The sequence below is a fragment of the Accipiter gentilis genome, chromosome 10 (assembly GCF_929443795.1).
Source record: "Accipiter gentilis chromosome 10, bAccGen1.1, whole genome shotgun sequence".
Lineage (NCBI taxonomy): Eukaryota > Metazoa > Chordata > Aves > Accipitriformes > Accipitridae > Astur > Astur gentilis.
The window spans coordinates 35,476,454-35,547,856 of record NC_064889.1 but is presented as its reverse complement, the minus strand read 5'-3'; the positions used below and the strand labels follow the sequence as shown (position 1 = coordinate 35,547,856).

Sequence of the window (71,403 nt, the reverse complement as noted above, 5' to 3'; positions counted from 1 at the left end):
ATCCCTCCTGGGTACACTCCTGTGTAAGTGGAGCAGAGCCCTCCGCACAGCCTGTTGCCCATGGCAGGGAGCAGCTCAAACAAAAGGGTTCGTGTCAGAGGATTTTATTTCCACTTCAGCATTTCAGATTTCCGAGAGCCTCCAAAACACAGTGCTGCAGTGTCTGCAAGTGAGCATGAATTGAACATCTGGTAAAGGTTAGGGTCAAACATATAAATGGGGGAAGCACAGCACATTTCATTAAAATACTCAATCTGTGACGTCAATTGAACTGATCAAGCCCTTCTGCGTTGCAGTTAGGGAACCATTAACTTTATCCAGTGGAGAGTGTTTATTCGGAAAATATGAGGCCAGGAAGTTTCTCCTGATTGTGATATTAAGGCTATCAAAGGAGCTCGCTCTCTCCTTTTTTTTTTCTTTTTTTTTTTAATCTTTCTGTGTTGCTTTTCCGCCCTGTTACACCAGCCTCTTCCCTGGCCCCTGCAGGGTGCCACTTGCCGTCTCCTCGCCAGCTGAGCCGCTGTTGCCGTCTTCTGCTTCTCAGGGACTTGGATGCCACGGGAGGCTGTGGAGCCGCTCTCAGTTGTCCCATTTTGCAGGCAGTTGTGCAAGGCGGCTTCCTACCGCACGTGCACAGATTGGCCACAGTCCAAAATACACTTGGAAGAATTAAGATTAGGTTTAGGAGTGTAATAAAAAATAGCTTCCATGGGAAAAAAAATTCTGCTCTTGCAGTTGTTTAAAAATCAAGACAGTATGTCTACAGGGACATAAAATATCAGGGGATTGATGTATGACACCCCAGTGTGCTCACAGAGCACTTACCATTATTGGTCTTCTGCATAAAATATTAAAGGCTTTACGTTTTTCTCCAGTAATTCTGATTCTTTGAAAGTCTGTTTGGTTCCTGCCAGGCAAGTAGGGGTCTTGAATCCTGTGCTCCAGAAAAAAAAAAAACCAAACCAAAAAACTGTTGCCATTGGATGGCTTGATTACAATGTCTGGTTCTTGGAAATCTGACCAGCAGTAAAACTGGAAATATTTGTTATGTGCCCAGGGAAACCTCCCCCCTCACCAGCTCCTCCTCGTTGCACTGCAGTCCCGCTGTGCGATGGAGATAGCTGTCCCACCGGGACATGCGGCTGTATTTCACTTGTGGCTGCTTATGGTTGAGCTTCTTAAGTTACTGTGATAGCACCAGGGCAGGTGGTACCTCCTGCAGGAGAGACGGGACTTCATGCTGGCACCTCCCTAGACCCAGGCATCTGCCTTTGGGAACGGTGTGCTATGGATCTTCCTCTCTTGGAGCGTATCCTGCAGGTCCTCTCCCAGGACCAGTGGCCTGAGCACGCTCAGGACAACAGGGCTGAGAAACGCTGGGGCAGACGTCTGCCTTCTGACTGCCTTTGAGCAGGGCAGAAGGGGTTACATCTCCAGCTGGGTGTATTTTGGTGGCTGGCTGCAATTTGCTCACAGCTACAGGTTGTGCACCTTGGTCCTGAAGAGCAAAATCAGAGCAGTTGCTTTTGGTGTTTCCCAAAATATCTGTGAAAGTCTGCAGCTGTCTGGGGTGGAACCACCCTTTTAGGACAGTGCAAGATGGGCCTGTCTCTGTTTTCCCACAGAGCAGCGGCCTGACCCATATTCCAAGGAAAACAAAATTATGAGAGAAACATCTTCGCTTTTGCTCCCCAGAGTGTTCGGTGAATAAAGATGAGGGTAGGGGAGGGGAACCGGGGCTGGGACTGGGAGCAGTTGGACTTTTCCCTCCTCCCTCCTCCCTTCCCCCTCTGTTATTCAGGCAACTTAACAGCTCTTGGTACCTTGCAGCCAGGCTTGGATTTCATTCTTGCAGTGACTAAGTGTTATGATCACACGTGAAGTTTGTGGCTGTGGTGGGAAACTGAGCTTCTATGTTCTGGATCCATCCATTTGAGTATCAATCTCCTTTTAGCCAGTCCCTTATATTCTCCTTAGTTTTCCTGATGTTTATCTATGAGGAAGGGGATTTGACCCCTTGTCTTAAATCCTGGGTATATATTTCTGTTGCTGAAGTCTTTTCCTGAAATTCTCTTACCTTAAAGAGATAGTCAAATCTCGCCCCACACGCACACCTTGGCAATGTTAGTCATGGGCCAGTTCAGCCTTGGATTTCTTGGAGAAAGGCCTCCAAAGCAACCTCTTCCTACTTGGAGAAGGGGGCTCTCTGCAGGTGGGCTTTTTTCTTTTTTCTTCTTTCTTCTTTTTAAACTTGAAAGAGCTTTTGTTTAACTTCTGAGCAAGCCCTCTGCTTTCAGTGACCTGATCTCAGGCACGCAAACCAGCTGGGAAAACAAGAGAGCTGTAAAAGCAGCAATCCAGCAAAGACATGGCCGAAACCATGAGAAAAAATAGGTTTCTTGCCATGCAACTGGGTGGTCCACATGGAGCCTGAGTGTTACGCTGAGTCTTATGAAACTTAACACACCTCTGAGCACAAAGATCTTCTCTGCAGTATCAGGCATTGCATTTACCTCCCGTTACATCCCAAGACTTTTCCCAAAGCCGTGTGCTGCTGCTTTAAAACTCTGCCCTTTGTGAAGCTGAAGGACAAGTACTGGGGGGACGGCTACTGATTTCTACCCGAGCCGTGAGGATTTGTGGCTTCTTAGGAAGTTTCAGCCTTGGCTCCGAAAAACACACTTTGGTGTGAACCCAGCCCAAAAGAATGGCTTTGTCCAGTCAACCTCCAACGGCAGCAACTGCGGATATGGCCACAGAAGAGCCGGGGACGTAACAAACCCAGCTGTCACTGAGCACAGCCCCTTCTGCCGGCCTGAGCTTGCGATGGCCTTCAGCACAGCTCATCTTCCTCTCCGCCCTTGCGGCCTGGGTCAGGTCACCCAGGTAAACCCACCACCCGTGCAGCAGCATACCCCTTCCTTGCTATCCTGTGGTCACCTTGTCTCCAAGCGCTCCTGGTGCGTATCGGTCCCAGCGTGTGGTGGCTCAGCCCTTCTCCTTCCCTGCTCCTCCATCAGCAGGGGTAAGGCAGGCTTGTCAGGGGGAGACTGATCCCTGCCCTTGGAAACAACCATCTCAAACACGTACTCAACAGAAAGGAGAGAAGATCCCTAGAAAGTGGTGGGATATATGGGAAGCCCTAAAGCAAAATTGCTGTATCTGTGAAAAGGATGCATCCTCCACGCTTTTTCCACATGAATCTGACCCTTAAATCCTTACACTTACAGACACACACACTTGCGCAACTGAGACATTCCCTTCGTCACTGAAGAACTGTCTGTGTCTACTATGGGGCTTCTCGTACGCCGCTTTGTGGTTCAGGGCCATACAGTTGGGGTTGGGTTTGGGATAACACACCAGCATGGGTCATTCCAGACCTCTGTGTGTCTCCCTTGAAACAGTGCCAAGGGGCGGATAGGCAACTCCTCTCCCCTTACAGCAGCTGTGAAGCTTGAGCATCCGTTCGATGAGGCAAGGCACAAACCTTATTTTCAAAAACATGTATGTGAAGCTCTTGAGGTCGTGATCCAGGATGGGTCAGCCAATGTGCTGTTTAAAAAGCATTACAGTATTCAAAATGAAATATTTTTTTTTTCCTTTGAATCACGGCAATCAACTGAAGTGCTTCCAGACCAGAGCCAACTGTTTGAAATCGGATATTTAATTTGTTTTGTGTAGTTTAGCACTGAGTCTCCATGTTGTCTGAGGAAAAAAAAAAATTTTCAAAGTCAGAAGGATTTGCCAAGCATGAGAATATTATTTTGCACTCTAATTAGCTGATCTGTCAGAATGAGAATGAAAACAACACTTGGCTGCACTTAGTTTATTGAGGTACTGCCCAAACCAGGACAATACTGATGGCGGAGTTCAGACTTTTCACTATCGGGAGGTTCAGCCATCTCTGCCCAGATGTAGCCCTCGTGTTAACTGCAGTGTGATCAGTGAAGTGACACCAGAGGGGAGGATGGCTTGTACCTGTCTCACATCGCACAAAGCTTTCGTTTGGTTTGGTTATGTCTCTGCACTGATTGAGTTCGTGTGGGCTGCGGCTGCCGGGCTGCAGGAATGCATCATTGACTCACAGACAAAATGGCACATAGCTAACAATTTGACTAGAGCATTTCTGTCCCAAGGGATTATTGATTATCTGAGTATACTTGTGACCAAGAACTGCTAAACGTTAGACAAAAGACAGGTTTGTCATATTAAATTGAAAATAGATGTCCCTATACAGTGTCGCACTCAGCCCAAGAGCATAAATTTTTGTGTCATCCTCCCTTTTCACAGGATGACCTACCTCTGACACAAGTAGTGGATTTAATGCCTGGAGGATTTAAAGTTTAAGGTCTCAAAATTTCCTCTTTGGCCACGTTTGCTACACGAAGATTAAGTGTGCTGCTAATCCAAAGAAGTTGCTGAGCAATTGGCTAAAAATGTTGAAACCATTCTCAGAATATCGTGTGTTTGTGTCAATGTTGCTTCTGGTTTGTCTCCACTGAATGACCCAATACACAGTTAAGTGCTACCGGGTAGTTAATTACATACTTGAAAGCATGAAGAGAAGTAATTTTATTCACATGTGCATCAAGTTGACCATCTGCTTGAAGATCTGGCAAACCAGGACCGCAGCAGTCACTGGGAGACAGGAAAAGCGATCGTGTTTCCATACAAGTAGAAGTAAATGCCAGCGAAAACAGGCGTGAGCCTCTGGCTGCAACCAGAGCAACTGAGAGACCTTAGAGACAAGGACGTACACACCTGTGTGGCTCTATCCATATGTGCTCCCCCTTTGGAACTAGTTTATTGACTTGTGGGCTGCTGTAGACATCTGGCTATGTTTTTGTGGAGTCATAAATTACTTGCATATCTACATTTCAAATTCAGTTCCGGATTGGAGTGGATCTCAGTTCTGGCACTTGTATCCTACCAATATATGAAAGTGCTAATATCGCCATTTTCAGGGAAAAGCAACGTGAAGTATCAGTGCAGAGCTCAACCATAACTATGCCTATTGAATTGGTTTTTCAACAAATCGTATAAAACTCTAAGCAGTGCCACATTTCTAAACCAGAACTGTATTTTGGCAGGAGTCACACAAACCGATCTGTAGAGCATCATAGGGGTTTTGGTCAGCTGGCCTCAGCTCCATGGCTCTGGGAAAAGCTCAGGGCAAAGAAGTCCTCATTTCATGTTGTGCTTGTGAGCATTTTCATGGCTACCTTCTCACCACCTTGACTTCCACTTCAGCTCAAGGATTTTTGGTCATTCGAAGGATACATTTGAGTTCAGCTGAGTTTTCGCTCCAAGACACTGAAATACATTGACAGGAACGGAGCGAAACCAGAATGTTATGAATTAGCAGCAACAAGATGTCCAATGAATGACGTCAAAGCTTGACTGAAGCTAAGTCTACAGTGATACACAAAGAGCCAGAAGACAGATAGGAACGGCAGAGGAAGCCAAAAAGGAACAATGCAGCAATGATAAGATAGCGGCTGGGAGAGAACAATGCAAAAATGATTGGGGCTAAATTTGCAGCAGAAAACTGTGCCTGGTGCCAAGAAAGAAACCCAAAGAACGTGACAGGACTGACTGCGGTATACCTGATGGGTCTAGACAAGAAGGTGTGCCCAAGTGTCAGGAGCAAGGCTGGAAGGAGGAGATCAGAGGCCCAAAGCTCCCAACTGCACAGGGATGTGGTTCTCTTCTCATGAGAGATTAAAAACTCCCAGGAAAAGCCCCTTGCTGCAGACTGGAGTCCTGTTTTTGTCTGCAGGAATACAAAATAAAAAGGTGGGTGTGGAAGAAACAGAGAGGAAAAAAAAAAAGCTTGATGGTAAACAAGAGTGGAAGTGGGTGAGGCAGGGGAACAGGATTCAGTTCAGACTGACACATCAGTTATTTATTACTGTTTGTATCCCGATATCTTGCATCTCAAAAGGAAGGCAAAGGCTTTGTCCTCAAGGGCCGGTTATCTGTGCCCGAGGGCAGCTGGCAGCAGCGTGGTTCCCGTGACGAAGGACCACGTCCCTGCGATGGAGGTGGCACCAGGCTGACCTTGTGCGTCGGCCGTGAGGTGCGGTGACGGGAATGGGAGCTCTGGGCGCTGGGTTGGTGACAGGCTGCTGTCAGATTTAACCTTTCCCTGTGGGCAAATGAACTAACTAAAAGAAATGTGTTGCTGTAAAGGAGGGAAAAGAGGTGAGAACGCTGATTAGGTTTGAACATAGTGGGAGTGGAACAGAGTCCACCTCTATTCAGCAAAACACATAGGCATGTGCCTAGCTGTAGGCATTGAACAAGTCCTGCAGCCTTGACTGAGGATTAGGTATAAGACTTTTCTGTTTTTCTGAATTAAACTGATGCTTTAAAAACTTTGCAAACTTGAAGTCAGGGACAGCAAAGCCAGCCTTGCTCTATTTTTTGTATTTGTTCCCAGAGGCTTGTTGGCAAAATTGTACTCTATGTACTTTTACAAAAGAAATCTAGGACATAATTGTTTGAATGGAGAGCTATATGTGATAAAAATCTGTTTATACCACAACATGTCCAGCCAAATGATTGACGTATACATTTCTGTCCTTCTATTGATGTAACTTTTCAATTTCCTGTTGATGTCTAAGCTTGATTTATTTTTCCATTTATTTGGGTTTTACAAAGAGCACTAAAGAGCTTGGCACTTGGGTCTCTTTTTCGTCAGTTCAATCCTCTTAGTCCTCGATCACTTCATTGTTTCTGCAAACAATGAAAAAGAGAGATGGAAACAACAGCTGTGAACAGCTGGTTTGTTCACCAGGTGTCTGACTGGTATTCAAGTATCCTCTTTTGAGGGAGGCCTGTATTCCCTGAAAAACCTTAAAAAAGCAAAATTCATAGTTCACTTTATTTGTTGCTTTCACACATGATGATCCTAGCAGGAGCCTGAAAAATCAAAACAAACAAGAAAAGCTGCTTCAGGAGACCTCAGGGGTTTTTTCTCTCCAGTTGCACCCCAGCTGAATCGAGCAGAGAGCTCTGCAAGACCTTCTTAGGCAGATTTTGCCAAGTTTTTTTTAAGACAGCCCTTCCTCTTCTCATCATCCAACTCCTCCCTGTCTTCTTCACCCAACAAAGCGGTGGTCAGGAGTCAGAGCTGGAGACCACAGGTTTTGCAGAGCCCCTTCAGCAGTGGCTGCTCACAACCATGGCGACTCTTGCATTTTATTCTGCCTGCGAACCTGCACACTTGGGCAAAAAGCCTCTACCTGTTCCCGGCTCATAAAAGTCCTCTGGTTCCTTGAAAAGTAATTACATGTTGCCAGTCACCCCAAGGTAGCAGAATCTTGAAAGCAAATAAAGAAAAAGCAGATTGAATTCATAAGCGAAACTGATTTGTTGCCCACAGATTTGTAGCGTGATCACACCAGCACTCAAACACGCCCCAGAAATAGTGATGTATTCCTTACATCCCGCCCCATGGAGGTTTATTCAAGGCAAACAGAGAGGCAAACGCACATATGTGACCCCGAGGAAAGACATACAGGTTTTGTTGCAAATGGGGAACTGTTCAGCTACTCTCTCTGCAATGGCAAAAATTGGTGTGCAGCACTACCAAAAGTTGGAGCCTTCATTTCCCGACCTTCCCTCTCTCAGCACGGGTACTGGAGTTCCTCCTGTATGTCTGTAGCACCTGACTTTCCTGGGAGGTCACCTAAGGGTGCCAGCATCTATTTTCCTCTTCCAGGCTGCAGCTGTGCTGGTGAAGACGTTACCATCTCCAGCACAACCCAGCTCCTGGCACACCAAGTGCCTCTTGCTAACATGCTCCAGCTGCTCCAGTCACAAGGAGCCAGATCGGCAAAATCCCGATTTACTGGGAATGAGGAAGGAATGAATATAGCCCTTAATCTTCATAAGCAATAAAACAAGAAGCTATAGCTCTCACTTTGTGATTTCTCATATTAAGTGCTCTACTACCTACCATAATAATTGTATTTCTGGCAGACACAATGTAGTTAATAGCCCAAGTTCAGCTAAACACACATGCCTGAGCTGAACGCTGTGTGTGCCTAAATCCATCCCAATTTGGCAAAGCATATGAGCATGTACTTCAGTGCCAGGGGAATAAGGGAAGTGTATCCTTAAAGACTTGGCTAAAGATATGTGTGCAGCATGAAGTCAGAACAGTGGAAAGGACGGGATAGTTTATATGGTGTAATTTTGAGTTTGATAGTAAACTCAGATGGGCTAAGCAAAAGGAGATTCACTGAATTTGATGCAACCGTGTCTATATCACTCTGATTTTATATCTGCATTGTTTTGATTAGCTCTTGCAGAAGATATGTTGTGGGACAGAAGACAAACCAAGCAAGCAGTCCAGCTCCAGCAGAATCGAAACCCAATTTGAGTCTGCTTTACCCATGCACGACCCATTCCAGGAGACTTTCATTCCATATCAAGCATTTGAATTTTCTTCCTCCTGTTTTTAAGTCACTTCACCATTAATAGTGAGAGGGCGTTTACATTTGCGTATGCTTCTCAAGCAGCCGAGGACAAGTGGACAGACTAAATATTTCACACCACATCAAACTAGATTTGCCACAGTTTGAGGCAGTTTTGTATGCTTGCTCGTCTCATGGGTGCAGAATTACAGACAAGGAGTCTCTTGGCTGGTTATATGTCAAAATCCTCTCATGCTGCCTTGGGTCTCATTGGAAAGTTACCTAGAGATGAAAAACAAGCACATTCCCTTTCTTCAGGTATTAATCCTCTATAGGCTCTCACCCTACAGAGTGGCACTGACTAATATGCACCCACACTCTGTTGATATCAAGACAGTTATGTTGATAAAGCTATAGAGATTTCTCTCGCATGAAGATTCGGCCCACTGTTTTAAAATCAAGTCATAAGTTCTGCCTTTCACATCAAATCTGTCTTCCTGGTTAACAAAAGAGGCAATTGCATTTTCAACTATTTTACACGAACATCCAGCGTTATTTGAATTACGTCGTACTGGAGATCATGAAAAGGAGTGCTGCCTGACTGTCACATCTCATGAACCCACTGGTTAGGATTAAGCTCTCCGACTCCTCAGTCCCTTTGGACTTGCACACACTCCTCTATAGGAAAATTAATTTTTTGCTTGCAAAGACCATATCCAAAGGAAATGTCACTGTACAGAATCAGATCCTTTGGGGTTTTGCTTCTTGCAGCACCAAATAGAGCTGGCCTGGATGCCAGCAGAGCATTCCAGCAGGGACCTCAGGTAGGAGTAAACACTAGCACCCCATTTCTGTTTGATAGATCTCAGCTGGGCCATGGGTTTGAGAGATACACCTCACCTGGAGCCCTAAGACAAAGAAAAAGCAATCAGAAAAATAGCTGATCAGCATCTGCCACCTCATGGCAACTGGTTTTATATGACTTGGGGACCAGATCCTTTCCGGCTGAGACTTTTCTAGTACGCTGATTTGCAGATAAAAGAAATTAGATTTAAGTCAGTATGTTGTCCTGCTGGGTGTGAAGGGTTGTAGGTAAGAAGTGCTTTTGTGAATGTGGTAGTAATGGCGTCTAAGCTTTTGGGGAGAGGAGCTGAAGGTACAGGCAAGACTTGTGAACAATGCTTAATGTGGTAAGACTTCAGCCTTTGTTTTGAGCTTCTAAGTTTTTTTCAGCAAGATTCAGGATATGCTTAACCTCAAGTGCCAGCTGCCTCTTTCACCTCTGTAGGACTATTCGTAGTCTCAAAGTCAGACATTTCACTGACTAGTGTATTTGTGAGTTTAGGGTCCCAGGAGGGAACTGCACTACAAATAACTAAGTAGACCAGTTCTGTATTGTGATGAATGTTTTGTAATTTTTCTTTTCATCTTCCTTCTTGAATTTCCATTCCACTCTCAAAAGCAGCATTTCAACAGCCATTTTCTACTGCTGTACGGCTCAAATCGATAACAACCGCACCTCTGAAGCGGGAACCGATGTAACCGCTGCGCTCACCCTTCCTGAGAAAGAACAGCATAAACCCCGAAAGCCATCAGTGCGAAGTCCTTTTCCCTCAGACGCTGACAAAGCCTTGACACCACGGCTCAAAAGACCTTAAAGAAGCGGAGGGCTCCTTCCTAACAAGCGGGGTTTTATCCCACCCGGAGGAATTTACTCCAAAGCTGCGGGTCCCGGGCGCTGCCCGCGATGTGCCGATGCCACCTGCCGGGCACGGCCGCAGCTCGGAGCTCCCGGGGAGGGAAACCGGGAGTTTTCCATAAGGAAAGCAACAGCACCTACGTGTGGTCAGCTGTAGGAAGGGATGCGGAGAGCATGGAAAACCCGAGCTGCAACAGGCCTGTAGGAAAACGGGGGTTTTAAGTCGCGATATCGCCTCGCGCAAGTCGCTGGGCTTTGGGTGTCGCGTCGGTCTGTCGTGTGCTGCTGGGCTCCTGTCTGTCCCTCGCCTCTCGCTGTTTTGAGTGGCGCTGGTCGATTCCAGCCCCCTTTTGCCAAAGGTCTCAAATACATTAAATTACTTCTTGCCCTACGGGAATAAGGAGGCAAGGGGGGAGCCCTGGGTGAGCGGCTCCTTGTAGCACAGGGGGGAGTAGGGGAGGGGGTCTGAGCCCTCTTACACCCTGGCAGAGCTTGTGCTAGAGGAAGGCAAGACCCCAAAAGCCACGGGCTAAAATACACACTGGCGTGTTGCCCCTTACAAACACCAAATGCTGTTTAAGCAGGCGTTCGCAGCACCCCGCAGGCGTCGCCAAGGAGGAGCTCGGTGGCCGTGTTTCTGCCGCCGGTGTCCGCGCACGATGTGCGTAACCGGTCTGCTTTCGTTGGGTTTGCTCTGGGCACTCGAGATTGGGACTGTAGGTATGGGAGTAACTGGTTCGGTTCCTGATCGCACCAGGTTTCTCCCTGCTGCCCTTCAGTCTCCGCAGCTTCCCTCTTCAGTTATTACTTCTTGTGTGAGGAAGGCGATGGACCCGGGCGGCTGCCTGCAGCCGTAAACATCCACCTTCGCTGTCCCAAGCTGCAGAGACAAGGCAGGATGGGGTGTTACCCAGGTAAGGTCTGTCCTTTCTGATAGCTTGTCTCAATCCGTTCATTATTCTGTTTGAAATATGCTGGGATTGCTGTCATGTGTATTCCCTTCCTTCACACTGCACCAGGATTGAAGAGATTTATTTCCTAGGGGCTATTTTTAGCAATGACACCACAGTTAAGCCAATCAAGCCTGGCAGTGGCGGCTGTCTCACCGAGTCACAGCTCCAAGGTGCAGCTGGCTGGAATCGGGTCGGCTGCACCAGGTGTGTCGAGCAGCGTTTTCTGCAGTGCACGAGGCTCTGCTGGCACTCTGGCTACTTATTTTTCACCTAGGAAGCATCAGGACTAGAAACTGCTTTTTGCTTCCATACGGCTGAGTCCAGCAAAGCCTGGTCCCTTTTGGATATTCTGCTGTAAATTCATCTCGATGCATCGTGCGATGCAACTTCTGAGCTGCTCTGTGTTGGATCTGCCAGCTAAAATGCTTGTGTGATCAGCCCAAACCCGATATAGCCAAAAAGAGCCAGCGTGGCAGGGACCTATTACTCAACCCGTGCATTAGATGAGAAGACGCTGTAGTTCCTTGCAGACGGATTTCTTTTCTTCAGCCGTTGCCTGCCATCTCTTTGCTACTTGTGCTGTAGTTGCTCTCAAAACAGAGCACTTGCGGCTGTCTCCCGCTAGAACCCCTTCCCAAAACTTTCTTTTTGAACTCCATTTTTTTTCTCTGATCGTAGAGACGTTCTTTGCTGTTTTCAATAACTTTTGTACCGTAACATTTACTGTACAATGGCTTTAGGCAAAAAGTATGCAAAAATATGGAATTTTCTGTTCTGTTAGGTACATCTTATCTCGCATCCCAGTTGAACTAGGTGCTCGCAGAAGAAGAGGTGCTTTCTGTCCGGAAGTGTCTATAAATCAAGGTGGACAAAATAAGAGACAAAAACCAAAGGAGAAGTGAGAGTGGAATTGCACTGGTGGCAGCTGGTGGCCTTGGGTCTCCAGCCAGGAGCTCTGGCCCTTGGGGTAGGCTTTTTGTCAAACACTAATAATGGAATAGTGGAATAAATAAATAGCAGACTCCAGCTAATCCACTTTTAGAGGATAGATCAGAGGTTTTGTGCAACCCACCATCTCTGCACTCTGGTACAGCCTGTGGTAGAGCTGGTCTGGCCTTTGAAGCAATTATAGCAGAGAGAAATTTTGGAGAGCTGAGGAAAGTGGGTCCCACAGACACGGTCTCACCTGTCGCTGCTGGAGCCAGCCTGCACAAGCACAAGGCAGTGCTTTACCCTGGCCATCAGCCTGGCTCTTGGCACTGCCTAGGGAAGCAAGTGCACAACTTGTTTAGGTTTTTTGCAATCCTCCAAAACTCCCGAGACTCTCGTTTGCTTGGGGGAAATGCGCACCTGCTCACTGCAGAACTGGGAGACCTGTCACTACTCCATCAGCACAGATGCCAATAGGGATTTGAACAACTTTTCTTAGGGGTGCAGGCATAAACGGCATGAGGAGGGTGAGATGGTGAAGGCTGCCGAGGGATGGTCAGCTACGGAGCTGTGGCTGCGGGATGGGCAGGAGGGAGCGGTGTCGGGCAGGGGAGGAACTCCAGGACACTGACCCTGGGAGTAATGCCAGCTTGCTGGAGTGAGGATCCACTATAAAAAGCTCCAGCGTGCGTGCAGACGAGGTTCCCGAGGCGGTGTGATGCTCCTCCTGGGACAGGGGTGCTGGCAGGCCGTATTGGACCCTGGCAATCCTTGGGCACAGGAATATCAAACAGTGAATGTCTGCAGTCTGCCCTGGATGTGGGCTGGGAGGAGGGAATAAGTAATGATATCAAAGCCAAATCCCCTCATAGACTTCAGTTTTCAGTGTGCTGACTCCCGGCACAAGCTGCTGTGAGCAGCTCCGGCTCAAGGACAGGGATCCTGGGAATACAACAAAAGCGTAAATGCAAGATCTCCGTGTTGCAAACCAGGCCCTAGGTACAGTCTTGGGGAGGTGTTTTGAAAGTATAATGTATTTTCACTCTAAGAGGGTCTTTTGAGAAGTTGCAGAGATGTAGAAACATCGAGGCTTTTATCTTGCCAAGACATCGTGTCTGCAGCGATGCAGAAGGTGGTGCAGTAATCGAGGACCAGACTATACGTTTTGAAAAGCCCCCCTAAAAGCTGGCCTGATGCCTATCCAAATTAAATACTTAATATCACATATCTCCCAGCTGCAGTATTAGACAGAAATCTGAAATGAAGCTATTAGTGTGGAGGACTTTAGAGGGGACAGTTCAGATTTGGCAAACTTGCTGGTACTAATTAAACACAAGGGAGAAAAAAATCCCATAAACTTTCTTTTGTGAGCACAGTGCTCTAGGCTGCCATTTGAGGACTAGTTTAAAAGCCTTAAACTAACATAAAATCCCATATCTTTCTCAACGTGTGAACTACATAGTATTTACGACTTCGGTACTAATTTTTTTTAGTGCAACATGGTTTAAGGTCTTAAATTCAATCCTATTGCCTTTCAAAGGCGCTTGTGCTTCTGAGGCATTTTGGAGAGATTTTCAAAAGACTTTCAGTTTCCCAGCGAGCACTGAAACCAAATCCCAGCTCCGATTGTTCTTGCTTTGGAGGGGAAGTGCATAATCAAAAGCCTTAGCCTGTCTTGAAAAATCTCAGCCTCGTCTAAACTACATCGAACACCCAAATGCCTGGTGGTCTTCGGACATGGTATATGAAAATGTGTCTCTTCAGTGCTATGGGGCTCCCTCCTCCCTGCTGAGCGTGCCTCTTGCAATACTGGGCTTGGGATTACTTCTCGATCCAGACTTCTTCTCAGCTGAAGAGCCATGAGGGCAGATGGTTGGGGACGCAGCTGATGTTGGCCTTAAAACGAGTGGCATGTGTCGAGGTCGACGGCAGCAGGATGGCCCCATGACATATTTCTTACTCACAGCTTAGACGCGCCAGATCGGATTCCCATTGACACGTAAAGCCCTTTTCCACAGCTCTGGCAGTGCTAAGAGCTGGAGAGCCTAATCTCTTCCTAAACCCCTCCTGTGCTGTAATGCTGACCAAAACCTTGGAGTTTTGCGTGGAGGCAGTGAGCATGCTGACGTAGGGTCTGTGGTGTTCATCAGCATCACCTCCTGCCCTTCCCGTCTGCCTTCCTGGTATCTTATACAATGGTATATCTCTTTTTTTTTTTTTTTTTTTTTTTTTTTTTTTTTTTTTTTTTTTTTTGAGGAGGAGGAAGACTCTAGCACAGTTTTCTATGGAAACAAGCAAGCGCTGTGTGGGCAACGTGTGGCAGCTATATGTGTCCCTACTCACTCATCAGCTTCAGAGATGTAAATCTGGAAGATGCAAAAAGTACTTGCAGGTTTTGTGGCTGGACAGCCTGGCACTGCTGCCAGGCAGGGAACAGCCACATCGCAAAGTTCACTTTTATTTTAGCAAGCGGAGGATCCACATGGGACAGAGAAGTTAGTGGTGCCCCAGCTACAGAAATGCTTCAGTCGTGTTGTACGTTCTCGCACATGGGAGACTCAAAGGGGACAGAACAGGCTGCGGGAAGCAGGATCCTACAGCTGAGTTTGTGCAAGGACTGGCTGGGCAGCGTGTGATACAGTGGTGTGATGTGTCCCAGTAATCCTGATATGGAATTGGGTAATAAAAGCCTTTAATTTACTTTAAAAGCCCTTCTATAGCACTAGTGCAGGGCAAAAAGGTCTTAGTCGAAATCAGAATCGGGCTCGTTAGATTTTAAGAAAAGTTACCCTGTGTATGACTTTCTCACTAATTTATTTCTGTATTCGCTTCCTAATTACGCAGCTTGGTTTTCTTCAGCCCATGAGCCCAAACCCACTTGTAGAAGGGAGGTTCTGCAAAATGCCCTTAGAGGAAACCCAGCTTGGTACCTGCCCGTCAAGGAAAGAGATAGTCCCTGAGCAAGGGGGATGTTTTCCTGTCAATATAGCATTCAAATTTAGCTTCTGCCACTGTAGGCAACGTGGCATTAAAAGAAGGAGCTTAAGTTATTAAACTGAGCTGCTTTAATCATCCAGTTCGGGGAAATCCATTGCTACAGGAGACCTGAGGATTAATGTATTTTTACCGCAAAGCCAATACATCTATTCTGATCAGTTAGCGGTCGCTCACTCGTGCATATGAAACTTCATTCTCCGGGTTTGCACTCAATAGTATGGGACCAAATGGAGTTTTATTTGGAGATTGATCCCGTTACCTTGAATCTCATCATTCTGGTAGCTAGTTATGTTATTTTGCTTCTGGTTTTCCTGATCTCCTGCGTGCTCTATGACTGCAGGGGGAAGGATCCGAGCAAGGAATATGCTCCCGAGGTCCCTGCAGACACCCAGCCTCCAATCCGGCTGGTGGTGATGCAGCAGGGCTCCCCCAACACCCGCTGGGCAAAGGGGCTCGTCCCTGCCTACGAAAACTCCTCCGACCTGCCAGGGAAAAGGACTACTGTTGTGTAAGGGGACCCTGGCTCGGAGCTCCGGTTTCTGCTGATCCGCTTGCCTCGTCTGCTATGTTTACTCTCCGTTTGCAAAAGGATAACGCGCTCACTAGGTAAGTTGAGATGCCGATTTATTTGATGCGGTGCTATTGCCAAGGGGGTCAGTTTATGTTCAGCTGTGTTCTGCATTGATACAGCCTTGCAGTCCTGCCTGCCATCCATAAAGAGACTAATTTCCATTTACGCTGCTGCTGCCTTGCAGCCCACTGGCAGTCGGAAGCAGTGACGCTGTTATCCACTCGGGCGCTGAAGAAGGGCCTTGGTTAATCTCGAGTCATGCTTGGTACCGTTATTTTTGTAGGAACGCAGTGTTGTTCAAAGCATCCCACCCCTGATGAGCCGAGCCACGCTGCCCTGCAGCCTCGGCACATCTTCCGCAGCCGTCAGAGTGCAAATGACCTTGGCAGACTGTTTATCTCTCCAGTGAGAAAAGAAACGCTAAGGATTTTAAAAGGACAGAGATAGTGCTTTCTGATAGAAGCCAGCTGCTGCTCCCATCAGAATTTAATACTTTCCATGTTGTCTGTAAGCTCCCCAGAGGGCAGTGCCAAGCCTACCTTGGCACTTATTTTCCGTAGGTAGAACATGAGCTCTGCTCTTACAGGGCAGAGTACGCCTTGCCCCACACAAATCCCCCGAGATGATAGAATATGCTTCCTGGAAAAGCTGGGTACAATGCCTCCTGCCCAAGGGAAAGCGTGAACCAGGGTAAATTTACCAGTAATGTGATACGTGTGAGTCATCGCCGCCGTCCGCTCCGCTGAAACGGGGATTTCTGACCCTCTGCAGCAAGCGCGACCTATGTCCTGGCTTTCAATGTGCATCTCCATGTGTCTGACCCTGCCTCTTGCCCCCGAGCCTTCCTTCGGCTGTATCGTGTTCCAGCTGGGCCACATGAAGGCTGTTGTATCTCCAGCAAATCTAATGTTATCTGCAGCAGCTCCTGTTATTCCTCCCACAATTTGGGAGCTATAAGCTAAAGGCCTTTTTGGCTAACAAGTTTCTTCAGTGTCTTGCTGGTTGGTTTTCTCCCTCTTGGTGCTTGATAGACTTAAGTTCATGTCTTTTGAAAGGAAGGGAAATGTTTTCTTTGTCCTCCAGCTGAAGCAAAAAGGGACAGAGACAAGAGAGATGTTGATCTTGTAGCCACAGAAGTGGCTGCAGTGCTGTGTAGCTGTTCCCAAGCACAGCCAGCTCAGGTTCTGCTCTCTCCCCATCAGCCTGGGCTCCAAAACCCACCCGAGAAACTGGGGACACCCTGCCTGAGTTGGTCCCTGCTGTGTCCTGTGCTGGCGGAGGCGCTTTGTCCGGTGGCCAAACCAGCTTTTAAAACTAATTTGGCTGCAGGGAATTTGTGGCTTAAGTTGGTTTGTTCTACCCAAACGTGTCCATGATTGGGCAAAAAATGGAAATCTGTTTTCTGAAATCCTAAGATGGGATGCTTAATGCCAGGTTACTGTGTCCCTCTTAGATACTGCTTGAGTTACTGTGTATGGTACTCTTCAACTGGTGGATTTTACCTGGTTATCAGGGGAAAAATGGCAGTGGCCCCACACTGTTGCAGGTGTCTGTCCCTTATGCTATTTTACATCACCTTAATGCAAAGTACCCAGAGTCCTATAGAAAGCTTTAGTAAACGTGGTGAGATTTATTACCTGTCTGCGTCAGGTGTCGTGGATGATTCACTGGATGCAGTGGTCCTAAGGCCTTCAGGACAGGCATTGTAAATACTTCCAGAAATAAACTGCAGTGAATTTGAACCACAAATGAACAAAGCTGTTGACTGGATTGCATGGTTCATACCTCAGCTGGGTAACCAACCAGCTGTGCTACACCCCCAGATGTGCTGACCTATGTATCAGCTGGCAGAGTATACTGGCAGTGAAAAAGAAATCTCGAGATACAGCGTATCTTCTTATTTTTCTCTATTTTAAAAAAAGCAGACAGAATGGTTAGTGGTTTTTCTTTCGGTTTCTAAATTCTGGAGGGCAAACCAAGGTTTTGTTTTCAAGCTGTCCTTTGCACCCCTGTGAGTTACAGATACGTGCCTGGTTGTGGAAGGAAGCCAGAATTGGAAGGAAGGCTCCTGAGAGCTGGGGGCTTGAGTAAAACCCTTGATGTGTTGAAACTGGTAATAAATCAGAAGGTGGTGGCATGATTCTCTGCCACATATCATACTGAAATAATTATGTTAAATGTCTTGTTACTTAGCACTGAAAAAGTGCAATTCATTAACTGCAAGTTGTAGCCGCTTTGGCAAAACTTGGCAATGACTAAACTGCTGATACGTTATGGCCAGTCACCCACACAGGCCAGTGTTATCTTTGCTTGGGCTTTCCTATCTGCCTTATCTTCACCCTGTAAGCTCTAAAGCTTTTTTGTGTGTTCATTTATCATCTAACAGGCTATCAGGCCTCTTGGCGATAAGGGATCCTTGGTGTTAGGGAACAGAAATAATAATTGTCGCTAAGGCAATCTTGGGGCAACTAAAAAGAGCTCAAAAATACCACAAAGAGTGTGGTACCGCTGTTTGTTGATGGTGAGATGTCACATAAAACGCCCTAATGCCAGCAGAAAAGCTCTGTGGTTCCTTGACAAAGGTCATGCAAGTAATGTAATGATACCATGACACGTCTGCTGTATCTTTGCCAGTGTGTTTATGTAACGCATGCAGAGATAGAGATTTGCAAGGCTATCTTAATAAATACTTTTAGATAGCTGAAATTCTCCAGATACGTAGTTTTTTCTACCAGCAAACCTTTTGCGTACACCAACCACAGACTCTTGGCTCCTAGAAACTCAATGGAAAAGTTGTTGATTTTGGTGTGGTCCAGTTTTCTTGCTTAAGCTTTAGGAAGCCGGGCTGTAGTGCCGCAGGAGGTGTCCGGGGAGGCTGCAGGCAGGGGGAGCAGTTTCTAGGAGCGCAGTGTTCACTTGTACGGAAATTTATGAGTTGTGATAGAGTTGGTGGACTCTGCCCTGAAACGTGGAGGTAAAAGCAGCAAATGACACATTCCTTCTGATAGTATTTCTAAACAGCAAGTAAAATCCCCTTCCAGAAAATGAGAGACTAAAGTGCATCAGGACTTTGCCTTCCCAATGGGAATAAAATGGCTTTCTTAGACTAGAACAATATTGGTGTATTAAAGCACTGAGAGCGCCCTTGGGTATGTACAGAGAATTGCAAGTAATCAAGTCACTGCGAGTGAAATTACTGCTTTGTGGAGGTCTCTGCTACCACACTTCACTTAATGACTGTGGCAGGATTAATGCGTGCAAATGGGCTTTTAGCAGGCCAAGCGTGCAGGAAATCACCCTTGAAGCTGCATTCCCTGGAGTGCTTGCAGCCCTCTGCCACGTCCTTTGCATCACTGCGAGAAAAGGGGCATGAATATTCCCGTAGCCGTGCAGCTCTTTTCCCTAAATTGTGCTCTGTAAAATGCGTATCCCTTGCTGGAGTTCACACAATATAAAAAGCATCCTGAAACCAGGCTTTGCCGATAGCTATACCAAACTGAGCCGTGCGGGGGAGTTCTGTGGAGACCGAAATATCCCTCTGAGATATCTGCAGCATCTTGCGAGCTCTGGTCCACAGCTGGCAGCATGTTACGTTATGTCATATTACACTGCCAGACCTACAGCTGCAGTAAAACAGCACTCGTGTAGCTCTTTGCACGTACTCTGGCTCTTCCATCGCTGTTCAGTTGATTGTGGGTTTGTGCCTTGCTTAATCTTAACCGTGCCCACGTAGACGTGTGTTTTGCCTAGAGGATTAGGTAGTGTTTTAAGGCCTGGATATCGGGCATAGAAAGACTGTTTTGAAGTAGGTGCTGTTTGCAAATGAATAAAATGTTGGTAAAAATTGTTTTAACCTCTACTCTGAAGCAATACGAGTTGGAGAGCGTTGGATAGATAGACAAGGATTTAGGAAATAGGCTCTCTTCCCAATTCTGCCCTTGGCTTATGGGGCATCCTTGGGCAGCTCATGTTCCCACTGCACTTCACTCCATGAGTCTCTGCTCCGCATTAATTTTCTCTGCTCTTCTTCCCTCTGCACTGAGATTTCATCCTCTTCTTAGATGTTTGTGCAGTTCATAAGAGGGTTACTACAAAACTGGTATGCGGGGGCTGCACTTGAATGTCACTCTATGAACTAACCACAGTAGGTTCAAAGAAAACAAAATAAAATACACTCCAACAAAAAGTGGCTGGAGCGGGTGGGGTAGAGAAGTCGATGAACAAGCCACAGTAAGTCTGGGGAAAACCATCGACATAGAGACTTAAGACACTTGCTTTGGGTGAGCTATGGTCATCGTGGCGGTCTGATGATCTGTAGCTCTGTGGTTTGAAGGGAACTGAGTGGTGGCAGGAGGATTTATTGCTGTTCTGCAGGAAGCAGGAATTCAGTCTGCACTGGTTTGCTTTCAATTGGCTTTAGTGCCCTTTTAAAGTTACATATTACTGCTTCTGTAAAGCCTTTATTAAAGGGTTTCATAGAAACAACAGGGGAAAAAAAACCCAACAGATTTCCACATTTCTCCAACATTAATTCAAGTCAAACGTGTCATTAAATTCACTGAAAATACATCTTTCATGTAAGCCTGTTCCACTGTAAATATACTGTCTAAGCCTTCAGATGTTTTTTTTAAATCCCTAATAAGCCACTACATATGAGTAGAGGATTAGTCCAGACAGACTAACCCATATTCACAAGGGAGAATTCCTTCCCATGCAGTGAGGTTTTTTTGAATTTGAAAAGGGATAAATCTTCTCTCTTTTTTTTTTTTTTTTTTTTTTTATTATCACGTTGTTCTTATGGTGCAAATGCTCATCCTCTGATAGTGCTAGGTACAGAAGCACAGTAACGTGTCCAAGTCAAACTCCTTGGCTGTAAGAAGAGCTTAAGAATAGTTTTTACTGCCTAGAACCACATTACCTTGTGTTATCAGCTAGTCAGCTTGCGTAATGTTGGCGCTTTGATGGGAATGCCAGGAACTAAGAATTGATACTGGGTGTTTAACTGGAAATACTGTTCTTCCAGCCATGAGCCAATGCTACTTTGTGCTTAGGAGAGCCCTACAGCGCAGCGTCCCATCTTTTAGATGGATTAAAAACAGCAAGCCCAAGTCTCTCAAGCTACCTTTGTACTTTTTATAAGGCAGAGCGCTGACCTGCGTCTCCTGGTCCTGCTCCAGTCCAAATGACTTTGTGACTCTCCCAGGTGCTTGACTCCCTGTGCTGAATCTGTCCCGTCGCGTAGGGTCTGGGTGTTGAAAGCAAATGCATGCGTACTGCTGATGTCCCTATGGGACTCCTGCAGCCTGTACCCGAAATAGCTGCATTTCAGTGGTGGATAAAACGAGCTGTAGCGAGGATACGCACATGAGGAAGGTGTGAAGGATGAGGGGACATACGCTGGAGTCTGCTGGTGGTTGCTCCTGCCCAGGAGGAAAGCAGATGGAGTCCTGGGGCAGCTGTCAGGACTCGGAGGTAGAGATCTGGTCCTTCATGCTTGAGCGATAGAAAGCTAAATTAATTGTTTATAAATAAATTGCTCTGACATTCACAGCAGAAAGCTACCTAACTTAACAAGAGAAAATCACACAAGAAACATAAAAAATAAGAAAATCAGAATGGCTGCCATCTCTAGCTTCTGTTCCAACTCCTGGTTTTGCCGCCTCGCTCCCTCCTCACGTGTGCTGGTTTCCTTGGAGATGCTGCTGCTTAGTTTCTCTCTCTAATAATGACACCGTTTGACATTAACCTTTCAAAGAGGCATTTCCACCCTAACGTGACAATACGGGTGCCTTGTCACAAGGCATCCGAATCCAGCATCTGATCACTCAGCCCAGGCTGGGGATGGGTCAGTCTCTTCCCAGATCTGCAGCAGATGCTCTGTGTGGGCAATGAAACTGTGCCCTAGTTTCTCCATCTGTTAATGGCAGTAATAATTGTTACACAACTGGGGTGTTGGGTTGATTTAATTAATATTCATGAAGGAACATGAGATCCTTTCACAGGCAGTGCTACAGAGATATTGTTAATTATGAATGATTATATATTTGTGTCTTTTCCTGGGTACATAGGAGACTTGGACATACTGTTTAAGCACCCACATGTCACACTCCTTCAGTATTGAAGCTTATAGGGCCCACAATATAGCTCTTCATTACCCTAAAAATACACTGAACTTAACTGCTATTGACTTCAGCATGAGCAAAGAATACAGGCTTAGCATCCACTTCTAGCTGCATTAATGATATTGCCTAAATCATCAATATTTTTGTGTAACTTTATTAGGTAGCATTTTCCATGTTGTTTTTTTTTTTTTTAGCCCGACTACTTCTTTTAAATAAAACAAATATATGAATTCAGGCCAATTCTAGGTCTAAACCTTTCAAGAAAGGGGAGGGGAGGCAGGAATTGGGCACATCCTTCTACCTATGCCTTCTTCAAATGACACAACAGAGATCCCAAAGTTCTGAGGGATCAATGTAAGTTGCCGCAAGCTTATTGCTGGAAACTGGGTATTCATAGATTAATTCTAATAAGCATAAAGGTGGATTGAAAAAAGGTCTGTGAGTAGCAGCACTTGATTTAATGTCTGCATGTGCCATGTTCATTGGGTATAGCCACTGTACCGCTTACGCTCCCCAACAACAACAAAAAAAAGGACAGTACTTGATGGAAGCATATTAATAGTGCTTATTACAGGTGATTTCTTTCCTATTCTCTGCATGTTCTTCCCCGCTCAGGAGACTATTAAGCACAGACTTGACATAGCTCACATACTTGTTACCTCAAAAAGAGGGAACCTACTTGTTTTCCTTCCAAAAGAAGAGAAGATGGGAGCAGCCTTGGCTTGCTAGAGGACACACACTTCACCTGTCCTGAGCCTGAAGGACAAGTCCCTTAGCAGAGAGAAAGGCTCTGAGTTTCAGTTGCTTGCCCGCTCGGAGCAGTGCAGGGAAGGTGGTTTGCTATCTACAGGGCTCGCGGCAATGTTTCCATTGAATCATTTCTCATCAGCCACCACCAGCTCTGCAATTTCCAGCCCTCCAGGCAGAGCATGCAGGTTACAACGGCAGATAAGGTGTGAACCCAGGGACACTGGAGGGGAAGAAAAGCTTTTTACTGAGATGGGAATAGTATTTTATCATTTTTCAGGACATCAGTTTTAGACCAGGTTTACACTGGAACCAGGGTGGTTTAATAATAGGTATGTGTTTTTATTACTAGCAAAAACTCCAATGCAGATGTGATTACACCAGGAAAAAGTAGTTTGACAATAAGCCTTCTTTTGCTTGCTGAAACTATGTGTACTAAATTGGCAAATAACCTCCTTAATTAATTGAAGCTCTATTTAAAGTTGATGGAGAGAGACAGCTTGTAGGGACATGCCATCAAGTCTTTTCTAGTCCGGACAGGGCTCTATAAAGCTGCAATTTTATTTATATACATCTGCAGCATTGAAAATCGGCCCAGCGCTTGTAAAGCCAAGTGTTCTGTCCCTGGGGTATCGAATAGAAGGCAAATCTTTGGCATCAGGAGGCTCCCTGCTTGTTTTGGGAAGGAGAGCTGGCAGGGATCCCAATGCTAACTCTGAACATCTGAGGAAAAGGCTGGCTGGAAAGAATTATGTCGTGACGCAGACAGGGGAAAGCCAGGAAATTCGAAGCCAGGACAGAGACTCTTACCTTAACTCATTCTGGCATGGAAAAAATAATTGTGAAGTGTTAACACCACATCATTGGGACATGTATTTACAAAACGTGCTCGTGTTTAAGTGTTCCTTGGGAGGATGGAGGTTTTTAACAATTCATTGTGGTAGAGGTTAGAGAACTGCTTGGACAAGCAGGAGCTTTAAGCCATAACTGGAGGAGAAGATATGGCTCATCATTGTCAAGTCTGTGTGGTTTTGCAACTGTCTTGGCAGGGTTCTTTGGCCTGGGAGGACACATTCTGCTTTCCTGTTAGTACCTCTAGACAGTCAAAGGGACATAGGACCCTTTTTCTTTCCCTCCAACTAACTTTGACTTACCAGCTTTGCAATGTGGCAGATCCTGGGGGTTTCCTCCTCTTGTGATTTTGTTCTCAGTATTACGAAAGTCCACCTGCTTCTTGGGGTGACAGTTAAACTGCCATTAGGAGGTTATAAGATACAATCGTGGGCCGGTTAATGGGAAACGGTTTTGCGGATGGACTTGCCGCTCTTCCCCTTTTGCAAACAGAAAAAGCTTTGCCTACCTCATCTGCTTAAGGTGAATGCATTTATTTCGCTGCCGATCTGCTCTGTTAGCGTGCAGTGGAAGAGAAAATCCCCCAGCCTAGCGTATAGCATCCGAGAGGAGCGGGCAGCAGCGTCTGCAGCAAGAGGGCAAAGACAGATTCCAGCGCTGGGGGGGCTGAAGGGTGCCTGTTAAAGCTTCCCCCAAAGGTTACCGGAGCCTGTCCCGCAGAGCAGAGCTTCAATGCACGGTCACGCTGTGGGGCCACAGTTTCCTGTTTTGTTTAACAGCTGCTTGGGAGGAGGCAGGTTGTGACCACGGTTTTTCTGTGCTCTCTCTACTGGGAAGCGCGCAGGGTAACCTGGCCTAACAGGCATTAGAGAAGGCGGATCATTTCCATTCTTGTAGAGCAGAAGTCAAGGAGTACTTACTGGATGAAAAGGGTGAAGGGAAATGGCTTAAGGCCAGGCTGCGCCCTCATCACACAAGGGTGAAGCACCTCTCTTTGTTTCGACGCTTAGCAAAGTCTTGCTCTTACCTGGACTGGACCAGGTCCAGCTTTTTGCTATTACTTGCTTTCCAGGCAGGTGCACAGCAGCACTCTCGCCCGTCTGGGATGCAGAGGGCACCCTTTGATCTCCAGGTACTTCCCATCCCGCGCAGACGGGTGGAGCGAAAGCCGGGTCCCAGCAGCCACCTGCATGGGCTCAGAGGCCAGAGCCGGCAGGATGAGTGCCCGGACCTCGCTGGGATGGCAGCAGTGCGTGTCCTGAGCAGGGCCAGGCGGGAGGCGTGCTGCCAGCGGCACGGCTCTGCGTCGGACCAGTGCGGAATGATGGTGCAAGCGTGGGGCGGCTTCCCGTCGCCGCGTCCTGTGCAGCGCAGGGCTCGAAAGCATCCTCGTGGGCAGGAGCGTTTTACCGCTCTCGTTTGATTTAAGTGCTACCCTTCAGATTAGCTCTGCTCCTATGGGGCAGCAGCTTTTCTGTCTTAATGGATAAACCTCTGTCAGCCAGTTCACGTCCGTCTTGAACTCGCAGAATAACCGGCCAGAAGGCAATGAGGGCTCAGATAAGCCCTGAGTTCAAAGGGGCACTTCAGGCTTAAAACTTGCGGTGTGCCTGATTGTGACTTTAACCTGGGGTAGGGACAGCAAGTGCACAAGATGACTGGAGGAGGGCAAGGCTGCCACGCTTCAGAGTCAGAAATAGGTTTGTGGGTACAGCCTTGGCTGCTGGTATGGCATGGTGTCGTGGTTTAACCCCAGCCAGCAACTAAGCACCACGCAGCCGCTCACTCGCTCCCCCCCCATCCAGTGGGATGGGGGAGAAAATCGGGAAAGAAAAAAAAAGTAAAACTCCTGGGTTGAGATAAGAACGGTTTAATAGAACAGAAAAGAAGAAACTAATAATGATAACACTAATAAAATGACAACAGTGGTAATAAAAGGATTGGAATGTACAAATGACGTGCAGGGCAATTGCTCACCACCCGCCGACCGACACCCTGTCAGACCCCTGAGGGGCGAATCCCCGCCCCCCCACTTCCCAGTTCCTATACTGGATGGGACGCCCCATGGTATGGAATACACCGTTGGCCAGTTTGGGTCAGGTGCCCTGGTTGTGTCCTGTGCCAACTTCTTGTGCCCCTCCAGCTTTCTCGCTGGCTGGGCATGAAAAGCTGAAAAATCCTTGACTATAGTCTAAACACTACTGAGCAACAACTGAAAACATCCGTGTTATCAACATTCTTCGCACACTGAACTCAAAACACAGCACTGTACCAGCTGCTAGGAAGACAGTTAGCTCTATCCCAGCTGAAACCAGGACACACGGGCTCCTGCAAGGGGCATGTGGTGAAGTCAGAAAATGCTTTTGTGTTTTCCCATGGATTAAAAACATTAAAACAAACATAATGCCTATCTCCTAATAACAGATAATATAGAAAGAAAAGCAATTCTATCAGCTTCTTTTGTTGTTATACCCCTATTAATGTATAATGCATGCATACACCTACGCATGCAGAGACCTATGTCTTTGTGCACGTAATTACAGGTTGTTACATAAAGATTGCAGGTGCTTCTATTTTAACCCTGTATTACAGTATCCTGAATTCAATACAGAAGTCATGCCAGCTTGATTCTCATTCTTCACCTCACCTTGGATCGCCCTCTTTCTCTTCTCCAGGAGCTCATGGGACAGGGCAGATGATTTGACAGTCAACTGCATAACGCAACCACTGTCCTAAGCATCATCTTTCCAAAAAGCACATTATGGGATACAGGTACAGCCCACTGTGTGCACTTTGTGCCTCCCCACAAATCACTGGTCTTTCCATGTTCCAGTTTTTGGATTTGCAGGGGCCAGATTCTGCTGCCTGGGACTCGGGCATGAACCTCGACCAGCTCTGAAGCCGGCAGGCTGCACTCTGCTCTCCCTTTCCCCGCTGCGGGCAGCAGGTTACTCGAGGTAATTCAACAGGATTTCAGTGGAAATACCCAGGGGTGACATGAGTGCAAGTGCAATGCAGGAGAGAAGGTCCAAACTTCCATGGGTACAACCACGATTAAAATTTGGCTGCCATGCTTCAGAGCCTGTGTCAAGGCGTGATTTGGCTGCTGGATGGGCTGCCTGAGTGTTTCTGCCTTTGGTCTCTGGTTTCAGGTCTGGCGGCTCTCTGGCTGTTGGTTTTCACACTCCCTTTGTTGCTCTTTCTACAACAACATGACCACTAATTGCTCCAGCTAATTAACAGTTAAAAGACAGTGTCTTGGTCCTCAGACCCAGCCCAAGGATTTGAGGAAAGCTTTCCTGAGAAGCAAAGGCAGTTACAGTTATGAACACCCTAAAACCATGTCATTAGAGTAAGCACCTGGGAGACATAGCACTTCACTTTGTTTTCCTTTCGAGGGCCTCGAGCAATGTTTTTTCCTTAGTCATCAGCCAGGATGCTTCACAGTGGGCAGACGGCATTTTTCAAGCAGAGATGAGATGAATGAAATCAAATCTTGGTTTCAGTTTGAACAAAAATAATTTGTCTAATCAGACTGTCTTCCTCTGACATCTGTCCGTGAAATACAAAGTGGCAAGCAACAGCTCTGGACTTAAAACTGGAGTCCCTCCCTAACAGACTGAGTGTCCTGTTCAGTGGAGATTTCACTGGGTTCCCCGGGCTTTCTTGCATTATTTGATGTTTGGTGCAATAACAAAAATAGCTTCTTTGCTTCTTTTGAAGACTTTAGTATCTGGCAAAGTACCTCATTCTCTGAGTAGCTTTGCACCTTCAGAACTGGGGTCCTATGGATATAATCCCCCCAAAACCTCCCGTGCAGAGGGGGTGTGTAATACTACTGATACAGCAACGCTGGCTGCTCCTTCCCCAGCCAGGGTCAGCTGCTGGTAACAAGACCCTTGTTTTTGTCAACCAGAGATCTTATTTCTGGCAGACCTCTACAATGACCTGTGCATCACAGAAGGCAGACTCCTACACAAGCTATAAATCATCAGGTCTTTTCTTTCACTACCTTTTGCATAGAAGGTAATAGCAGTCCTACTTTCTTTTGACAACGCAGTAATTTATTGTTTGACACCAGCTTAATGAAAACGCTGCTGCTGTTCTCACCGGAATTTGAGAATTGACATTACAAAGAAGTCCTTCCTTGACCTTTCCCTCTTGGCCACTCCTGGAAATGAGAGTGTCTTCATTTTAATGAGCTCAGAGGACTGGGGAGTTGCAAGAAAAAAAATCAGCTTCAAAAATACCTAGCCTCCTCTTGCAAATATGTCAGGACATGTTTTTAGATACAGAGCTCTCGTACCTGAACAGGCTTGTGCTCTCCTTATTCTGTGACTTCTCCAGCTGAGCTATTTCTTGGCTCCAGCCTACGGTTTATGATGCAAGGCCGTGTTTACTTTGCGTGAGGTATGTTGCAACATATGGACCAGATCTTCAGCTGGTATAAATCATCCTAGTCTTTGGTCCCCTCTCTCTCACTTCTGCGGTCAAATCTACATGGCAAACCATGGGTCACCCGCCTGTGTGTGTGAGTGTAAATACTTGTATATAAACACACACGTACATGTTTGCAATATATATACATCTTTGGAAGGCTTCCAGGAGCCGTGTCTAAACTGACAACGCAATCATACGAGCAAAATGGAAGACAACGCGCTAAATGGAAATGACAGTAAGAACAGAACCAGGTCAGGAGATGCTGATTTCAGGGCTTTCCTCTTTCCCAAGGGTAGACGGCGGGTTCCCTGGAGCTGCTCGATTCCCTCTCCGCGGGTCCGTTCCTTGGCCACGTGGGCTCTGAACTGTGTCCACGTGCAGGGATGAACCGCGGGTGACGTGGAGACAGAGCCCAGCACCTGGGAGTGCAGCCGGTCCACGGTCCTGTGCTCACACTGTCTGCGACTGCTGCTTTTCTAGGAGTGATGGTTTGTGACTAAGTACCCACTGGCTGCAGGAGTTTGTAAAGGAAAAAGAAATATTTGTCAGCAGTTGAAAAAACTCAGCTAAATGTTGGGTGTTTTACCAAAAAGTTTCAAAACTGGCTAGGCATCTTGTTGCCTTTCAGGGTACTGAAAATTCTCCTATTTTTCCTTTTTTGTTGAGTGAGATGATTTATTCTAGAACTAGTGTTATGGATCAATCACATTTCAAGCCCAAGCTCATGGCTACGGAAACACTCTTCCTCAATTTTACCAGCCAGAGTCCCTGACTAGAAATCCAGTCTGCTTTCACAGCCAAGGGAGAGGGACGGGTACCTCCAGAGGAAATTCAGGTCTTAGTTGGATTTTATTTCTTCTGAGAGAAAGCTGAAGCTGATGAGGCGCTTCATTTGGATGCTTAAGGTTCAGTGGGAAGAACGCAGGTTTGGTGTCTACTTTATGTTTTGGGTTTCTGGTCCTGGAGGTGGTGTGAGCACAGCTGTATAGAAGATCCACTGCAGCTCCATGTCTTAGAAAATGTTTGCTGTGTGAACTATGCATTGGAATTTGTATAGGTTTGGATGTTGTGTAAATAATAGTCTTTTGTAGCAATACACACACGCTATCTTGCATACATATTTATTTAGTAGCAAGATGGAAAGCTTGGAAAAGAACCCTGTTTGCAAAGGGCTGTAATGGCAAATGTTTCCTTTTCATGTGAATGTGCAGCATGTAACGGAAGCCAATATATAATGGAGAATCTGTAGGAAAGGTAATTTATTCTGTCAATGTCAAATATATATAGAAAACACTATGGCTCTGTATTTATATTTGCAGAGTTTATTAGCACAAATAATGGTGAAATGAACAAAAAATAAACCATAGTCAACATAAAATAAACCATACTGAAATATGGGAGAAGTGTCAGCAAACCTTTCCTTGCTGCTGCTTCAGTGCAGTCATCCAACGTTAGTGCTGAGCTCTCCCAAACCAGGACTGAACAGTTCAGCTACAAGGAGAGCCAAGGAGGAAAAGGCAGTGATTATTGTTTATGAAATCAGGGTAAAATCTGGATGGGGCAGCCGTATGTAGACGTGAACATTGCTATATGAAGGGATGAATAAGCATATATGAAGTTCCCTTAGGTCTTAAATCACACCAAGAGTCTTGCAGCGATGCTGCACCAGGACGGGATTGCTGTGCACAGAGCAGGACCTGCCATTAGTCAAGGAGTTCTTTGATTAAGCATGGCTTTAGCCTACGCTGGTTTTAGCCCATTTTTAATAACAAAAAAGAGGAGCTTCACTACCTCACCTGCAGGGCAGCAGAAGACAGGGCTCACTCCTTCAATGCTGCCTGAAGTCCCAGCATAAGCAAAGGGATTGCAATTTCCTTGATCATGTCAAAAAAAGTTTGCCATAGCTGACAGTTTCTGACTGTGGCCTCTCTGGGGAGCTGGGTGTTATTTTTCCAAGTGTGATGGTTAATAGATACCAGCTTTGCCACTATAAAATGAGGAAAACAGCTGCAGTTTTTACAGTCAGGTAGCTAAGCGTTGTCATCCCTGAGTAGGAATATTGTGTTACGCTCACCTAGCTGTGGTGCAGTAAAAATTATACACGCCTTGTCTCCCCAGGGATTTTATAGCTATGGAGCTGAGGCACGTTAATTATCCGGCCGTCAAAACAAACCATTCTCCTGTGCTGAGGACAAAGCCACTGCTCGGAGCTGGCCTCAGGAGCTGGAATAACAGGGGCTACGTGAGGTCAGGGCTGGAGGTGAGCTGGCAGAGCTCCCCGGGGCAGGCATGCGGAGTGGCTGCCCGCATTCCCACGTGCTTAGCTCAAGCTCAGGCTATGTCCCCTGCTGTCGTGCCCGTTTTTGACAACAAAAAATAACAGCTTCGCCTCCTCCTCTGGGTGAACACTGGAGGAAGGATGGGCACCGTCCCATTCCCCTCCAAGCTGGGAACTCTCTCCAGCGTGCAAAAATTTCCACTTGGCGTAGTCACACCGTAGCCCACGCTGCGACCGGCCCGTTTTTTGGCAGCTGGGTGCGGAGTGTTTGTGTGGGGTCAGAGTGGGGCCCATCCTCACGAAGCCTCAATACCAGTAGCAGATGACTGGGATGCAGTCCCACGCGGGCTGATCGGTCCTTCACGGATGCCAAGACTGAAGTGGTGATGAGCAGAGCTGGTGTCTTCACGATGCTGTTCTCCATCCCTCCTCCATCAAACCCTCGTTGCAGCGGGTAAATTGTGACCGAAGCAGAGACTCTGAACTGCTTGCTTTGTGTTTTTACATTTCGGTGTAAAAAGCAGGATTTGGGCTGTAAAGCCGTGCAGCTAACCAGCCAGAAGAAAGGTCCAGAGAGCAGCCCTGGCTCACACCGGCTGCACTGGAGTCACGGCTCTCGACACCGGCTGAGGACCTGCCCTTCAAGCTGAGCAATGAACGGCTGGTTCATTCCTGTCGTGCCACGTTTGGTGTTGAGTGCAGGACTGCTTTCGGGGGCAGGCACGTTCATCACCCGCAGCAAAGTTTAATGTAGAGCCAGCCCTTTTGGCAGCTTTTTGTTGCAGGGAGGGGAGAGGGTTTATGTGAACTGGATTTGTGAAGGCGGTTGTACAAATATTTGTTCCTTGCTCCTTAGCAGCAAAGGGATGAGTACAAACAACATCTCCATTTAAGGTCCCACTCGCTTGTTACAAAAGACTTTATCTAATTTTGGTTTTGTTACAGACCTCCAGCTCGTTTTGTGGGTTGTGTAACGCGTAGCTCAGCCCCCACTCCATTGCACTGAACAGAGGCGAGAGTCTTGACAGGGCGACGCTGCTACGACGGAAATCCTCCTGCACAGGGAAGAGCTTTGGGCTTGGTAGTGGCCGTAAAAAGGGCACCTTTGGGATCCTCAGCCACTTGCACAATTCCATCTATATCTAGTTATCGCAAGCATCCATCTGCTCCCCGTGAACGCAGGATCCAGCCACAAGCATCCACGCAACGGCATACCCAGCGCAGGTGGTTATTTACCCGATGAGTCTCAGCTGCTCCAGGCAGTTCTCTCTCCTGCATCAGAAGATACTCTTCTTACTATAGGGAAAAAAAAATTTCTAAGGACAAAAGAATTCACAGGAAAAATTTTAGCATGCAGATTCAGTGAAGAAGTTAGATTAGGACTGCTCTGCAAATGACCCAGGATCAGATCAGATTATGAAGACTGGAGTTCTAAGACCTCTCCCTCCCAGCTTGGATTAAATCTTAGACCACATATTGAAAAGTAAAGAGAAAGTGAAATATTGAATAGCTGCTCCTAAAGTGAATGTAGTCTATCCAGTGTGTGATTTTTCCTGCAGGAAGAATACTGTTTGATTATGGCATTTAAACACTGTGCTGTATTAGACATATACAGAAAGACTAAGCCAGGGCTGACTTTAATTCTGCTGCTCCCTCATGTTAAGGCCTTTGATTTTGCAACTTTAGTACTATTCTTTTATGCTGTAGGTGGAGAGATTTTGTGCTTAAAAATGTTTATTTTTAGACAACCCCTTGTGTGGTGGAGCATGGGTGTCCGCTGTGCCCGTAGGAAAACTGTAATAACAGTTTGAACAAACTATCTTGGATAATTCCAAACCCCCAGATATTTAGCTTTAATTTCCTTTAATGATTTCATATTGGACTTATCACTGTAATTGGATATTAATATTTTTTGAAGTTTAAGTACAGTAACATTTCTGGCAGTTGTTTTACTAAGTTCCCCATTAATGTCTACTTAACTGGAGACAGAAAGAGTCAAGCACACATTTAATTACGGAGGTATCTGCATGATAGCATAAAACCTCAAATGAAAGAGAAACACTCTTTTAATATGAATAATCTGGACATTTAAAAGTATCAGTCGTCTTTAAATAGCAATATATTGATGACTAAAAGCACCACTAACGTCTATTGCAGTATACAGCCTGTAGTTTAACAGCCATTTATTTTAACCTCCTACATTGCAGGCATGCAAGTGGAGGCACAGTGTACCCCTTGGGCCTCTGCTCCCCAAAACTCTGGAACAAGAGGAGAGAGACGAGCTCCTCCAGAGTATCACCTGTCCTCTGCTGAGGGGCATCTTCCCCTGAAGGAGATTCCCTCCTTTTAGTCTTGGAGGGCACTAAAGAGCTTTTAAATAGTTAACGTTAGTTCGAATGTACCCGATATAGCTCTTTTGCCAAAATGGGGGAATTTGGATTTCCGCTGAAAAACTGAAATGTGTCTTTAGAAAATTCTCATAAAAGCTTTTGTCATTTTCAGTGCAACCTCCGCAGAGGTTTTCCCGGTGCCAAGGGAGCTTGGGCTTCTTTTCTACAATTTAAAAAGCCAGTATTTAAGCAAAATACTATTACAAGGCTCCAGTAAAATTACAAAGAACTGGTAGCGATTCAGAAACCAACCCTCCGATTTACATTAGATGTGAGGCTGTTTGAAATGAGTCATATGCGGTCGATAACAGCAGTGCGGGGCAGTTGCCAGCGAGGGGCCAGCCAAGGGCACGGGCAAATGCCACCGTGGTGGTGAGCTGGGCGATGTGTGCCGCCGGCCACGCAACGGGCGAGCGGCAGCGTGCCTTCCCCATCCACGCTCTCACACCGCGGCCCTGTAATTTATAAAATTGATCCTGCTAAAACCAAACAGAAAGAAGGAGAGTGGTGTGACCTCAGCCAGGAGGAATGGGCCAAGCAGAGCGCAGGAATTCCCGGGCTTTGATCTGCTGCCAGCGCCGCGTCCCGGCCACTGGGGAAGCTACCGAGGAAACAGATTTTGAAAGCGTGGCCTTCCTCCAAGGCTCTGGGTTCCGTTCCCAAATATGTGGCCTTGCAATTTTGCATCCACAAGCTACAGATAAGAAGGTTGTAACGTCCAGTGCAGCAGAACAAAGCAAGCCCCGGTCAGGATTCCCGCTCCTCTCCGTAGATAACCAGAAGCAGCTCAGAAGTGACAGCCACGGGGAAGGAACCATTTTCAAAAAGCCATGCTCTGTACACACAGACGCCTCTACTTCAGCTCTTCAGCAGGGACATTGTCTGTTTATTTCTCAATTTTGTTAAACCATCTTATCTTCTTGTCAATATTGCTATGGAGCCTCAAGACCCAGGAATCCAGAGGACGGGCATTTGCTGTCCGAGAGCCTAACCTTGAAAAACAGCTTGAGGGACTCCTGTGCCCTTCTGGATTGTTGTTTACCCACTCCCTGTCCAACTGGCTCCTAAAAAACTCCCAATTATTAGTGGGGTTTTTCCCCTTAGGCCTTCCAGCAGTTACGTGGTGGGTCAGAGTCTCATCAGTGTAGGTCCAATCACTCAGTTAGGACGCTGGAATGCCGCAGACTTTCATCCACCACAACAGAAAGAGAAGTCAGGTCACAGAGTCTGTCTGAAAACTTACCCCTTTCACCAAAGATGACACAATTTAGAACTCTGGCTCAAGGGCGGGGTAATAATGAACTAGATGGTGGTGGCAAGGTCTCACAAAGGTTGCCAATAGCACTAACATTTGTTTTGCAAAAACTCTGTTTGCCAGCCGAGTAGACAAATTTGCACTGGAATCAAACCTCTTGATGCTTCTGTCTCTTGCCAGTCCTCTAACCTCCCAGCAACTTGGCCTGCCCACCAGTAAGTAAATGGTCCATCCCAAGAGTTCCTCGTCATCCAGAAGGGACCTTGTGAAACAGAACTCCCTTTACTCTTCGTAACATACTGCAACCAAGAGAAAGAGCGTCGGGGTTTTTGTCCTTGAATATCCTAAGTTATTTCTGCAGAAACATTGAAAAAAGAAGTCTCTCAACATGTCAGGGGAATTGCAAGTGAGACTATTACCCGGCTCTTCTTGTCCCTGCCGGCCCCTCCGCTCCCTCTTTCCAAGGCTAACAAGTGTGATTTAGATTGGGAGATATGGTAGGGACAGCGTGTCTGGTGTTTGTTGGGCTCTAGTAAAGAACGTATTCATTTTGCTTCTAAGTTATATTTGTAAACATTTGCAAGCAATAGAGAAAAATTGATTCATGTTTTATTAAGTCTGTTTACAAAACCTAGAAGACCTGAGATAGTGCTGTGCATTGGAGTATAGATGTTTTCTCCCTTTCCAAATGTATTTAAGGAACCTAAAAAAAAAGAAAACTAACAAGGTGGCAGCAAGACGCTTTGTGAGAAAGCCCCATGCGTTGCTGGCAGGAAGGGCAAAGTGAGTTCACAGGCTGCCTGGCTCCTGGGCTCCGAGCAGCGAGGCTGAGCCCCCGTACAAGCCGGTGTTTCATGACCCACGCAGCGTAGCCAGGCACCTCTTCAATTTAACTGACTTCCGTTCATCTTGATCTTTATCTCCTATATTTGTTTTTTTCTAAACGGTTGAGAAAACTAGGAACCATTTTAAGCCAAAATACGATCATAAAAAAAAATAATTCAAGCAAACTTATCTTAAAAATCTCAAAATGAGAGAGACTATCCAATCACAGTAAAATTTCAACCATTTAACCACTGACAAGAAATCAATTTGTTTTCTTTTGCTAAATACGTTTAAAATGTCTAAGCAGTCCAAAAGGGATGTGGAAACCATTTCCTCTCAGATGACAAACGACGGGCTAAATTCCACCACCCCCTGTTCGCTTTAGGCTTGACCTAGAGCTGATAGGAAACAATGAGAGTCGTTCTGTTAACTTAAATGGATTTTCTGTCAGACCCATTAAGTAACGGCTTATTTCACTTCATTGATTGTGATGTCAAAAATGAGGTATTAAGAGTGAGTATGGATGGCAGACACATTCACAGAGCAGAAAGCCAATGGTGGGAAGAAAAAAGGAAGGTAAAATTTTTGCATGTCAATGTCATAAACATTGATTAAAGATGGCCCGCTTTGCCTGTGGAAAGGGATTTAAACACGGAACTGGTTTATTCTGGCTTTGGTATGAGTGTGAACATTTTTCATTTACTTTTGAAAAGGCAAAAATTTGTGGATATATAAAATGTTGGGGCCAAAAAGAAATAATTTTTTCTGCATGGGTAACAACTTGCTAAAAAATTCTTCAAAAGCCTCCACTTTGGGAGGCTTAGCAAGGATACCAAAATCCAACATCTGCAAGAGGGCAATTAATGCTCTTTTTTTTTTTTTTTTTTTTTTTTTCCAAGAGTGAGGTGCAGCTGGCGGTGATTCTTTTCTTTGCAGGCCACAATAATGAGACCCCATCAGTGCTACTGGACGATTGGGTGGGACACTCGGTCTCCTAAGATCTACTGACACTGAAAGTATATATTGTTAGAATACAGTTAGAGTAATTCTTTATCCTCTGTTGTAGACTTCCTAAAGGCAGGTTACCACACAGAAGCTCATGAGTCTATTATCCCTTTGGTTTAAGAAACTGAACTGTGATTTTTCAGGGGGTTTTGACAGTACAGTCCAAACTGAACCTGAAGACAACAGCAGGTGCTTAGGTCCCGAGTCAGGTTGTCCTGATTTGTCCTTTTGTATAAAATTCTCTTTATGAGTGAATTTTACCTTTATTTGGCCTTTTGTGTAAAATTCTCTTTATGAGTGAATTTTACCTTTATATTGCCTTTTAATAAACTCCTATTTGCCTGTTAGCTTAAATTACATACTGATTTCTGTTGGAGGAACTGATAGATATTCCAAGGGCTATGGGCCACTGAACCATAACCAGCAGGTTAAAATCCCTGATCGTCTTTTTTATGGTACAATTTCTAAAAGCCAAAAACCTGACATTTGTTATTTCTAAACAAGCCTTGAATTCTGGTACCTTTATGACTAAAGGTTCCCAAAGGAAATACTACAGAATCAATATGTGAAATCAGGATATTTCTGTATTTTTTGAAGTAAAAGTTCTCTGCAGTCATTAACAGACTTGATTCATCTGATGACTCAGAATTTGTGCAGCTGGTCCAAGGCCAGTACAAAGACTGACAAGTGGTGCTTTTCTCTCCTTATTCTCTAAAGATGCAATCTTGTCTCAGTTACGCAAAGCACCTCCTGCCCTTCTGTCAACTTCTTCATCTGAGGAGAAGGTTGGATGTGTAATGTGCAACAAGGAAAAATCTGATTTTTCACTCCAGCAGAAAGTTCTCTTTGTCACGAATAAATCAGTGTGGTCCTATTAGAAAATGTTACTGATTGAAATACTTTTGAGGTACATCATGAATCCAGATGAACCCAAGTTTGCTGATCAAAACAAGGAAAAAATATCAATGTTTTTGAAACAGTCTCAACAACTGGTATATTAGAAGATGTGCTTTTAGGATCAAGTATGCCATGGGATCTTAGCAACTTTAAAAAAAAAAGACCTTTTCATATTTTCCTTTGTTTGAAAAGACAGATTAATAGCAAGTTCGATCTTTGGCTTTCTCAATATGCATTTTGAAATCTATGTAATTTTGTTTACTACCAGAAATGCAATACATGGCAGGACTATTATTTCATACACAGACCAAATGACTGCAAAATACAGTTTCTCCATTATTTTCCTGAAGATGCCATTAAAAATCATTAGTCATGTAGATAATAAAATTATAATTTCATGTCTGTCTTTTGATTTGGAGCTTAACTCCCATTGATTTGAAGTCCCTAAATCAGTGAACAACCAACATATATTCTTTCTGCATTTTGGTTTAAGTTTTCTAAGCAACTGGAGCTTCCATTTTCTATGACATATTTAGGTTTTATTTTTATTATAAAATTCCAGACTCACACCAAATTTTAAAATGTTAATAATTCAGCCATTGCTTTCAAAGGGGTTCAATGGCTCAGTTCACAGATTAAATAGTCAAATAATTTTAAAACATCACTCGCCTCTGAGAATTTATAGCTACACTACTCATTTCCCATTAATTGCTCTCAGATTAAAGACTCCTATCGACCTGAAGTACTTTGGTATTTTTCCCCAAGGTAACTGTTTATTGTCCCCACACAATTTCGTGGGTTTGTGGCCATGAAAAATACACTTTCCTCAGAAATACTGACAAAAGGGAAACCTTCAGCAGAATTTGACATTTCATTATCTAGCCTAATGTAATCTAATACAAGGCACATCCCTCTACAATTACTTGTTTTACTTGCAATAAGTCTTCTCTATTATATTACTAGGTAATGCTGTAATCCCATTTCAGGTTTAATGCTGGCAGCGAGCACGCTGTGACATCAGGTAAATGTTTATGTTTCAACATTTCTACTGCAAGTGGCTGTGTATGTCAGAGACCCAGCCTTTTTTAGATACCTGTGTCACCCTGGAAAAGTTGTCCAGGCCAGAACTAATTCCATTAGTGTTTGGAAAGCTATTTATAAGCCTGCCTTCAGTGGGACGACCTTATTAATTAGATTGGGGGAAGGCTGAGGGAGGGAGAGGTGCTCCTTTCACAAGACCATTGACATGCATTTCAGTGAGAGATGCTTCTCCTTCACACTATGCTCAAAAGAGACTGTTAGATAAAGCAGAAATCTGGGTCAGTTTGCAGCAAGAAAGAAAAACAAAAGAGCTACATCCATGCTGCCTGCAGGACCCTCGTCCTGGTTCAGAGCCAGAGCACAACTTTTTACAGGGTAGCTCGGCTGCCACGTGTCCTCGGACGTGGTAAGAAAGCCCAAGCCCTTCTCTGAAGGGCTCCGGGTTGATTTGCCCATTTGATCTGTACTGCAGAGGCGCGTTTGAGGACACGCTGAGAGGGAACACAACCCCGAGCTTTGCCCCCAGTGCTCCAGAGAACCCCACAGCTCGCGCTTAAGTGTGAGCTCGTGCCCAAAGCGGAGCACGCAGCGCGTTGTCCTGGGCTCACCTGAGACCTATTGCTGTCCTGGTCTTACAGTCCACATTACGGCAATACTGATTTTCATATTAGAAACTTGAAGAAGAAATAGAATCTCCTTCACAAATTGCATCAGTAAGTTATGCTTTACCAGCCAAGATCTTTTTTAGAACGTATTTCTACGACAGTCATACACACGTCTGAAGCAGGCACTCGGTTACAAACACGTTTACTTCAGAATTTGTTTTCTAAATCTAAGAATGGGAAAGAGGTTTACCTCTAAAGCTTCTAAATCAAACCTTAGTGAAACCATCACCTTCCTCCATTATCACATACACCCCTAAGAAAGGAAGGCTAGATTCTCATATTCTGTTTGTTATGAAGTCAAAAGAAGACAGAAGGGTATTTTTCTCCACCCTTATTTACCAGAAACGCTTGATTTATCCTCCCGTGTAGACTGGGAGCGGAGAGGAGTTTCACCTGTCAAACTTGTTCCCTGTGCCTCATTAAGGGCCCCGTGCTGCTCAGCTTGCCTCCCTGCTGCATTAAATTAGCTAAGAGCTTCCAAAGCCATTGCTTGCTGCCCTGCTGCCTCCAGAGTCAGCCTGTCACCACTGGCAACTCCAAAAAGTAAGTACCTGGGAACACTAGCAATGTCTTGTCATCGATACATCCATTTTGGCAACCACTGAGCTGCTTATGAATGCTTGCTTCTCTGTTATCTGTTTAACAAATCAGGAGACTAGTTGTCGTGCTGGGTTATCATAAGAACTTGTCTGTGCCAAACGGCTAGAAGGAACTCAGCTTTTGTGTGAGATGTTTAGTTTTATTAATATAACCTCCTGATGGAATTTCATTCACCACGGATATCTCATGTGGCGCTTAAATTTTCAACTTGGGTGGGGAAAAGGAAGCTTTCAGCAAGTCCTGCCTATTCATTTGATAGATTTGTGCAACCCAAGACAATTTTGCAGTTCACTGAAAGCTACAGACCCCACTTTTGTGTTCCTGTTTGCATAGTCCTATAAAAGCATTTGATGTCCAGTTCAGAAATTGCATGTGTCTGTGTGTGTCAATTTAATGCTCATAAATAGTCCAGGAGTACAAACTCCTCTGTCCTTAGACAAGTAGGTTGCGCCTATGAAGGACTGGCAGGAGATTCCGCATGGGTAAAATTTGACCTAGAAATAATAAGGGCAAAACACATAACTCGGGTACTCGTTGACTTCACTGCTGAGACTGTCAAGAATTGCAATTAGTAACAGATTTGCTATGCAAACACCTTCTATTAGGTGTCAAATGGGTGTCTATTGGGTATCAAACTGGGATTGCCTAGTTCATTTTGGACAATCCATTTTACAAATACCTCACAGCCCTGATCGGAACTAAATTCTCTTTGCCCAATGAAAAAATAATAGGTTAAATTTCTTATTAACGAGCCCTTGGCTGCTCATTTTCAATACATTGCTCCTTCTTCCAAATGCACTACGTGACAGTGCCCCACAGCAGAGATGCATTCAGTAAGGAAAGTTCTTCCATCTTCTTGTAACCCTGACTCATCTATTAAAATACATTTCTGGCTGAGCTCACTATGACATATTTCTATTCTTAAGAACATTTTTTAATCAAATGGACATTGGGTATTTGAAGGTTTTTTCTTTCATACTCTGTAAATAAGAGTAATCAAACTAATAAAGTATTTGCTTCCTTAATTTTGTATGCTTATTGCCAATGCTAAATGCCAATTTTTAGGATTTAGATCTAATGGTTACTTGGTCTATAATAAGGGGTTTCTTTTGTTGTGATTTTTTTTTTAAAGGCATTCCCATTCATTAGATCATAAAAAGCAATTACGGAGATGAGTTCAACAAGAGTCACCGGTACTAAAAACATGTTATTGGTCAGGACTGCTTTAACAATATCTATGCTGAGTAATTCAGTGATCTCCTTAAGAGACGCAGACATTCAGTTCACAATCTTCCAGTCTCATCACTGCTGTCATGATGCCTGGTGGTGGTCTTAACCTGGTTCCTCTCAGTCAAGCTTCATGATTTGAATGTTCTCATTTTTATTCAAAAGAAACAAGTTTGAAACACTGGTTTGTTTGGTTGTTTTTTTAACTATCTCAAATCTGTAAATCTTTGATGTCCCAGCAACATGAAGCTACAATTGTTGTTTTACAGATCTCACAATTTGTGAGATCTGTGACCACAGAACAAAGGTGGGAAAACAGGCTTTGAAAACTGTGAGGAGAAAAACTCTCTGTGACACATTTGCTGGAAGAGTCTAGATGAAATGTCAAAGGCAGCAGGAAAGGAAATTAAAATAAGAGTGGCTTGGGAAGAGACAGAGGAGCAGAGGGAGTGAGAGAAGGTGGAGACAAAATTTAATGCCTCTCTGTGCGCATCTTTGACAGTCTGAGCGGATTAGTTTTACAGGAGTCAGTCCAGCTTTTTACCAGAACCACAAAGAAGCCAGCCTTCCAGTCATGGTGTCCATAATGTCACACATTCCTGAACATTTTACAGCCTGAAAGAGCAAATTATTGGGGCAGTTGCAAAGGAATGCAAAGATGGGGGTGTGGTGTTGAGCAGGAACGTAGCTGTGCCAACGCAAGTTCCACCTCAAAATAAAGCCATGCTATCAGGGTACTAGTGAAGCTTCAGATATCCAAATGCAGCCCTGCGTGTGTGGCTGGGTTCTTCAGTGGTGTCCTCAAACTTTGCTCCTTTCAGATTAACAGATAACATAAGCAATATGAAACTTTATTAGCAGTGACACTGTTAAATCAGATGACAGATTGTACTAACTTATTAACAGTGATACCTCACTGAGATTAATGGAAGTATTTCTCAGGGAACTAGCTTGGCTCTGCATTTCAGGAGCTCTCCTTTCCAGCAACAAGCTCTACGCTCCCCTTTGAGCAAAGCTGAGCAACCGTCTGCCCGCAGTGGTCTTCTGGCCCGGCCCCAGCCACCCTTGCAGCAAGCCCCCGTTGGAGACCAAAATCTGCAATTTGTACCAGAAGAGCTTATTCCATCCTCAAACTAGAGAAACCGAGGGGCAAGTCTTGCCACGGCAGTTTGCAAAGCTGTTACCACCTAATTGTTTGCTCACTCCTGGCATGGGGGAAGAATTAGTAAAAGGGACTGAGGGCCATGAAAAGCCAGGTCTAGCCTGATGGCCAGCCAAGTCATGACGATGATGCTTCCTCCTGCTGCCTGCGGTGGATGGAGGTGGTTACCCGGCAGAGGTGACGCGTTCAGCTGGGGAGGTGGTTTACAAACCATGGCGGCAGCAGTCAGCAGGTCCCACCTGTCCCGGTCCTACTATAAAAGCTGTTGATGCCAGATATAGTTTATTTGTCTAAACCGGCGGTTTGCTTTGGTGTGCCCATACTAATCGCTTTTGCTGAGGGCTGGAACTGTTCAAAATCCCATTGTAAACAAGATCTTAGATTAGAAGGCAGAAGATTGAATAGAACTTACTCCCCTAATTCATGCCCTGATTTGTACTATACAAGGCAACACCACATTCATCTTATGGAAACATGCTTGACGTGGTCTCTCCGCTTAGTAAAACAACCCTTGCTTGGAAAAGTTTGGTCTGAGTCGATAAGATTACGCCTTACGGCTGGGGGAACTAGGAAGATAGCTAGCCAGGTTATCGCAAGCAGCCTAGCCACTGCAACCTCGACTTAGAGCGGAGTAAATTATTCCACGCGCAGCCTTACGCTTTGCGGAGGAGCGTTTCGCTGGGCAGGCGGGTGAGGGTACCCCGGGCCAGGGCCTCGGTCAGCCTACGCCAGGTCCCTTGTGGAAGGGCTCTTTCAGCTTCCAGAGCTGAAAAATTAGGCATGGCGACATCGCGAAGCCCTCATCTCTCTGTTTATTGGGGTGAACGCATGGAGAGAATGGCAATTCAACCGCTCTCTCCCGTCACTCGGTGCTGGGGGAAACGCGGCCGCCTCTCCCCGGGCTGCGGGGGGTGAGCTGCAGCCCCGGCCCCCGGGGACCCCTCAGCCCCCGACATTGCCGCTGCTCCTCTCGCCCTTCTCTTCCAGACCGACCCTGGAAACCCCCCTCAGCCCGGTCCCCCCTCGGCGGCCGCGACGACCCCGCGGCCAGGCCCCGGTTCCCGCCCGGCGCTTCCACCCCGAGCCCCGCCATCAACCCGGGGGAGAGGCGGCCACGGCGGCGGCGGCGGCGGGCCGGTCTCCGCCCGCAGCCCCGGCCTCCCCTCACCGAGGCGGGGAGGAGGGTCGTGTCCCCCCCGCTCCAGGCCGCCTCCCCGCCGCCATCCAGCTCCGCGCAACACCTCCCGCCATTGCCGCGGCGGGAGGGGGGGGGGGGGGCGGGCCGCGGCGGGCCCGGCCGCTGATGGGCGGGCAGGGGCGGAGGGAAGCGCTGGCCGGGCGGGCTGAGAGGAGCCGAGAGGCCGGTTAAAGCGGCCGCCCGCAGCCGCCCGCCCGGCTCCCGCTCCTCTACCGACGGACGGCGCCCGGCCGTCGCTGCGCGCCGCGGCGGTTCCTCACACGCCAATGAGGGCCCGGACTCCGGCCCTCGCCGCCTCAGGAGCCGTCCGCAGCCTCCCGTCCCGACCTCCCGCCCGCCGCCCGGCCGGGGCGGGCGGCCCGGACCCATGCGGCGGCTCCAGGAGAGGTTCAGGAGGTGAGGACATCCCCCCCCGGCTCCCCGGCCGCCCTGAGGGATGGGATTCCCCCGGCCGCCCCCGCGTTCCCCTCACGCCCCGGCGGGCACGCTGGGGACCCCGGGCGACGGCGGCGGAGCTCGGGGTCGTGTGAGGGGCTGGGGTGGCAGGGAGCGGGGGCTATCCGAGGTTTTCTCATCCCCCCTCGCCTCATGTCGCCGGTCGCCGTCCCCGGGGCCGAGGGCCCGCGGCATCGCCGGTGCCGAGCGGGTAGAGCAGAGCCGTCCCGCCGGGGTGTGGGTGTGTGTGTGTGGGGGGGGGGGGGGCTCTGCATGTCTCGTACTTATTTATTTTTTTCTTTCTTTCTTCTCCTCCTTTAAACGGGTGAAGGTTCACGCATCCGGCCGTGTGTCCCGGCCCCGGCCGTGTCTCCCCGCGGAGCCCGACCTGTGGCTCCCGGACCGGGCCGGGTAAGGCACCCGGCGGCTGCCCCGGCCTCCCGGTCTCCGCGCCCCTCAGCCGAGCGCCGGTGCTCTTTGTTCTGGCGTCTCTCGGGGAGGATTGAGGATGCTGCTGGTATTCGCCGGGGGTGGGATGGGTGACGGTGCGGTCGAGGGTCCTGGGTGAACACGCGTGTACCTGGGCTGTAGGTACTTAATTGCTCGAAGTCCAGATGCAAGGCCGGGAACTGTTGAGTGACAGTCTGTCTCCCAGATTACACCAGTTTCTACGATGGTTCCCCTCAGCAGGTACACAGTTGTAGGGCCGCCCTGCTCTCCTTTCGCCAACTTGCTCAAGAAACCAAAGCCTAAGTATTATAAAGGAAATAGAATTGAAAGAGAGAAAAATACGGATGTGGTCAGACCTGGTTTCTGTACTAGCTCGCACCTAGGCTGTTACGCTGGCTGATACCTTGCCCCTGAGCTCAGATGTGCTGCAGCACCTGGTCTGACTTCTGTTGGCTCCCCGCTCTTCGCTTGGAATTTTGCCTTTCATACTTGCCAGAAGGTTGAGGAGTCTTTTTGGAGGTCAGTGGGATGCACAGACACTTTTTTCCATGACCTAATCTATGTGTGATACCACAATTGTTAATGGGCTCTCAGAGTATTGCAGATTTCATTTTATCTTTAGTATCGTGCTGTAAGTACGTGAACCTTTACACAGCATGTGATTTCACTGATATTTCCAAATAAGTGGTCTGCATCTGTACTGATCTGAATTATTTCTGAGGCTCAGTTGCTCAGCGATAGTAAAGATTATGTGAACAGTTACGAACCACAGCTAGATATTTTCTGATCGAGGAAGGAAGGTGCCTAGTCCAGAGCAATATGGCTCTATTTTTAACTGTATGGGCTGAATTCATAAAGAGGAAATGTTTGCCAATTCAGTCAAAGAAAGCAAGCTTTTTATAAACCTGTTAGTTTCTCTTCAAAATCTTACCTAAATGGTCATCGTGAAAATGTAGTGCTGATCTATTTTGACCTGCTTGTGATTTTTTTTGGTTTTGTCTTCCTCTTGAAAACAAAGAGCCTAGATAACATAAAAATTGCTTCAGTATCTAAATATGTAACCCCATTTAATGTATGCTACTGCTGTTTTTGTGGAGTTATCCCCACCTTGTTGCAGTTTCTCATATGCTGTTATTTGTGGCTTATTAGGTCTAAATGGCCTCTCCTGCTGCTGGAAAGCACAAGAAAAAAACAAGATACAAAAAGGGGTAATGTGCTTTTAAGTTGGTAAAAGGAAGTATGAGGCCTTTTGAGCTGAATAAAGGAAATGTACTTCCTGAAAAGACTAAAAAAAATCCAGATCTTTGAGGCTATTATCAGTGCTTGCTGTTTTTACTGACATTTTACTTCTTGCTGAAAAGAGTAATTCATTCAGCAGATGGGAATCAAGGATAAGGCAAGATCTGAAAAGTGCTTTTCTCTTCTGCAGTTTGGGGTGTAAGCTTGCTTTGCTGTGATACCAGACAAATGCCATACAGATACATGCAATAGATTTGGGGTTTTATAATTTATTTTTCTAAGCTGGTTTTGCATGCAAAGACAAAGCTTTAAGAACCCTTAGATTTTTCTCCTGCTTTCTCTCCCAAATACTATGATCTCTTGATTCTGGAATCACTATGAAGCATATATAGCATCTACTCCTTGGAAATGAATAGGAACTTGAGATCAGGGGTCTCTTGCAAAGACTGGATGGTCCATATGTTTAACATCTTAAATATTTGAAGTGTTTCAAGATCAAAGTTCAAGTAGTGTAAAGGGTGGGGGTATGAGTTTCTTCTCTCTTATTTTTTTTTAAATTGTCATGTCTTGGTACCCCTTTTCCACTTATATTGGGAATGTGCTCATCAAAGAAGGTTGTTTGCGTGCTGTGAACCTGTAAAGCTTGGACTTCTTTGGCCTCAAGTAGTTCTTGTGCTTTAAGAATGCATTTAAATCGTGAAAATGAACTCATAACTTGGTTCAGTGCAAAGCATTCTGCTCTTGTGGCTGGCTGGAAGTACTTATTAGTTGGTTAATTTCAGAAATTTCAAATTATGATATTGAAAGAGTTAATATTTTATATTAGAGATCTTGGATTTTCAGTATCTTAAATGGAGAGGTATTTATGTGTTCTTATGAGATAATGCTGCATATCCCCTGATTAAATCACTCTGGTTTCATTAGAGTTCCTTTTAAAGAATACATTAGAGATTTGTTAGAGAATCAGAAGACTTCACTTAGAGATGTTTCCTGTAAATTGTGGTCCAGTTCATTAGAACCTTATCAGACTGTCCTGCATTTGATGATAACCTTTAATGGTTGTGTTACAGAGAGCCTGTATTAAGGAGTAAACAGTATCTGAAGACTGTATATCAAGTTTCCACTTTTAGGAAGGTGAGATTATATTCCTCACAATTATCATTTTCAGAAGAGGTAAACTTGACCTGTAGGGAGGAGGAGAAACAATGTCCCTGTGTTGCAGTATTCATGTGGCAGAAAACAAAAAGCATCTGGTGGTGGTGGCGGCGTGGGGTTTATTTATTTATTTATCTTTAAGAAAGAACAGAACAGGTTTTGCCTCTAGACCTGAAAATAAATCAGCAACCAAATTATTTTGCCTTTATATTGCAATGTCATATGTATATGTAACTACAGGAGTATATGACTGACTTTTTTAACCATCTGTGTCAAAATAATTTTTCCTGGGTTTGATGAGCACTTCAGTGTAGTATCACAAAGCAGCTATTTTCAAACTTCAGGTCTGTTTTTTAAGGCATTAAACACGAACTATCAAACTGGAAATGAAACAAGAGAAGCATTGGCTGGAATTACTGCCCTGTTCAACCACTTTCGGAATGATCCTTCCTCTAAAGTTCCTGATAACATTTATAAATAGTATTATAAGAAGGCATAGGGCAATAACTGAAGCTTTGCTTTACTGAAAATGCTGTTGGTGAGTAGTGACCTGAGCAAATGGGCTCCAGCATTTGCTGCCTGGGTCTTGCAGCCTGTTGCAGTCGGTACCTTTCAGAAAGGAGAGGTGCAGGTATGTCAAATGTACAGCAAAGTTAGGTACTGGGGTATTGCGAGATCCTTTTCTTTAAGGTAGAGGTAAAGTCTAACTCTTCCTCTCCTGCTAAAACACACTGGTGGTGATGGTGGTGTTAGTAGTATAAACATGTAGGTGAAGGGGATGGGTGAAGTATAGCTAATGGTGGTGTTCTGCTAGAACTCTCTCTGGTGGAAGAAAAGCGAGTTTCAGCTGTTGTGGGAGTCCAGTGAAGCTTTCTGTTCAACAGCCATGTTACTAACCATTTTTGTTGTTGTTTTAAATTAAATAATCAGAATTGAAGTATGTATTTAAAAAAAAAAAAGTTTAAAATGTTTTTTAAGTGTGAAGCTTTCTGAAACCTGATGCTTGTCTGTTTTGCCAGCCTAAAGTTACCGCACAGATGAAGGAGTATTTACATCATTCCTATGCTGGCACAAACAAAGGGGAAAAAAAAACAAAAACCCAAACCTTTGTGTAGGTAACAGACAAAGGATAGCTTTGTTAATGTCTTCACGTTCTGTTTTACTGCTAATAACACTGTCTTTAAATTAGTGAGAATAAGAGGTCCTAATAATAAATGGACTTTTCTGAAGTGTTTTTTCATAATTCTGTCTAAAATCTAACATTACACCACGCTCTATTGTGACTGCTTTAGAAAGATCCAGTATCTTTGCTACTAAATAAATATAAATGAAAAGGAAAAAAAATTAAGAGTAGTCCCCTAATGGATAATAGGAGGCCCCATTAGCAGGCTACCTTGAATTATTTATAGATTTTTAGATTATGGTAATATCTTGTATCAAAATCTGGAACAACAGAAATTGTAAAGCTAATACTGAGGATAAGCTTATTCCATTTGGTTCCTTAGTTTGGGTTGTTTTTTTTATTTTTAATTCTTGTGAGACTTCCAAGGTACCACCATGGCCTTTGGAGAAATGTAATAATATTCTAGACGTAATCAGTGAAAAGTTTCCCATGACTTTGAGTTTATGGAGTAGGGCAAGGGCAGTCTAATCCTGGTCACTCAACTGAGCCAACAGATGCTTTTATTTTTAAATGGTTTCCTAACTTGGAAGCAGAACTGAGTAAACTGAATGTTCCATCTGTAGAGGATGCTGAGATGGTCTTCAGCAGCTGTTGAAGACCTGTACGCACTGGGCACCAAAATAATTTTCCAAATGTTCTGCGAGCCTCTGTATATGACTACAATGTCATTATCCTCTTGGAGATGAGGGCAAGGTGTCATCTGTCACTACAAAAGAATTGCCATTTTTTAATGATATATTAGCTCCTGCAGAATTATTCATTTGCTAACAACCATTTATACTCAATGTGAGTGAATGAAATTTACATTTTTCTTATCCTTTGTATTAGTAACAGTTGAAATTGGTTTTTTGAAATTGCCACAATTTGGAGAGAGATCATGACACTGTGTTAATTTATCAGTGCTGTTAAGTTTTTACCTATCAGTTTAGAAAAAAAAGGTTTACAAATCATTTAATAAATCAGTCAAGAAAACCAAGCGTCTTATATCCCAGAAATCTGGAACTGCTTACTCAAACTATAAGATTCTCATTGAGGGTTTTTGGTTGGTTGTTTTTCCCTGGTTTGAGATTGGCCAATATTTTATGGATGTCATAAAAATAGGACTAGTTTTGAGTTAAACCGGGAGGGACATGGGGGAGGACCAAAGTTTATCTAACAAGCTCTTTATATAAATCTAGCCAAGAAAGTTGCCAAGAAAGCTGCTCTCAGTTCTGAACATACAGACATGCTCTGTATTTATTGTGAAGCTGTTCCTGGCTTGTTGGATACCTGACTAATTGTCAATGCATAGTTTTATAATAGTCTGGAGTAAACTGGAATTTATTAGTGAAAGAGAAACACTTTTGTATGATAGTAGGCTGTGCTGGGTTAACTGTACTGTACTGTAGCTGGAGTAGTTCCTAACTTTGATTTGACTGTCTGGTTGCATATAAACGTGTGCTGTCTTTTAGAGGTTTTTATACACAGATTTAAATTGTGTAGTTTCACAGGAACAGCTCAAGTATTTGTGTTTTTTTTAGAATAGTTGATGCAACGTTTGTATTGGCAAGTTCTTCCAAAACTTTCTCAAGTTTCATCATATTTCATTTGGCTTACATAGACTGTGTTTGGTGTGATTGTTTGTTTGTTAGGTAATGTTTGAAAATTCTTAGAGAAGAAGGTAGAATGTCTATGGTAAGCCTCTTGAAGTTTTTCCTTTTCGGAGCTAACCATTAGAGTCTCCTTTCTTCCCTGTGTAGCTTGGATCTTAGTTACAGACAGAAAATAGGATTAGCCTCAAAGAAAAATTGAGCCATCTAATGCTCCAAACACAAATATTGCTCGCTATAGGAATTGAAAAGTCAGTGTTCAAGCTGGTTTATTCTGAGGTGTTTTAGAACTGGAATATTGCTCTAGTTTCAAGAACTTCTTAACAGAAGAGTAACCCTTGGCAGCTATGATGAAGTCCATATTTCAAGAGTAATTTGAGTCTATATTATGTAATTTAAATAGGAAATAGTTTGTTCTTCATCCAACCAGGCCGTCGGAAAAGAGGGGGTCTGAAGTTCTGTATGCAAAGCCTTGATTAAAGATAACCATCCACTGTGACAGGCAGTCACAGAAATTTAGTTAACATATGCTTCTGTTAGAGAACTTATCTGTGAAAACTTACAATTTAAGTAACAGTTATTTTTAACATGTCTGTGCTTATAATTTTTAACACTACTAGGTTGGAGGTACTCCATGATGCTCCAAAGAGATGGTTTATTAACTTTCCTAAAAGTACCTCTTAATTATTCAACAGGTTCATGAACCACCCAGCTCCAGCGAACAGCCGCTACAAACCCACTTGCTATGAACATGCTGCTAACTGTTACACACATGCAGTAAGTACATAAGTACATTTCCCTCCCCCCCCCTTTTTCTTTTTTTTTTTAAACATGTTTTGGTAAATTTTGGGGGGTTCGGGTGGCTAAATGCTTACCTTTGCCCAAGCGTATCCATATTTAGAGCCTCTCTGGTTTTGTTGTATAAGCTTCAGAAACAGTCCAGAAAATGTAATGTTAATTAGATGGCTGGTAATCCATCCCTGTTCTGAATCTTTAGGAGCTCCAGATGCTTCATAAGATTCCTTTCCACTGAAGTAAGTTACATGTCTTTAGGTGTTTTTCCTCTGTCCCAGTCAAAGGATGACCACAGTGAAGTGAATGTAGGCCTATACTAGTTAGTCTTGCAAGGCAGATTTCCCAGTACTGTGCTGACATAATATTGTGCAAATTGTATACTGCAAGTGTAAGAAAGATTTATTCATGTTAGAAGTGGAAAGCTTCATAAGACTATCATGTGGGTATTAGCTAGAAGAGCTGGAATGGCTTAATTTGGATACTTAATATCTATGAATCGCTTCTTTGAGAAATCTGCTATTTTGAAAGAGGCACTAATAATGATGACAGCCCTACTAAAAGTCCTAGTCTGTCTGTATTTTCATAATGTAAGGATCCATACTAGATTTGAATATACAATATACAAAATAAGGAAAGCAGGTTTGGGGGGCAGGTAATTGGGAAGTTTAATTTGCTGTCCAGCACTTTGAAAGGGACTTAAAAATGTGTGTGTTTGTTTTTTAAGATAGCATTTGCCCTTTTATAAAAGCAGCTTGTGCTTCTCCTCAGTCCCTTGTTTAACTCCAAACATCTGAAGTATGTTTGACTTTTTGTCCTCAGTCTCTTATCTCCAGTGTGTCTGAGTGAGCTACAGATATGAATGCTCAAGGTAGTGCACGGGACTTCAGTTCTAAAAAGAGCTGTTTTTAAGGATCCTTTGTGTATGTCTTTTAAATAACCAACATTCAGCTCTGTGTTGCTAGTAAAACCAGCATCACCTAGGTTTACATATAGAGGTTTACATATAGAAAAGCTAACTGAAGCTTATGTGTTTTTAAGCCAAGGGTCTCATGTACAGCACTATGTAAATACATGCTCATTTGTCTAGAGAATGAAGCAACATTCTGTTAGTTAGCACAAGTATGTAGTTTATCTCATAATCCTTGTACAAATCTTGTTTACTCTGGCCAAAAAGTTAGATTTCAAAATATCTGGCAGACGTTGCTGTAGTCCTTAGCAATTCTAGCCTTCATCTAGTTGAAAAACAGACATGTCTTATTCTTGCCTGTTAGCAGTAGGTTACAGCCAAGATGTCATATCAGTATTTTCTGGTATGCTACAGATTCTGGTGAAGCTGTCTAATTACTTTCTGAACAGTCAAGCTATGTGCTAAAACCTACCAGGAACTGTTAACAGCTTGGGGATATGCAATATTAACATTCCCTTTGGAAGAAACTAAAGTGTAGTATAAAAGAGGGATTGTTACTCCTTAAATAAAATTGTATCCAATAAATAACTTCTAATCAAAATTTAAAGCCTTGAAATAGGAATCTAATCTGGGGAAGCACAGTGGATTATACAGAAAAAGCTGGGGAGGGGATGCTTGCTTCTCCTCTGTGTTACAGGCTGTTTTACTAAATGTTAGATGGTCAAGTGGTTGAGTCTTTGCTGCCAGATTACAGTATGAGTTTTCAATTAGACATTGATGTAATTTCTACAAAACAGTTTAGCAATGGTTCTCCGTATATTTTTTTTCAAAGCTGGATTCATAATAGAGAAAGTGGTCAAATTGTATTTTACGAGCATGGCTGTACTCCTCGGTAGGTATCCCATCTGTTTTTTGACTTAAAAATACACAGTAGTCAGTTTAGGCAACTGCTTAAAAAAAACAACCACAAAAACCCCAACCAAAAAAAACCAACCCCAAACAGTAAGTGAGGATACAGATTCCCATGCATGGCTTTTTGTGACAATACTTAAAAGGTAACTTTGGGTAGCATAGTAAGACACCTTCACATTTCTAACTAGTAAGGGTATTTAAAATGTCTTGGATTTTTTTAGCTTTAAATGAAGCACTGACTTGTCTTTAGACACTAGGAGACAGGAAGGGCAGCTAAGCAGTTGAATACAGAGGCAGAGAAGACTGCTCTCTGTGTTTAGAAAAACAGGAAGGAAACAGTGTATGAGAGAAGCAGGAGTTGTAAGAATTTGAGTTGTAAGGTAAGCTAAATCTAAGGGGAGGGATGGCTCATCATGAAACTTTCTAGCGTATATAAGGTTTAGCAGACAAAAGATAGGCTCTGTTGTATTAAAATCTCATAATTTAGACACAGCTTGCTTTATACTGCTCTAAAAGTTTCTTCTAACTGCCTTAAAAGGAGAAACTATTCTTAAAATAAGTTATAGTCTCTCTATTCGAGTCTTGGTTTGTGCAGTGTATGGAAAAAAAAGAAGAAAGAAGTATAAATATTTTAAAAATGAGGCTTGGAGCATTTAGCAGGCCATTTGAGCAAGGAAGAAGGCGTCATCAAAATTTCAGAAAGGCTTTTATGATGAAAATGTCTCCATTCTACCCGACTGATATTAGCAGTTTCTCTGTTCTGTGTATTGCACAACCCAAGTTGCCAGTATGCTTCCCCCTCCACGATGCTTGTCTCCTTATTTGAGAAGAGAAAATTGATGAGTAGGGAGACACTGTACTTGGCTTCAGGACTACAATCCTGGAGCCGGCAGTTTGAGATGGACATAGTCCTTCATGGTTCCCTCTAAGTGTCACATATGATTTTGGCTGCTTTGTTGATCTTTCCATTGTCTTCCTTTCCAAAGAGGAAGTGTGGGGACCATCTTATGCTGTTACGTTTCCCTCTCAAAGAAAGGCATGTGAGATTGCAAACAATAACGCCATGCTTTGCTACAGTGGCTTGTGCATCAAAGGTCATTGTTGCTGACTACAAGACGTGCATAGCCTTGTGTGCAAAGAAGATAACTTAATTAGGCATGAATGTTACATACGAAAGCAAAAATTTTGAACATCCCTATGGGAGAGATTGTCTACAGAAATACAGAAAGCATACAGATAAAATACTGACCAATGTACCAGTATCCTAAGCAACCCCAGATAGATGGAAGATACAGGATACTTTACTGCAAGTTAGTAACCAGAGAGTGTAATTTCCCTGAAGTATGCCTGATCAGGTTTACAGCTTACTGTTTCAGCATCTTTCTTTGTGCCTTAAGGCTTTTTGCAGCGGCTGCTATTTGTGACAGTAGGAGTTGTGGTAGTCAGTTTCCCAAAATACATCATACGGGGGTTGTGCCCAAGTCTCCTCTTGAAGATTCCTGCCTATACCTGTAAATAAATATATTTTAATCCTTTGTCTTCTTCCTTATTGCAAAGCGGTTTGTAACTTCACGTTCTCATTTTTTCCTGACATTTCTCTACAAAGCTTAGTGAAACTGTTGCCTACTCTCTTGTTCTGTAAATCGCTCTACCAGCCCCGTTTCTGATTTAGCAAGTATTAATAAAGGTGCTAAAATTAGTAGATTGGAGTATCATGGTTCTGGGTTTGTTCACAGTACCTTAGATTGCTGGGTTTAACAATACTGGTTTGGAAGAGTCACACTTCATGCTGAAAGAAGCAAAGCTTTTTGTGACTTGTAGCTAGTTTTTTGGGGGGTTTTTTGATTTTTTTTTTTTTTTTTTTTACTAGAGATGCTGGCAACTTAGAAATGCTATGTCATTGCTGTAAAATGACATGGCACAATCAGACTCAATTCTATTAGTTCTGACTCTTTGACTACTTCTTTTTTACCCTTCCTTTTAAAGGACTGATTGATTGCTTCTCCATTCTGAAGATTAAAATGCAGTTCTTGCACTAGAGATTTTTTTCAAATGAACATGGGAAAACCCGCCTTGTTTTGTTGACTAAAGCGTTATATTTCTTTTGTAAGATGGATGTGAGATATAATGAAGTCCATTGCATCATATGTTATCTATTAGTATCTAAAGAACTTTTATCCAGTTGGCTGGAACAGCAGAGTATCATTTCTGGATTTTGTCTTTAATCTAGCTATTTTTGGTCAGAAAAAGAGTAATAAAACATCTCTTGTTTAGTGTAACTGTTCCCATGATGCATATCAGGCACAGAGGGAAAGTGTTTCCAAATAGAATACTTAGAAAAAACAATAAATCCTTCTCATGGAAGTATAGTGCTGTTCCCTGTGAGAAGCAGAATTATTCTTCAGAGCCAGGACAAGGCAGAAAAGAGATTAATTCAGGTCTTCATCATGTATTCATTTGTAGCTGCATTCTTCAGAATGAAGGTGCAAAGAAAGAGGTGATAAGAAAATTGCTTATTTGTTTTAACTCTCTAACTTTATATACGATAATTACTGGAAAAAGTGGTTGGCATCAAACTCTGTGTTGCCCCATTTGAGCATTACACATCATAGCTTAACTTGTGAAATATTTATTTTAGTAAAAAAGCTAGGGTATCTGTGTAAGAAAGGCAAGTGGTTCTGTGTAATATCTAAATCTAGTTTCTAAAGAGGTGTTCCTTCCTATAAAATGGTCTCAATTGGAGCTCCAGGCAGAATCTCTGCACAGATCATGCCCAGGCTTTTAGTAGGGAATTAGTAGGGATTTGCTATTTTGCCTAGTACTTGTGTTCACGATACTTGTGGGTACATAATCTCTCTGAAACCTTTTAGTTCTCTGTCAAGTTTAATCAAAACTGAAATTTGCACTAGAAATTGGGAAGGAAACTGATGAACGTGGATACAGCGTGACTGCACAGCTTAAAGAAACTATTTCTGGAGCTTAGTATCTTCCCATCTCCTGCAAAAACTGCCACATCTAACCAGTTCGTTGCTGTCTCCAGGGCTTCAGGCACACTTTAAACTGTATGCCATATGTGGGAAAACAGGAGTGACTAATCTCCTGAGGAGTGAAACACTTTAACCTTTCTTGAGTTTGGGGGCTGTCCGGGATATGTATATGGAAATTTATGGTTTGTGATAAATGAGAAGCCAGACGTGCAGACTATTTTTGGCCTTAAAGTGCGTGAGGTCAACTTCCATAGTCTCATTACAAAACTCAGAAAGCGTTTTCACCTCTGGTCCAAATACTGTGGGTATAGGAATGCTATACTTTTCATTTCCATGGCTCTACAGCTTTTGGCGTAAACATACTAAATTTTGCAAAAAGGAAGAAAATACAATAGTAATGAAGCCACAGTTGATGTACTTCAAAAGCCAGAAGTAAAAGCCACTTTTTTTTGTTTGCTTGGGTTTTTTAAGTCTTTGAATTAACCATCTACTTTACAGAGTCATTCAGTCTGCTCTGCATCTTCTGCACTGTAGCTGTGATCAGAGCCTCAATTTCTTCTACTCTGTAAGCAGATAAAGGACAAAGACAGTGCAGGCTAGACCAGAACTACGCACTCTTAAGCTATCAAACCTGTAATGCAAAGCAGAGTTGATAGATTTGTTTAAACATTGCTTGTTCCTAGCTTTATTGTTTAGCATGTGAGACTTGGGTTAAACTACGAAGAACTTAACCTATGAAGCTTATTTACAATTCAAGTGAACAAATTAACATCTTAAGATACATCATAGGGCCTGGAAGGGAACTTGTGCAGCATTTTTAACTTAGAAGACTGACAAAGATATACCTTCATGGTGGAGGGAGACAGGCAGAAATGGCTGAGCCAGCAGGGTTTTTTTCTTTAAATACTTGTTGGACATGCTTCCCCTCCGCCTTTTTTTTTTTTTTCCCCCAGTTTGTTTTTTTCTGAATGAGACAAAGGTAATTTATTCTGGAAAGGAGTATAGTTTTAAATGTGTATGAAGCCTGCAGCCCACTTCTTAGATACTTCATGTGAGCCTGCTAATTCCATCATGATGTTTTAACAGTGGTTGTTTTGGAAGATGTGAATTAAAGCTGCTTGAGAGGGAGGTGGTAAGGAAAACAGACTTGGATATGCTGCATTAGAAGTACATAATCTTTGTGCATTAAGAGTCTATTCATAAAAGAAGTTTGCATCTAATTTATTTATGATATCTAAAACCCAAGTTCCGCAAAGCCTTTGCTTAATTCTCTTGTCTTCTACTTAACTGCATGCTTCCAAATGCTTTCTCTTTTCATTTGGGACTTAAGTTTATTTTGGTCTGTCCTGTGGTTTAGATCCAAGCCTAGAGTAAGATCAAAACTTTTTAAAAATGCAAAGCGGAATGTGAAAATAAAAACACTGGTAAAACTTTGCAGATTCTTTTGTTTGTCAGATTTTGTGTCATGACTAGAGGAGCTAGTAACCTAGCCTAATAGCACGTGAGGAGAAATTTATCACAAAGGGGTATAACCTAGTTGTCTGAGACATTGCTGAAGTCTTGACGCTTGTGTGTCAACGTACAACTAAATTAAAAACTTGCTCCAGTTAGGAGCGTGCCATCAGATGTTGTACATATGGTCTTATATGGGGCATACTGCAGTTTTATCTGCCCTGCTGTTGTTGTACTGTGGGTGGTACTACGCTGGCTGCCAGTAAAGACTTAACAATGGCCTTTTGTTTTCTTAGTTCCTCATTGTTCCTGCGATTGTGGGTAGTGCCCTTCTCCACCGGCTTTCTGATGATCGATGGGAAAAGATAACAGCATGGATGTATGGCATGGGCCTCTGTGCGCTCTTCATTGTCTCCACAGTATTTCATATCGTTTCTTGGAAAAAGAGTCATTTAAGGTATCACTATAAGATGTTTTATTTTCATGTTCTGTGATGTTTTTCCAATGTGTTTCTCCGTCAAAAACATGATTTTACAGAAGGCTGGAGTGGTACCTTGTACTGAATCATGAAAAAATCACCCTTGATTCTGTTGGAAGAAATAGTGTGCCAAGCTCATACATGAACAAACTTTAATGTCTGCTGCTTTTTCGCAAAGAAAATATGTGGTTTTCTATGCCCTAGTGGCTCTTAATCCAGAAGTTGGATGGGTAAAACATAATCTAAGTGAGTGGTGGATATAATCCCATTGCAGAAATGAGAACACTGTCTGGGAGTATATGGCACGCTCAAATACTTTGAGGAACGCAGAGTTTGCCAAGAGAATTATAACACAATACGCAGCTAACTAGCAGAAAGCCTCCTTGGGAGCAAGGCAGCAATAGCAAAACTAAGATGTGATGATTTTTTTTTTTTTTTTGTCCCATTATGACTCCTATATAATCCTGGGCCATAAATTGGATTCAGTAGGCGCTGAATAGTAACAGTTTCTGGATTAGGTGGAGTTGATGTGACAGCTTTCTGCCTCCTTGCCAGAAAGCAGGATGTATAATGGGGTGGAGAAGGGGAGAAGAGGAATGGAGGAGTGCTTATCTCCTACGTGTCTCACTTATGACCTCCTGAAGTTGAAGTTCAGCTGGGCAGTCTTCCAGATGTTTTTAAGAGGTTAAGGAGCTGAGGGTATTTTCCCCAAAGTAATTCCAGAGTGTGTCAGGAAACTGAGATGATACAAAAATCTTCCCAAAATCTGTCTTGGTGACTTGTTCTCTCTCTTACTAGGACCATGGAGCATTGCTTTCACATGTGTGACAGAATGATGATCTATGTCTTTATTGCGGCATCATATGCACCATGGTAAGAAATCAGAAGCACAGCTTCAGAATTAAAGCTTTTTCCAATGTAAACAGTTTATCACTGTGGCTTTCCAAAATCTATAGGTATCTTCTTAGATGCATTTGACCACGTTTTGCATTGTGAAATGCAGCATAATGTAATCACCTGGGATTTGCTGAACAGAAAGCAGTATTAGAAAACAGCAGAAAGTAATTTATATTCCACATACCCCAGTTTATGCTTCCTTCACAACAATGCACACACACCTTCTGCCTCTCTGTGTATAGAATGTCCAAGTGTCTTCTCCCACATCATGCCTAAGTTATAGCTCTGAATATTTATGTATTTTTATCAAGCCCTACTACTCTTGTGTCACTCAGTATGGTGGTACTGAGTCCACAGTACTCCTGTGGACTCAGTACAGTCCATTTCATCACTTTTGTCTCGAAATCTTTGTACCTCCAGGTTAAATCTACGTGAGCTTGGGCCTCTAGCATCTCACATGCGTTGGTTTATCTGGCTGATGGCTGCTGGAGGAACCATTTATGTATTTCTCTACCATGAAAAGTAAGAATTATTATTTGCATTTAACTTTAAACTGAAATTAAAAGGTGGGGTGGGGCTTTCTTGCTTTCTGAGTGTTCCTATCCAGCCTTTCACGCATTGAAATAAAAGCTTTGAAACAGTGAAAATATGTGATGAGAATGACGCAAACTTACCTCTTGTCAGAAGATAATTGTATTCACCCTGTCATAACATGTCTTTAGGCTATATTGTTGTCTTCTTTTAAAGGGGTGGGAGGGAAGTATCCACTTTTAAAACTTTTGCTACAAGAAAGCAGGGGTGAAAGTGGGTAGGGTAAGAAACCAGTTGAAATGATGGCTTTCTTACACCCCCAATTTATGTAGCATTGTGTATAGTTTATACTGCAACATTATATTGTTTGTATATACTGATGCATATTGACTCCTGCTACCTTCTTATTTTTGTTTTGAGATGTGAGTCCTTGAGTTTCAGATCTGAATTCTTGAGCCTGCTTTCATTACTTATTCTCAGGGAGGAAGACCCAACTTCTTTGTTTTGGAGATGAGCTACTGAGGTTCTTGTCAAATAAGAAAATATAAGTTGTCTCAATGTTTTATTCTCACTAGTACTTAATGCAAATGAATGCGTCTAGGCAGTATTTGGAGAAGAAGGTATTGCCTGCAACTGTACAATGCAGAGATAAATACTAGCTTTATTTTTGTCATAAAACACTGGTTATTTATCTGCACAGAAAGCTTTCTGAATAGTTTAATGGACCCATGCTAACATAAAATTTAAAATATTTTCTTTACTGTTGAAGGAAATGTTTATCCTCTTGTACACCTCCTTACATGACTCGAATCGTTCCTTTTTAGGTATAAGATTGTTGAACTCTTTTTCTATTTAGCGATGGGATTTTCTCCTGCTCTGGTAGTGACATCCATGGTAAGAAATGTGACTATTAACATTACAAACATACAAACTTTCCTTTTATAACTAGCTTGAGTTCCAGTGCAGCAATCTTTCTTCTGAAAAGATGTTAATTTTAGGCCACCATAACTGTAAATGTTCTCTGCAGAAGAACCAAATATAGTCAGTTATATTTTGAGTTCATAGTTTACATTTCAAGGAAATGCTACCTTGTTTTGCTGAATCTGGGCCACAGGGTCTAGATAAAAAAAGGTTATGTTCCAAACTTCACTTCTGAAGACCCTAACGTCTGAAAGGATGTCGGACATAACAATTCAATTACTTCCTTTTGAGTAAAAATGATAAAGATGTGAAGTACCTTAGCCTTTTGAAGAATGTTTCCAGATATTACTATTTATCAACTTACTTAATGCCCACTTACCACTTACAGATTGGGGAAAGAAGTTTTTTCTTCATGAAAGTGCAATGGACTTATGATAACACATTGTTCTTTTTCTTGGTATATGTAAGAGCTCTCTGGAAAATCTAATCAATTGATGCTGTGTTTTGGACCAAGGTGGGGGAAGTAAATTGACTCTTACTCCTTTCAAAATTACTTAGGGGCAACAAAGCTAGAAGGTTTTGTCTCTTACTTCTTTTTATCAGTGAAGCAGGGGAAAATTGAAAAGTTTAGTAGTCGAACTGTATCAAACTGATGCACTGTATCTGGGATACTTGATCTCTCAGCAACTGTGTTTTTTGTGTTGTTTTTTTTAAAAAAAAAGATTTCTTGGTGCATCTGTAAAGCATCCTGCTCTGTCTTGTCCACCTCAAAACTTTGACTATTATTTATTTATATTTCCATATTTTAAATAACTTTGAATAACCCTCTCTGCTGCTAGTATAAATCTGACACCTCTACAAGGTAATGCCTTAACTGTTCCTTGTGAATGTTGTGCTACACCAACACCTTGCTGGATGCTTCATCCAGTGAGGAGGAGTTGCATTACACTCACGCTTATGCACAGTAACGTGGTTTTCTTTTTCTCCGCGTTTGTTCGCTCTGCTAATGAGCATGAAGCAAAACATCCAACTTGTCTTAATTCTTGTGTTGTCCCTCTACTAATTCTATAGCGCTGTGGAGACATATTATATAAATAGATTATTATATATTTCACGAAGTATAATATAAATATACTGGGTTTCTCATTTGTCCATCTGTCACAGCCAAGATGTTCTGAGTTGACAGCCAGCTTTCTTTTCCTGGGGGGAAAGCACTTTATGCATGTGCATAAAATACCCTTTCCCTCCTTTACACCCCATCCCTAATCTTTCCTTGTTAATTGACAGAGCAACACCGATGGACTTCAGGAGGTTGCCTGGGGAGGCTTGATATATTGTCTGGGTGTGGTGTTCTTCAAGAGCGATGGAGTCATTCCGTTTGCCCATGCCATCTGGCACATATTTGTGGCGACAGCAGCTGCTGTTCATTACTATGCCATTTGGAAGTACCTTTACAGAAGTCCTGCAGACATAATTCGTCATTTATGATATATATATTTTAAAAAAAAAACAACTCTGCACTTGGCCTCTGTAACAGTATTATTTGACTTAAGGAATTCGGGGAAATTGGAAAATTGCACAGAAAATCTGCACTGACTTTGATAGTTCTCTGAACACAATTACTGTGAACTGATGTTGTATGTGTCCTGCAATTGCCCATCATACGGCAAGTGCTGTAAATAACTAAGATACTGTACTGCAGTACCAAGAATCCATTCCATGTTAGTAGAACTGGCTACCTGATGTTTACAAATAAATTTTGTATTCTAGTTTAATTTTACAATTTTTAACTATGTGAATTTTTCTAAATTACTGATTCAAACAGTGAAGTCAGTGCAATAGCAAAAATGTAACTCTCTTGATTTGAAATTGGTTTCTATCACCTTTCCACTAGTCATTTATTAAACATGAATCACAGACAAATAATCTACTTTTACCACTCATTATCTTGGTATAATGTGACTTTTATAGAAACTTTTTTGTGTTTTTTGTAAACTTTAAAAGTACATTTATTGAACTGAAAACACACAACTGTCATCTATGCAGTTACTCATGTTGCAAAATCTTGCAAGAAATAGTTACATTCCACATACTGTACTGACAAGCAAACATTGTACCTCTTCTAAAGGTTGTATTACAAGTGTAATTGTAATAACCACTTTTATGAGCTAAAATCTAAATGTGATTCTGCTGAGTTTTAACATGATAGTATTCTGCTCATCTGTAGTACCACTTAAACAGCACCTTAATTTGGCTTTATCCATGATGGAAATGAAGTGCTTTAAAAGAAATAGTTAACGTGATTTTTCTCCTCAAGATTCCCAATTCTGCTCCGTGCTGCCCAGCCAGGCAGCGGTTTGGGTGAAAGCTGACTTATCAAGGGTTGGCAGTATTAAGGAAGATGGACAGCGAATATCCCGCTATCCATACCAGAGAGTCAGTCATGTCTCCAGAATCTGTACACACATTCCGGTGCTGTAATATTAAGGCTTGGATTTTCAAAGGGATTTAAATTGGCCAACAGAACCTGTTCCCACCAATTTTCGTTGGGGCTGTTCTGTTGGGAACTCCTGGTCAGAGCAGCAGGTACAGAGCGATCGCTGCCCGCTTTGAATTCAAGGTTATTGGTTCTTCACAAGAACAGCCTTTCAGGGAGGAGAGCTTGAAGAACTTCCCGTGGTGTCACTTGTCATGTTGGGACTTAACACAGAGTAAAACTGGTCTTTAATTGTATTGCTGTCTTTCTGTACAGGAAAACCAAATGTGGTAGCAAGTCATGATTGTAGAACACGTGCATTAAATGACCAGATGTAGAAGAGTCATTGTAATTCTGTTTGTCCACTAATTGTATCCTGTCCCACTATATAATGAATGTCTTATATTAAGATTGACTTTATCCTTTTTCTAATTTACTCGGTTTTTCATGTCAGTATTTAAAAACAAAACCAAAACGTGTTGCCTTTTTCAGATCTTGTTCTGGATATTGCCTGTCTGCAAACAATAAGTAGCAAGATAGGGACGTTTTTCAAGGTACCGTTTAATACTGCACCTAAATTTGCCAGTGGGTTGCATATTTTAGAATATATACATTTATATACGGAATTTACAGGAGGGACAAACTTTAATTTCAAGGCATTGAAGAATTGCTGTATGGTGTTAGGAGGTGATTGGAGAAATGGCACCACTACGGCAGACTAGTTAACTGCCCCAAAGGAGAACAAATGGAACAACTGGGCGGGTAATTCCTAGTACAACAGTCTCACACATCTGGATGCCTCAGTTTTTTAACATTGTGTCTATTTTAATATTTTCCACTTTTTGTGAGTTCATATATTTTGTTTAAATACAGTACTGTTAAAACCACTAAAATACATGTAGAAGTTTTCTGTAGTCAAAAGTGAAACTGTTGCTTGAATATGTTTGTTTTAATTTTAAGTTAATTTTTCATGGCATTGCTTTCTGGAGTGTTTGAAATGGTTTTTAAAAAATTTCAATTCGCCAAAAATATTTTGAATTACTGTATTCTAGTCAATATGATATTGAATGTACTAGACTAACAATAAACATTTTGTGCAATTTGGAAACTTGTATTCTTGGTGGGTTTTTTGGGGGGCTTGCGGGGGTCCTCTCCAACACTTATGCAGGAAAGTAGGGGACTAATGCTGTTGCCACTCTTCACACGAGAGATCCAGAGTTGAACCTAATGACCCTCATGCTTGCTCAGTAAAATCTTTAAAATAAGAATATTAGGAAAGATTAAAATCCGAATTATTCCATTTGTGATGTGGAAAAAAGTATATTTATGTCTAAATTGTGGTCAATATTGGGAACTTGCTACTTTTCCCTTTGCTGTTCTGGATCAATTTTCTTATACCATTATCCACTGGGGTTTGGTTTTCTTCAATTATATAACACTAATAATACATAGTTTTACTCCTATCCCTATAGGAAGCATAAAAAATAGAAAGCTGAACTAAAAATGCTTTTCTGTCTGGAAAACATGTCAATTAGCCTTTTTTTTTTCTTTTTTTCTTTTTTTTTTTTTTTTTTAGTTTTTTTCCCTCTCCATCTAATTGCAGCTCTCTGGCCTGATTCCTGCCAGGAGTAACAATAGTGCTTTTTCCAGTAATGTTTGCTGCAGTAGCCAAGATGTGATTTCTTTGTCCTGAAGCAAATGTTTTTAAAAGCACTTCCTTCTGTATTTTCTGTACCTCTAGGTTTTAGAAGTGCAACAAGTATGTTGAGTCTAAATGAAGCAGTGATAACGTGTTTTGGTTTTGCAGATGGACTTTTCCGGAGGGTGTCTAGGATGCAACAGGTCCCTTGAATACTGGGTATTTTCAATCTCATCACTTTTTCTAATGCAATATTGCGTGCATCTAAAAAATAATATGGTTATCTGAAGGGATTCATTTAAGGATTTATTCTAGAGTGCACTTCTTTGTTTTGTATTGTTTTTTCTAACTCAAGAGCAACAAGGACTGCACAAAGAAAGTACTCATTTTTATTTCTTTTAACAAAAGCAGTCATAAAAGCAGGCTTCTTTTTCAATTCTGTCTTCCCCACATCCCTCTTAATTACTTGTGATTATGGTAAGACATTGTATTACCATCTTCCAGTTCTGGGTAAGTAATGATGTCCTTTCAAAGGAGGCTTGAGTGTCTGAACATGGTTTTTGCAACCTTTGCTGTGTCTATTGAATTATGGTGTAAAAATGGGATACTTCAAAGGCTCTTTGAAACAGCTGGTTATCATGGTTTTCCAAAACTTTAAAAAGTTACCTAATTTCCAGATCAGTGCTAGCAGACAGACAAGATGGTTCCATTTAATGTGTTTTTACACAGTTTTCTTCCAATTAATTTTTTGCCTGACTTGAAGCACCAAGCCTGCGTCAGGCACGCAGCGTTCTGGTTGTTCCATAGACCGGCAGTTCCACGATGCTGGCAGCGCACTGGATGGAGTCACGCACTTCTGAGGCTCGGGGTTTTCATAGAGTTTTTTCTATTAAACCTCTTGCTTAAATGTCCGTCACACTTGGGACCCTGACGCTTGTTTGGAAACCTCTTTGAGTCACCTACACAATTCTTTATTCAGGTCTGGTGTATTTAGCCACGTGATTTCTCCTGAGGCTAAGGCTGTCAAGTTCACATCGTGTGCTTGACTAAGTCTTTTCTCCGTGCTTGGCTATTTTTAAAAGAATGCAGGATGTTAGTCTCTGCTCGCTAATTGCTTTCGCCATCAATAGGTGTCATAAGATTAAAACTAAAAATAGTTAACAAAAGAATGACCAGGATGGCAAGGCGGACGCTTGCCGGCTCCGCAGTGTGGGTGCTTTCAGCCCGTCTGCCTTCCTTGGAACGCCGCGCGGGTTGCTTAGCTTGTGGCGTGGACCGTCGCTCTTAACAGCTAGAGGCTGCTCGCTGTCATTCTGCTGCTATTTGAAAGTGTTTCGTTCATCACTTGTCTGAATAAATTCACTAAGCACTGTCATAGTCTGGAAAGGGAATGTACGTAAGAGACCTGAAATGTTCGCTAGTGGCTATTTGGAAGCGCTGGGATGTTTTTAATTTGGTGTTACAGAAGCGCTGGGACGACCGGCGTTGCCCAATTGTGACACACGCAGTAGCGTAGTGGTAACACTGTGCCTGAGGCTAAACACCTCCAGGCTGCTCAGCGTCGGGTTTTGGACATGCTTTGCAGCCTGTCTTGAAAATTCAACAAAAAGAAGTTTGGGGCAAAGCGCCTTCAGAGTATCTGTACTGATACTAATGGAGTAGTTCAGTCTCACAGGTCCAACCTCTAGGGAAAGCAGTTGTTTCTTTGAAAAAGAGTTTTCAAATTCCCGTTTGGGTAGTATTTTGTAGCGGGCTGACATTTTGTTACTGAGCTGGGTGTCTCTAGCTTGTTTTCACACCAGGCATCCTCCTGTTTGTGGTGAGCCTGATGGCAAGCGGTAAGGGTGACAATGCTTGTTCCCTTCGCAGAACCAGGGCACTTGTTAGCAAGGATAAGCTGGGGAACCAAAATCCTCTTGCAAAAGACTAGCAGTGAAGCCAGCACCAGTTTTATAACAGAAGTTACATCATTGTCTTTAATGAGGCTAGTGTGCTCTCAGAAGGATATATTCAGATGTCTTTGTTGCTTAGCAGCGTGAGCCCTGCTGGCGGTGGATTTGTGCGCCCAAATCCTTTAGGTGCCTTTGAAAATCTCCCTTAAATTTTCACGTAGGTGAAAAGCCGCTAGTGGAGACCTACTGAATTAGTGGTTTTAGCTCCAGCAGACGTTTCCTGGCTTTTTGGTGTGTCGTGTTGACTTCCAGGAGTGATGCAGAGGTGTGGTGTGCAGGCAGCGACCAGCCACAGTAAGCGGCTTCCATGACCTCGTCAGCCAGCGACCGAGCCTCGTCTCCGACAGGACATTCAGAGCAGACCACAGGATGTTTGGGTGGAGAGCTGTAGTTATTCAGGATGTTGAAATGCTGAAACCCAACCCACAACACCTACTGAACTTAGGGAACCTGTGGTATGTTTGGCTTTGATTTAGTAGCATCATAAATGCCGAAGGATTGAACGTCATTGCTGTGGGAACTCAACCATCTCAAATTAAAACCCCCGCACTTGGGAAGCTAAGCATTGGTTTAGGAAGGGAATACGGATTTTATTTTTTTTTAAATAGGTATCTTTGTATGTGAACGTGCTTGACTGATTGAAAATGGCTTTTGTCTTGAAGCTGATGGTGGTTCTGAGCAGCTTAATCGGCCTTCTGCTAAATCACTGAAAATAAAGCTTGAAGGGACTCTCAGATATTTTTAGCCCATCCTCTGCCTGCGGGCAGGACGAACTCTGCCTGTCATTCCTGACGTGCTTGTCCAACGTGTTCTAAAAAGCCTCTAACAATGGGGATTTCACAATCCTCCCAGGCAGTTTATTTCAGTGTTTCACCCTCTGCCCTCTTAGACTTTTTTTCTGCTATCCAAGCAGTATTTTCTTTGCTGTAGTTTAAGCCCGTTACTCCTTATCCTGTCTGCCGTAGGCTCAGAGAAGAGCCCTTACAGGCAGCTTTTATATAGCTGGAGACTGTCACTTCTTCCCTTGCTTTTTTCTCCCCTAGATTTAAACAAACTCAATCCCTTCAATCTTTCTTCACGGCCACCTCGTTTAACAGAGCCAGCGGGGTGTTCCCGAACGACTTCAGACACAATTTTCCCCACTGGTAATGTGACATAGGGACATGAGAAATTAGTGACAGTGCACAGGAGAGAGGGACAGCGAGCCTGGGGCAGGCAATCCCCCAGAAACCAGCGGAGAGCTGAGAGGGGAACTGCTGTGGAGGAGAAATCAGCCCCTCCTGGGGCACAGCATCATCTTGGAAGGAAGAAAGTCCCTGAGGGACCAGGCAGGAAAGGAAAAGGATGCGATGCTGGCTGGGGAGGGGGCTGCAAATGTCACCCACTCGCTTTTCACGCAACCAGGGGAGTTCGAAAGCGTCAGGTGCCGCAGAGATAGGACGTGGCTTCTGGCCGTGTGGTTCAGGGGAAACAGGAGCTCGGACCAAACACCACAAGAGCCTTCAGAGCATCCTGCGTGCTGCCTGGCCGTGCACCACGCAGCTGGGCAAAGGTGCAGCAGCGAGGGTGAGCCTGGAACTGGGCGCTCAGCACCCACTGGGGAGTCGCTGCTTGCAGCGGTGCTGCTGCGATGGGCTGGGTAATTTCTGTAACGTGCCTCAGCGAGGGTCTGCGTGCCCAGGGCTGGGTCCTGCTCCAGCCAAAGCGCTCGTCTCCCTGCTCTGCTGTCCCACGGCATCCCGGGAGAGCTGCTTTTCCTTCTTCTTAGTATTTTTGTTCTGGTTATTGGTTTGTTTTATTGTTGTGTGAGTGGGGGCGAGGGGGGTTGTTGGGTGTTGTTGGGGGTTTTTTGTTGTTTGCTTGTTTGTTGTGTTTTTTTTAAAACTAATTCTCCTTTGCCTTACTTTCTGAGCTGCTTTTTTTTTTTTAGTATCTCGATACAATCTCTCACCCATCCCAAGCGCTGCGCTTGCTTCCCACAGAGCTCCCAGCAGCGTCTCCAGGACAATCCCCCCACATCCCAGCCGGGGTGCACTGGGCGTCCCACCAGACACACGCTTGCTTCTGTCCAGCCGCAAAGCACTCGCCACGCAGTAAATATTCCCACGTGAACCAAGGTCAGTCCTGGTGGTGCGAGCGGGGCCGGACCTCCTGCCCTGGTGACTCAGAGCTGGGGAGACGCCGGCACTGGCCCTCGGCTGGCACGGGATGACACCAACCAGCACAGACCAGTGCCCGGGCTGGCGGCAAGTGCTTTGTCCATGGTTTCTGCTCCGGGGGGAGCGGATCTGACCCTCCGCCACAGAAACGTGCAGCGGGGTGCTGGAAATGAGCAGCGCCCTGGCCGGGAGCCTGGGCTTGACCCGTCAGGGCCCGTGGCCAACTTTTCCTCACGAAATTTTCCGATAGCCGGCAGCATCCTCCAGCTCTGCCTGGCAAAACCGTTGTTTATTTGCAGCTGAGGTGGCTGCAGCCTCACGGGGCTTTGCCTTTGCAATCCCATTTTGCAACCCTGGCTGCTGATTTTTTTTTTCCAGCCCCATCCCGCTGGGCAGGGGAGGGGAATGGCAGGGGCGATCCCGAGGGGCTGCAAAACCAGGGCAGAGCAACAGGTCCCTTCCCTGCATGGGCATCGCTCCCTCTCCTGCCCATCCCACCGTTGGATGTCCCACCTCGCTTTGTCCACGGCCACCGGGACCTCACAGCGTCAGTCCCGGGCCACCAGCTCATCTGCAAGGTGGGTGCGGGGTCCGGGGCTGAGACACAGTGTCGGGGCTGAGCAGGTGAACGTGGTTTTTTTTTCCCGGAGGTGATGTTTCTGGGTGAAGGCTGCAAGGGTGGAGAGGTAAAACAGTGACTGAAATACAGGTGAGAGGGAGGAGGGTGCTGAGCTAAAGTCTTTGTCAGAAGAAATTACTTCTGGCTCGTTTCATCAATCCCAGGTGAAAACTGACTATTGATTTCTATCTAGATGTACGGCTAGTTCTCATCTTTTCAATTAAAATTGAGTCTACTAATACGCAAAATGATTGCACGAGTATGTTTAACACCCCTAATCGCCAGCTGAAGCATCTCGGACAGACGCTCCCGCTCTCTGGGCTGGGCACCGCGAGCACCCCACGGGCGACAGCCCCCCCACCCCACCGTCTCATACTGGGATGCTCTGGGAGAGCCCTGCTGCCATCAGCGCGAGCGTGTGGCAGAGCCGTGGCGCTGATGGGGCGATGCTGCGCTTGTCCCCTGTTGTCCCCCCGTCCCCCCCCCCCGGTGACATTTCGGTCTTTGGCCCTGCAGCCCCTCGCCATGGGGCTGGGTGAGTCCCCAGGCGAGCGGCTTCACGGGGTCTCTTACCCCCTGCAGCGGCACGGAGGGAGAAACGCGCTAGGGAGGCTATGCCAGATATTAAGGAGAAAAAAAAAAACCAAACCAACCCTGTTGGAGGTTTCAAGCCAGGCCCGGCGCTCGGCAGCCACGCGCGGCTCTTGCGTGACCCCTTGTGTGCGGAAATTGCAGAAATGCAGCTCTGCACCCACGCCCACGGGTGTCTCCATTTCTCCCCTCCACGTTTTCATTTAAGAGCGGATTACACGTAAAAACGACATGCAAATGTGTAGCAGAAACACACTGGTCATACTCGGGCATGATGGCAAGTCTTATTTATTACTTCCAGGCATTGCTTCAAGGCTCTTTTTTTTTTTTTTTTTTTTTTTTTTACCAGCCTGACTTGCTGTGGAGAGCACAGCTGCCAGACACACTGTGAGTATGGCTGCCTGATTATTTTGCTCTGAGTAATTTTTTTAAGCAGCTGGATAAGCATAATAGAGGGTCCGAAGAGTCTTGAAGCTTCTTAAATGTTGACAGGTTTCATGAAAACTGGGGCTTATTTTAAAAAAAAAAAAAAAAAAAGGAGAGAGAACTGGGAACCTGGGATGTCCCAGTCCTGGAGGAGCTGCTGGGTGCACCCGTGGGCAGAGGAGACGTCGCGGGGACGGTCGGACACGAAGCCTCGGCCGCGTCGGAGCCCGGGTCTCCAAAGGCAGTGTGGCGTCCCTGCCGGCAAGCAGCGCTTGCAACGCTATAAATAAGTGGCGTTGATGCCATAATTTGAAATATGTTCTTTGCATCTCGTAAAGATGTGTTTGGTTTCTATCTCCTGGGCTCGGGGAGGAGGACGAGCGGGAGGATGGGGCGGTGGGCATCGTGCCCGGGCTGGGGTGGCTTCGTCGGGCAGTGCCCAAGGGCTCGGCGCTGAAGAGGAGCTCCGCCAAACTGCGCTTAAATTGAGCAGCCGAAAGCTGCCGTCCATTCCCAGTTCAGGCTGGAACTGGGAATAACTCTGGCTGTGACAGGAGCCGGCCTCTCCTCGCTCTGCTTCTCGTTAGGAAGAGCAGGACCCGTTACCCCGTGCCGAGATTTACAGCCCCGCAGTGCCTCGCCTGAGCGATTTCACTTGGGCGGTTGCTGGAGGGAATTTTAGAAATACGATCCCATATTTTATGTCTTTATCCTGCCTGGTGTGGGTGGGATGGGAGGGTTTTTGGGTCTCCGAGGTGCGGGGCGGCGGGGTGGTGGGAGCGGAGGGTCCTGGGGGTCTGGGTCAGTGTCCAGGCGGGCGGCCGGCCCAGCTCCGCAGCCTCCAGAGGGCACCAGGCACCGGCAGATTAAAAACTCAATTAAAAACCGCCTTGATTGAGCCGTTTCTGGGTTACGGTCAGCACAGGCGGCTGCGCCTCGCTGGCCACTCGCATCCCACCTGCTCCGGTAGGGTTGGGACTGGTACCTGCGGTTTTTGGGGCAGCCTGGCTCGGGGGGGGGGGGGGTGGGATTTAGAGCCAGGGAGTGAATTTTGGGGGGGCTGAGCCCCTGGTTTGGGTGCTGCTGAGCAAAGAGGCAAGGGTGGCTCCGCGGGGGTGGGAGCGCTGGGCTTGGCGGTGTCTGGCGCCGGTGGGTGTTATTGGAACTTTGTTTTCACGGTTTGGGGCGAGGGGTTGTGCCTGTTTCGAGTTCTTTTCTTTATTTAACGGTGGCAGCGAAGCGACCCGGCCTGACCCGCGTTCTCCACGGGACGGGGACCCGCAACGGCGTCAGCCCAAGCGTGCGCTGGGACGTGACCTCACGTGCGCTGGGACGTGACCTCGTGCGCTGGGACGTGACCTCACGTGCGCTGGGACGTGACCTCGTGCGCTGTGGAAGACGTGGCAGCCAGCCCAGGTGGCGTATGGGCCGCGGACAGACAGACAGACAGACAGACATCCCCATGTTCTGCAGCAGGTTTCCTTTGAAAACACACACACACACATATGTGTGTATACGTACATACGTGTATAGATGCATAAAACTATGCTTATAGATATGAGTGACTATGCAGCTATAAATATACATCTATATACATAGTTGTGTATATATATATACACACACACACGGAAAAGTTTTATCACCGTGATCTACATTATATACCTGAATAGATTATATACCTAAAATAGATTATTTTATATACTTACATTATATATTAAAATGCTACTACATATGCTTTATAAATAATAATTCTTCAATTTTATATGCACGTATGTATGCTAATGAATAGCTAATTGTATGTGAAACTCTTCTGCCATGAATATTACTGTATATAAGAAATACAAACATCTCCAAATGCATGTATTATCTGTTATATACATTATATAAAATATAAGAATAAACCACTGCTAAATATACACTTCATCTAAGAACACATAACACAATCTGTCTGTGCACTGTGCGGTTACAGGGATCTTATTTTACAGTGGCACCTGGTACCCGACAAAGTTTTTGGTTTCTGTGTGATCGGGGTTAGTGTTGGTGCATGTGTATGGCCCCAGGAAAAAAATCTTAAAATTATTTTCCTGTAAGTGTGCCTTCATATACCACCATCATCTATTTTATATCTAGAAATATAGAATGAATTTATTAAAAGTATGCTGCTAAATACGCTTTCTGAAAACATAATTATACATTTGTAGCTATTCATCCATATAGCTACACATGCATATACACACACACACACACACACATTCTCTGTGGGAATGTATTATAACAAATATATTCTATGCGTAACTGTATATTAAACACAGAGCTTTACAGCAATAAAATATGTAATTATAGATACATAAATATAAAATTAGATTATGAAATTCGGCTAAATATGCTGTATGAAAATATAACTGAATTTATACCTGTATATACAACTATAGATATACAAATACACAGAGCTACAGCTACATAGACACACAAGCACACATAAGAAAGCAAGAGTACACACGCGTGTAGGACGACAAATCTATTTTGTGCACAATATATAGCATATATCATAAACCCAGACCTTTATAACAATAAAATCTATTTTTATATATTGCAAAGCCGTATTAGTGAGTACAAAGTGATAACGATAGTGTATGAGATGTGATTATTACATTTGTGTGTATATACAGATATACAGAGAGCGTGAGCAGTGCAGGCGCACACGCACACACGAGTGTTGGGGAAGGCAAGTATCTGCACACACGTATGTGTATTATAGCACATACATTTTGTGTGTAATAGATATCTTCAAAACAGACCTTTTTATCAATAGAATGTGTGGGTGTGTCTAAAAAGATATAAAGATGCCATCTTAATTAAGTAAATGCTGTTAAATATGCTATATGAAACTGTAATTATTAAATGTATATCTATATCTAGCTATGTGGGTATACAGATATAGAGATATATGGGCACATGCATTCACACACAGGTGGGAGAGAGAGAGAGATCGCGTGTAAGTATTAGGATGAATATCCTTTGTCTCTCATATAACATATATTAAGAACCAGACCTTTACATTAAAGATTGATTTATTTATAAATATAAAAATACAAAACTAGCTTTTAAAAATAAATTCTGCTAAATGTACTATATGAAAATGTAATTTTAATACTTTTAGCTAATACAATTCTCTTTTATGTATGTGTAAAAATATATACATTTTTAGACTATATTTCTCATGAAAGTACACACACATATGCACAGGATGGGGGGAGAGACAGCAAAAGTGTGTTTCTGTGTTATTAAAACTTTTTTTTTGTGTGTGTAATACATACTATATATTTAAACCCA

At 44.2% G+C, this 71,403-nt stretch overlaps 2 protein-coding genes across 3 annotated transcripts; both read left to right on the top strand.

The window, feature by feature from the left end:
- Positions 1–15,147: 15,147 nt before the first annotated feature.
- SMIM36 (small integral membrane protein 36) lies at positions 15,148–15,514 on the top strand. The gene has a single exon (XM_049811810.1). It carries the CDS (start codon positions 15,185–15,187, stop codon positions 15,512–15,514), a length of 330 nt encoding a protein of 109 aa, XP_049667767.1. The 5' UTR covers positions 15,148–15,184.
- Positions 15,499–61,775, top strand: MMD (monocyte to macrophage differentiation associated). Of its 2 annotated transcripts, none has more exons than XM_049811804.1 (7): positions 15,499–15,608; positions 49,024–49,105; positions 55,678–55,838; positions 56,658–56,732; positions 57,177–57,278; positions 58,112–58,181; positions 59,496–61,717. In XM_049811804.1, the coding sequence occupies exons 1-7, from the start codon at positions 15,568–15,570 to the stop codon at positions 59,694–59,696; spliced, it is 732 nt and encodes a 243-aa protein (XP_049667761.1). In that variant the 5' UTR covers positions 15,499–15,567; the 3' UTR covers positions 59,697–61,717. The 2 variants fall into 2 exon arrangements, with proteins under 2 accessions (XP_049667761.1, XP_049667762.1); XM_049811805.1 differs by lacking the exon at positions 15,499–15,608 and adding an exon at positions 42,393–42,673 and having other exon boundaries at positions 59,496–61,775.
- Positions 61,776–71,403: the final 9,628 nt, after the last annotated feature.

Bases quoted from the DNA above. Each gene is read 5' to 3' on its own strand.
- SMIM36 (XM_049811810.1), top strand. From the start codon at position 15,185: ATGAAACTTCATTCTCCGGGTTTGCACTCAATAGTATGGGACCAAATG.
- MMD (XM_049811804.1), top strand. From the start codon at position 15,568: ATGTTTACTCTCCGTTTGCAAAAGGATAACGCGCTCACTAG. The intron at 49,106-55,677 runs GTAAGTACATAA...TTGTTTTCTTAG, and splicing joins CTAACTGTTACACACATGCA to TTCCTCATTGTTCCTGCGAT. The intron at 58,182-59,495 runs GTAAGAAATGTG...GTTAATTGACAG, and splicing joins CTCTGGTAGTGACATCCATG to AGCAACACCGATGGACTTCA.